Raw genomic sequence first — 72,089 nt, forward strand, 5'->3', positions numbered from 1 at the left:
AAATTACTGGTCATAATAAGGTTTTTAAAGATATTGGCTAGGTAACTGAAAAGATCTGTATCAAACTACAGAGAAAATTACAAGGGAAATGTGTTACATGTTTGAAACAGATATAAATTATGTCTGTAACTGCACTCCGATTTCAAAAGGACACTACAGACAAGACGTAGTGAGATAGAAGTAGAAGAGACCAATTTTATCCCCCCCCCCAAAGGGGTAGCTGTTCGTTTCCCATCCTGGAAAAAGATATCTCAAAATTGCTATACATGCAATTAGCATGTGAAAAATAACACAAATCTGCCAAATACTTTTTTCTCCAATAGGTTTTATCCAAAAATGTCAAGGGCAAAATATCTTTTACAAATGCAAGTTCAAGAAAACAGCAAATAAAAAAACTGCCATTAAAATCACTATCCAAGATATACCCACGGAACTTCACATAGTGAAGAATTATGTTCATTCATACTTGATCGACATGTTATCACACTTATTAAACTATAATATAATTTTAAAATTAATTCATACGAATTCAACTCAGGACGTAAAAATTAATGTAATTCCATTATTGTCTAAACTGCTAATCTCTCCTTATTATAAAGACTGAAAACATTATACAGATTAACAATATGTAACACAGACCAGGCAGCTAACAAGGGGGAAATCTGAATTTGAAGAGAAAAAATCTGAACCCAAACTGAAATTTCACCCATTTTTAAATTACTTCCAAATTGGAGTAAAATAACAATTTTCTCTCATCTTAAATTTAAATAAAATAATCCGAATCCAAAGCAAAGAATCTGAATTGACCAAATTTGACCCCAAAACAATCTGTATAAAATATTGATTAAAATTTTAATGAGTAGCAGGCCTGAATATATTGAAGCACTGTAATCTAGATCAAAATAGTTTAACGCAAATTTAAAGATCCATCACCTAGAAAGAGATTCATGACGAGACTAGCGGTCAATGATTTGAAAATAAAACAAAAATTAACTCACTTCTTTTGGCAGAAACAGGTCATGAATTATGACTCAATAAGGCCTTTGTAATGATGTGGCAATAGAATGAATGATCAATCTTATGAAAGGCTGCTCTTATATTATTGGTGTAAAATGGAATCTTAGTTTGAACAACTTTCACTGTAACTGTAAGGTGAATAACAATCATTCTGAACACTACGAATGAATGAATTGTTTGAAAATGGGCTGATCCTTCAATTCAAAATGTTGAAGAAGCATACACTTGAGCTTTCTGATACTTTATCGAGCAGTATGACAGCTGGCATTCATCCTTCACAATTTGACACAGTATTGTTCATCCTTCTGTAATTGGCCATGGTGTGATGCATCATTCTTCATATTTCCACTTGGACAGTTAACAATCATGTTGAAACGATAAAGAAGAAATGTGAATGACTATTGAATCACTGAAAACAATTTTGAGACAATACCTGATTTGAAGAAGTTTTGTAACCAAATATTTGACAAGCTACCAAAATTGTGTACTGATACCTAAGTCGTGGGACCAAATTGATTGCTCAAGAGACGAAAATCAACAAAACTGATAAAAGAGCATAAAAAATAAAGTTGCATAGAGGTGGTTGAACAGACAGGAAGGTCTACAGTAATGTCATTGACCAAAATAGGACACCTTAAAATATTTTTTGTAACAATTTAAACCAAAGCTGAATGGCCCAATCTCAAACAATTTTTTATCCTTGCTCAGATCGTATCGTATTCAAGAAAGGCATAAGAAAAATATATATGAACTGTGCTAATGAAGACGGGTAACAGAATAAAAAAAGAACTCATTGTACAAAATGTATAGTTTAATGTGCTTATACTTTTTTTTTTGGTGACATAAATTAACATTTGAAATGCTGAGAGCCATCCCCCATTACTAAAAACCCTGAATGATTCCGAGTTAATAACAATTGAGATTAGGATTTCCTGTCAGTTAAAGAAAAAAAAATTATATGTGAAACAAAATGAAAATGTGGAATTATTCCGTACCATTTTTTTAAAAAAACCATACTCGCATATTATACAAATATAATTTAACAATGCATATATGCATTATACATTTCATTGATGATTGAAATTGAGGTTTCATAAGGCTGGCATGAAGCCCTGTGAAAGGATTCCCACCATTTAAATCTACACAGTATAATTACAGCTTGCCTATCTGTCCAATGGCATTCCTGCACAAACTTCTATCTTAAAAAAAAAACAATAAAAAAACTTAATCATTTGTTTACAGGGTAAAAATTTACTTTTACACATAGCTCATGGATCTCAACAAAAATTAATATACACCAATATATATTTTTAAAAATAATAATTTAAAAAAAAGGTATGATAAAAACTTACACCTAACTCTAAAATCTATTCCTCGGTTACTACAGGAAAAGGCAAGCTGGATCGTAACTGAATAAATAGAATTAATGGTCAAATGAAGCGTCTACTATCATTTCAAGTATCATCCCAAAATACAAGAGCGATAAAAAAAAAAGTGATATACTTTAAACTGTGGAATAACTAATCCTCATGAAAATATACTAGTGTCTGTGTTGTAGGTGTATATTTTAACAAAAAAATCATTTAAACAAATCAAAATTAATGTTCTGCAAACTTAACATTTTTTGGGGGGTTTGTTTACAGGCAATTACTGGTACTTGTATCATCTTTAGGCACTGTATTTATAAGTCTTTCAAAAAATTTTCAGGGATGAAAAAAAATAATTAAAAAACAATTTTCGTTAAAAAGGAAATTCCAATTCTCAGCCTGTATTTTCATGTGCACCAAACTGTCAGGAAAAATACAACATTATAAGGGCAATAGCGATTTTTTAAAACTGTAATTTGACTTTTCTCAAAAGGGGGGAAAAACAGTACCAAAATTGATAATAATAAAATAAATAAATAAATAAATAAAATAAAAGAAATATATTATGAGGCAGCACTAGATAAGATAAAAATTCTTACAAAGATAATCCGAGAAAATATTACACAGATAAGGAGGATGTGCAGCTCCATAGAACAAAAACATCTTTAAAATGGAATACCAGTCACCCATAACTTTGATGCTAGACAGTTGCTGGAAGAGTATTTTCTTATAAAATAGCTTATATGTACATACACTCACATCATTGCCGTTTTGGAAATATTTCATACAATAACAGAAATGTACAAGTTCATACTGTGATAAAAGCTGTTATACTTTACCAGTAACTGTCGAATCAATGGTGATCTAACAATTCATGATCTAAGCAAAGGATGAGAAACAATCACGTTCTCATTCAACTGGCAATGTAATGAATAAAGCTGTATCAAATCTGAGTCCCATTATATGCAATGTCATAAACGGAACTAATGATTCAGAGAAGACCCAACCCTTGTTTCACTATGTCGGACATTGACTCATATGTCGACATCCTTTTGAATCAATAATAAACAATTTGTACATTGACCAAAATTCCCAGTAATTTTAATTAGTTTAATAGTCGTCTAGATCAAAATCATCAAATTCTTCGTTCAGCATAGGATCCATCATTTGAAAGTCAACTTGATACCGCAATATGCCTGAGGAAAGAAAAACAATTGCATGAATATAATGAAACTTAAAATATGTTTTATCAAATTATCTAAATTGGAGGTCAGCAAATATATAGGGGAGGTTGACAGGTCAGTCCGAAAGTATGGCAACTTGTTTTTGAATGGGACCTCATTTGAGGATTGAGCAAGCACTTGAGTTAAGTGGTGATTGTCATAATGCTCTGTGATCAGCATGCACAATATACAAGAACTGAAATTGAACTACAATGATGTAAACAGGTAGCCCAAACAGCATTTGGGTGAAGTAGTCATGATATCAAACAACCATAATCCACAACATGGCAATTAACTATGCATTTAATGACCATGAATGGTAAAATTTAATTAGAAGGAAAGGAAAAAAATTGCTTCTCTATATGTTACAGTAAAAAAAAAAGTACAACTTTCTAATACTGTAATATAAATTGACTAGACAGACACCTAAGGTTATGAGTTCATACCTCCTATTCCTCCGAAGCCTCGAACAAACTGTGCACCTTCTTGTGACTTGTCGGTAATAATTTCTAAAGTTGCTCCTGAAAACAATGAAAAAAATGGAATTGGTTTCTATCATCTAGGTTGTCATGATTTATCAGGCTGGTGAAAAAGTTGTCAGATTTTTGTTTGTTTATTTTTAAGGGTTTTACGGCGCTTGCGACACATGTAGGTCATTTCAGCGTCAGTAAAAAGGAAGAAAATGTGATAGTCAAAGATTCGCGATTTACACTTTCAAAGCACACAAGAAGTCTGAGATCACCTAAAAGTCTCATCCAGACACAAACACTGGTCCCCACTAATAGTAATACACTCAAATGTTTATTCATAACAAAATAATAAATGCAATAGTACACAAGAGAGATGATTTACAAGGGAAAAATTGTCATCTCCCAAAACTAAAACTATACATTTGACTGTTTCCCTCCTAGCCCAGGACAAAACGAGACAATCCCATTCCAAGACAAAGGCAGAAAGCAACTCGGCAAACAGATACAAGGGGATAGAAAACACAGCATGACCTCCTGCCCACCATGGGAGGTCAGGATCCCCACCCAGGGACAGATTTTTTTGAAAACTCGAAAATGGACCAACAGGACAAAAAAAATAATTTTAAAAATGGATTAACAAACACAACAGATAGGACACGTCAATTGCAGACCTGCCGACCCTCCATGTTCCAAAAGTGGAATCAGAACATCAGAAAATAGGAATTTGAGACCAAAAATAGGAATTTCTTTATCAAAATTGCCACCAACTTTGCCACCAAACACATAAATACAGCATTCGGGCACAGCTGGCAAAACTACATATTCACATGTATTAGGTAATGGAATGGGAAAGAAGTGCAATTAATTTCCCTAATTAGCTCCCCTTTGGCAATCATTAAAAAGAAAATTCACCTTTTTTTGAGGCACAAAATAAAACTTTTATTTTCTTATCCGTTGGTCCTGCCTTTTGACGTTACGAAATTTATTTTTACTTTTAATTATTATTTTTAAAAATGTCAAAACCTAACAGAATTTATCAAGCAAAATCATACTGTCAGAAATCCGACAACTGTCGGAATATTTACAGGCTGCTTAATTGAAATTTCATGTGTCCCAATACACTCATAATAATAATATAAAATTATACACATTTAAACAGGGGAGGGAAGTAGTGATTTCCCATCTTTCTCAGTTCTAGTACAAAACTACTTGGAAGTGTGTAAACAGTCTTACTGACAATGTGTAAACGATGAATAACTTACATATTGAATCATAAAGTGGCAGTATGTAGATTCTTAGGATTACGCGACATAAAAGAGCCAAGATGGACGGTCTTCATTGAAGACCAGCATTCAGCATTTAGGCCAGAAGATGGCATCACTCTTAAACTGGAGGATCAGTTGCACAAAGCCAGATTTCTGGAGAACCAGCTTCACACTTCCAATCAAGGAGATTGGAACCAGAAATTTGACATCACACTTTTGTTCCATATTCTGATATTGGATAAATTATACTTTCAGTTCCATAAGTAAAATGACATCAATTAATATCATAACTCACCAAAACTTTTGTAATTATTGGCAAACCATTCTAGAAGAGGCATCTGGTCAATCAACTCCATTTCCACTCCCGTCTAGAAAAAACATAAATAAAATTGAAATGCAATATGAGAAAGTACAAAAGTAATCGAGCTAGAATCGATCGGAAAAGAGAGAAAAATAATGAAAGAAAAGAATCGACGAACTTTATTTTACTATTTTAATTTTTGTAGCTTAGCCAACCAACCAAACTATTTTAAATACAATAAATATTTTTTACCAAAATTAGGCGAGTTTTCCCTATATTCAACATATGCAACAATCCAAAATTTCAAATATAATATTCTCTGAATTTATGGAGCCTTATCAAAATAGTAGAGTGAAGTAGAAATAAGTAACTCCTGTGACAATTATCTGTCTGGCTACTCAGGTTAACATCTAGTTGGAGACATTATCCTCAAACTCTTCCACCTTGGGTTTGTTAACTCTCGATTTCAGATTTTGTACAGCAAAGAATATTAATCAATGCTTACTTATTCCCATTTCTCCTTGTGGAGAATAGGACTATGCCAATAAATTAATGAGCAATTAAATCATTGATGTTTTGTTTTTAAGGGTTTTACGGCGCTTGCAACACATTAAGGTCAAATCAGCGCTAGTAAACAGGAAGAAAATGGGATAGTAAAAAGTTCTAGAATTACAATTACAGCCAACAAGAAAAGGTAAGTTTTTTTTGGATCAGTATCATCCATCCACTCACTGATCATACACAACAATGCTTGATTTTGTTACGAAAAGAGCCTCTGTTTAGGCTGAGTCAATAGTAACATTGAATTGTTCTATCATGATTTTTAAAAACTATTTCAGTTTGTCATACATCTATCTGTGTTGATTTTATAAAGCATTCTGCCTTGCTGCTTTACTGGAGAAAATAAAAACTGCCTTCGGGGGCACTTACTTCCTTGTCTGTGAAATAGGTCTTGTCTCTTTCTTGATCTGCCCGCAAATGCAATATCCTCTCCTCTGAGAAAAAAATGTATTGAGAATGCAATAAACACTAAAGACCAGATTTACCTGTATTAATAAAACAGTAAATGTGTTAACTACAAGGAAAACCTGCATGAGGACCTGACCTGATAAAGAATAAGTGGAGTCAAGCCAAAAGGATCTAGAAGAACCAGTGTGGGAAATCATTGTCAAGTAAGTATAACGTACATGTCATTGCTAATCTCAATAATCAATGATTGGTTTGACATTGAAGATGTAGAGGATTTACTGGTTCTCTATACAGAAAAGAATTTTAAAAAGGAGTTTATTTTATAGAGTTAGTGGTAGTGATGGTTGTTGTAGTAGTGACAGTGACGATGTGCTGGTGGTTGTAGCTGTAGTTGTAGCGATATTGATGTGGTGGTGGCTGTAGTAGTGTTAGTTAAGATGATGTGGTAGTATTGGATGTAGTAGTAGTAATGATTATATGGTGGTGGTGGTGAGTGTGAGTGATGATGATGTGGTGGTGGTGGTTGTAGTAGTAGTGGTAGTGAAGATGAAGTGATGGTGGTGGTTAAGTAGTCGTGGTAGTGATAATGATGTGGTGGTGGTTGTAGTAGTATTGGTAGTGATGATGTGATGGTGGTGGTGTTTGTAGTAGTAGTGGTAGTGATGTAATAGATTGGGTGAACATATCTCCAACAAAAGAACGTTGTCGAACGGATGTCCCCAAGGCTGTGTGAGTTCCCCAATCCTGTACATCTTATACACCAACGACTGCAGACCATCCTTTGAAAATTGTTTTATAGTGAAATATGCAGATGATACTGCTATTCTTGGCTTATTAAAAGATAAAGTTACCGAAAAGAATTATTTCAAACAAATAAATATATTCACCGATTGGTGTAAACAAAATCAGCTTGAATTAAATGTTGAAAAAACGAAAGAACAGGTGTTTGGTGTAAAAAATAAAAACTACTTAAAGTGTGTGGAGATCGGTAAAGATGATGTTGAGATAGTTGACTATTTTAAATATTTAGGAATAACCATTGATAGTTCCCTCAATTTCTCTCAACATATTAATATAATATCTAAGAAAGTTGCCCAAAGATTATACATCCTAAGGAAATTGAGAACATTTCAAGTAAGGAAGAAAACTATGTTAAGAGTTTATGACTCATTGATTAAAAGTGTAATTGCGTTTGGCTGCACCATATGGTTTGGAGGATGCCGACTTAAAGATAAATCAAAAATTTCAAAATCTATCAAAGAGGCATCAAAAATAATAAACCATCCTCTTGATGGAGTAGAAAGAATTCATGGAAAAGCGATAGAAAGGAAAGCATTCTCAATTACCAACAATAAAAAACATATTTTATACCATGAATTTAGTCTTTTACCATCTGGGAGAAGGTTTTGTCAGATTAAATGTAGAACTAACAAGTATAAATCAACGTTCGTTCCATCAGCAATAAAAATTTTGAATATATTTCATATGGTACAGAAAAACCAAGGATTGATTCGTTGACTGATTAACTGATTAATTTATTTAATGTAAGATTAACTGGCCAATTGATAATGATGATAATTTTTGGTGTCGAATTGCCACAATCGTAACAAATTGAAAACGAAATGAATATGTTTATGGTGTGTATATCGCACGTGTGAAAGAAAGAAAGAAAGAAAGAAAGAAAGAAAGAAAGAAAGAAAGAAAGAAAGAAAGAAAGAAAGAAAGAGAGAGAGAGAGAGAGAGAGAGAGAGAGAGAGAGAGAGAGAGAGAGAGAGAGAGAGAGAGAGAGAGAGAGAGAGAGAGAGAGAGAGAGAGAGAGAGAGAGAGAAGAGAGAGAAGAGAGAGAGAGAGAGAAAAAAGTAGGAGTGAAATATCTGTTCAATCTTAGTTATCGTTTAACATTATAACAAGTGTAACTAAATGACAAATTGCCATATTTATGGACAATAAAGATCTATTATTATTATTATTATTATTATTATTATTAATAGTGCTGGTAGTGATGGTTGTAGTAGTTGTGCTAATAATGATGATGCAGTGGTTGTGGTTGAAGTAGTGGTAGTGATGATGATGTGGTAGTGATGATGATGTGGTGGTGGTGTAGTGGTAGTCATAATGATGTGGTGTTTGTTGGTGGTTGTAGTAGTTATGGTAGTGATGATGATGTAGTGGTGGTGGTTGTAGTAGTTGTGGTAGTGATGTGGTGATGGTGGTTGTAGTAGTAATGGCAGTGACGATGATGAGGTGGTTGGAGAGGGATATCCTTGGAACAAATTGACCTCACCGGAATTTGATGGAAGTTGCACGTAACCCGGAATTTTTTGCTTTAGACCGGAGTTTTGGCATCACTGTACAATATCAATCAATTAAAATACAACAGTTGCCCTCACCCATATGCCCTTTCTCGTCCTAACAGATTCTTTAATCAATTCACTATTCCAAATATTTTGCTTTTATTTCACCCAAATGCTCGTTTTTAAACCAATGACAAGCACAAAAGTATATCATTACAGTGGTTATCACTTAAGGGGCGGTTTGGGTCTTTTCTAAAAAAATTTTAATTACCAATATTCAGCGGTTTTAATCATTCAATATCGTCATTATAGGTTAAAAAACAACATTTATGGTGAAAAATTTTAATTATCTGTGTTGATTCCCATTTTGCGACCTAATTTGGGGGTCTGACATCAAAAAATATAACAATCTCGTGGCAAACTTTCCACAAAAACTAGTGAAGGAATGACCTCCATATTCTTCCCTCTTGTCAACATTGTACCATAGTGTGTCACCATAGAGAGATTTTACGGCTTTAGCTTATGGAATTTTTATTAGAACATTATAAAGTTGAGAATCAAAATGTTATGACAAAATTGATGTTAAAAATTCAGAATTAGGATTATAATTCAAAATTCACATATCTTATCAAAAAAATCTCTCTATGGTGACACAATACATTATCTCTGTGATAAATGTGGAAAATTTCAGACAATTTCATTGAATAGATTCTGAGAAACGCTTGACACAGTATCCCATACCCTTAGAAAAATGACATATTGAGAAAATGGGCAAAATAGCTTCCCGTTTTTCACACTTTTCTTACTACCTGTACAATTTTCGACTGTGTTTTTCGTGCCTTTATAGTCTACATTAAGAATTTGAACTTCACTTATATTATTTCTAGGATAATAGAATATTATTTTCCACCAAAATCTCAAAATCAATTTTTCGAAGGATTTTTCCAATAATTAGACCCAAACCGCCCCTTAATAAGCCATCCCTTCAAGGGAGCGGGAAGGAGTTAACACTGAAAAGTTTAGTATGCATGACACCATCAATTGTAAAGTGAAAAGAATTTGTATCTACCAGCGTAAAGTATACAGGAGAACATTAGTTTCAACTGTGAAGAATGTAATTGTTTTTATGACTGTACTATATTAGCAGAATAATAATCAAATTTGCAATTAGGAGAAATATATTCAAATTACACCACAATAAAAATAACACTCACCATCTGTTGAATGATTCTTGAGGACAAATCGTTGAATATCTAAATTTTCCCATACTATCAAGGTATCAACAGCACCCATTTCCATCGCCCTGAGGGTATCGTCCACTCCAAAACAATATTTGCCTGTGTCTTGTGAAATTTCATCAAAATAACGACCTAGGAATAAAATGTACCATGACATGAAGGTAATATCACGACAAAGCATTAGCAACATTTATTAATATTTTTTCCATAACTTTGACTTTAGCAGAATGCAGGGAAATTGTCCAGCTGTGTATTTATGAGAAAAATGAGAAACAAATAAAAACAAAAACAAAAAACGCCCCCCCCCAACAAATCATTGAAAAGCGGAACTAGATTTTTATGGAAGACTTATTTGGATTTTAATAATACAGCCCATTATTGGGTTGATGCGATAAAAAAAAGTTTCCCTTCCTGTCAGATTTAATTACACTCGGGCAATACATTCACTTCGGAGTCAAAAGGGCAGAAACTTTTTGAAAAATCATGAACTTTGTATCGCAGTAACATCATGACATATCACAGTTTAAACATCAACTTTGTCTCTTAGTGCAGACTGCATCAATTCCAACCCTCACGCCTCCTTAGTTTACTTACCTATCAATTTCTTTTCTTGGATAAATTTGACATTAGCAAGGGAATCTGATGCTAATTCAATAGCTTGATTAAAACCATTTTCTCCTCCATAAGACACATCCACAACCTTGATAACTTTGGATTGCAAACGCTGTTGACACCAAGGTAAAATAGTATTTGTAAAATTTAATTGATATTTGATTTAAGGTGGAAGGAGTTTCTGAGATCATAATTGACCAAAATATCAATATTTAGATTGATCAAATGTATGTCATTGGAGGAACTATTTTTCTTCAACATACTAAAATATTCAAGGGAACAAATCACAATTCCCTTAAAAATGACCCGTTTTAGGTAACAATATTTTTTTAAAAACAAAAAATCACAAAAACAACCAGTAATCATAAATCATATGAATAGAGTTTTGATATAATCTCTAACAAAAAAAACAAAAACAAAAACAAGTAAACTGTTTCTTTTTTCAGAAAATGACTCCAGACAGGCCCTCTAGAAACTGATTGGTTTTATTCTAGAGCAAGGAAACAAATTAAAATGTAAAGGACAAGAGATGTTGGGGATAGAAGAGATAAACGAGGCTGACAAATGTAGAATACACCATTCTACACCATCCTCGAGAGATCTCCACTCACCGACAGCCAACAAAGTGTCCAGAAGATTGGGGTTACCACCATGACCCATATCTAGCCCAAAGGTTTTGAAATTGTCATTGCTATAAATAGTAAAAATTGTGGCAAAACATATTTTTAAAAAGATGATCCAATATGCAAAGTTACAATTTATAAACTATGCAAAAAGACAAAACGTTGTAACAGATAAATCCTTACCACATCAAACATGTCGGACTGGCTTAGTTCTGTTTTGAAGTCAGCAGATCCTGCTAATACCAATCCAGCAATATTTGGTTTATCGTTGACTATGAACAACTGTACAGCAACCTCTGCAACTTTTCTTACATAGTTGTGTCGTTTTTCCAACCTGAGACGAGCAAAACGAAGTGCTGACTGACCTCCTCTTCCTGTAAGCATGATTTTTAAAAGATAGAAAAGTAAAGAATGAATGTTCAAATAAAATTTTAATATGGGATGAAGAGAAATAAGGAGACGAAATATAAATCTAAAGTATATGATTAGGCTTACAGCTAAGAGGAAAAACTATGTTAATCATGAATTTCAAAATCAAATGTTAAGTGAAAACTAGGAATTTATTACAACACAACAATAAAAACAAATCCCTCCAATGCTGCATGTAATTTTAGTAGATACTTTGCATGCACAAATTACAAGTTAAAACTTAAAACGTTTTAAAATCAAATCTAAAATAACATCAATCTATCATACAATCTGAAAAAAGCCTTGATGTTCAAGGTTCAATGGTAATGGTAGTTATTATTGTTTAAACACATATATATCAAACTTACCGTGTTTTTTAGGCAAGTCGACCGTGAATTTGTGTAAAATATCTCTGGTATTTCCAGACAGAGTTCCAAATAAAGATCCGTTTCCATCCATGACAATGAAACCAAACTTACTGTCATCAGCTAATAATGCAGATAGGGCCTGGAATTAAACCGTTATCATACAATATATGAAAAATAACTTTAAATGAGGGATAAATCAATAAACAGCTTGTAATTCTAAAATAAACATAACTCCATTTTTCCCTAATCTTAAAAAGAAACACTTTACGAAGTGAGAGTGTCAACCAACACTTCGATGTGAATCAATGACATTTCAAAGCTCACCATCTAATATTTAATTTATTAATTGAAGCAGACTTACCAAACCCAATAAAGTTTTGGAGGTAGATATATGACAAATAGAAGATTTTTCGGCAAACCAAAATAAAAGCATAAGGCCATTATCAATTTGACAGACATGAAGAAAATGACCAATAGGCTATATTTATCTGAATGCAAATGCCAACATTTGAAAATCAGTAACATATTAAGGCAATCATTATATGGAGACAAATAGAAGAAATTCACTATAGCAGGTCAAACACATTCTATCAAATAACCATAATTTTGCTTTCACAATTTTTCAAGAGAGCCCACATATTTGTCTTTTGTTAGGTCTATTTTCATTTTTTCTTTTCCTCACAGGTTTTCTATGTTTATAAATGATTGCATAGCTATTTGAAGTTCCAAGTCACTGACATCAATTACACCCCTCTATGTTCCGAACTTACAAGGATATTTTGGATTAATATTGTAACTAACAAGGTTTTGGCTCCAAATAATTCACATGCTGAAAATAGTCTATAGAATGAAATTCAGACTCAAGATTTACTGTGTTGAGGCAATGATTTTCTTACCTCAGTATGAAATTTATTGTCACAAAGATATAATGAGGTATTGATGGGGCGAAATGGCTCAAAATCGATGTTAACTTTCTTTTCTTTTCCTTCATCTGTTATGATCGATCCACAATAAATGACCAGACCATTTGGAGGGACTGAAAACAAAATTCAAATATATGCTAATTTCAAATGGAGACAACAAAATGCAATACAAAGCAAATAATTAAGTGGAATTCATAAAAGAGGATGACAAGACAGTTGTCATTAAATCCAAAATCTTGTTGAGAATAAAGTGCTGTTACACATATTCAAAATTCAATTGTAAAATTGATTTCCTCTCAAAATCCAGATGTCCGTTCTCTTTATTCAATTCAGAACATTATCTTTCAATTAGATTTTTTAAAAAGCTACCGAAATACGAGGGCTCTTTCATAATTAACCGAAAAATGCCTGTAAAATCCGCGTTTTTTATGCTATCAACAAAATTCTTGCACGTGTTCATACCTTGACTCGTCCTTCATTTCTCTACGTAACAGCCAAGTCTGTCGACACACTTCTGCCAACGCCGCACCATGGAATAGATACCCTCTCGGAAGAAATTTCCGTTAAGGTTTTGTAGCCATTTCCGCACATGGTCAACAAGCTCTTCATCGACATCAAAGCGCTTTCCTGCCAGCTCACGTTTCAGTGGCCCAAAGAGGTGATAATCAGATGGTGCGAGGTCTGGACTGTGTGGTGGGTGTGGCAAAATCTCCCATCCATATTTCTCTAGCCAACCTTGCGTCACTCGTGCTGTGTGGGGTGTAGCGTTGTCGTGTTGCAAAATGACCCCGTTGGTCAACTGCCCTGGGCGCTTTCTGCGAATGGCCTCCCTAAGCTTGTCAAGAGTTTGGCAGTACCTTGCAGCATTGAGTGTTTCTCCAGGTTGTAAGGTTTCGAACAGAATAACACCACGACTGTCCCAGAAAACAGTTCCCATTATTTTCTTTGCTGAATTTCTTCGTGACAGGTGAGGATGGATGTTTCCATGTCATCGAATCTTGCTTTGTTTCTGGGGTGCAATGGTGCAACCAAGTCTCATCACCGGTGACTATGCTGTCAAGAAGAGTCACATTGTACCCTAGAAAGTCTCCGCCGGCGTTGGCAGTATGCCCGTGAACCCTGCGTGAGCTCTTGCTTCTTCTCAAAAGTTCCCTGCAGATGTCCAATCTTTGTTCTTTGTGATTGTCTGTCAATTGCTTCGGAACCCATCTTGCGCTGACTTTTCTGTAGCCAAGTTCATCAAATACAATTCTATTTCTATGGGCAGAAGTTTCCGAAATTTCAAGACTGCTTGCGATTTCATGAAGTTTCAACCTCCTGTCTTGACGAATAAGCTCATTAACTCGCTTCACATTGTCTTCTGACGTCGCAGTTATCGAACGCCCTCTCCCTTCCCTGTCTGTCAAGTCGGAATGGCCGGCTTCAAACAAATTACACCAGTGATAGACTTGTGTACGGCTTATAACATGCTCACCATATACACTCTGAAGTTCTTTATGAATTTCGGTAGGATTCAGACTTTTGGCGTTCAAAAAACGTATGACAGCTCTGATTTCCTCCTTTGACCAAGTTTCAAGGTGGGCCGCCATCTTTAAAATCGTCTAGAAATTCATTGTGCAAAATGATGCACTTCATAATTTCTGGGAATATCCGTAAGGAAATAAGGAATATCATGTCGTTTACAGAATTAAAAAATCTCCACTGGTTGCTGAGCAATGGGCATTTTTCGGTTATTTCTGAAAGAGCCCTCGTAGTACGAGCATAACACCCTTAAAGGAGAGTGAAAAAATGTATAAATAAAATCTCCTGCACTGTTAATTGAATAAATCTGTGATGCATTTATGGCAGCAACTTGTAACAAATTTTAGAAAAAGAATAATTAATAAATAGCTTCTTTTAATTATAAAAAAGCACAATGTATATTACAATAGCAGGAAAAAGTTTAAAAACTAAATTAAATTACTATTTTCATCCATCATCTGGGTAAAACTTTATCTAATAAATATCAATCTAAAAGAAAAGAAGAACCACCTTTATTGTACAATTTGAGTCTTTGCTGTACAGAGGTAATAGCTCCAAGGACTGACAGTCGATTTACACGACTCTTGATATTTGATGCTGTTCCAAATTCATCAGCCAACATTTTGTTTACACGAGCAATCTGATCTCTTGGAGGGATGATCAAAGAAATCATACTTGTTCCATTTCTGTGGAAAATTTTTAAAATATTGAAAATGAATGCCTTTATCCAGACTTACCCAACAGAAAAATTATGACGGTAATAAATGAAATTGAGCAAATCCGTCACATTATGCTCACTAGTTTTAGTCAAGTTTCCACAAACTTATGGGCAACTTAAACCCATTAATCAGTGCTGATGACAACAAAGTGAAAAAGAAGGAAAATTTTGAATGATTGCCTTACAGCCCCACCCCCATCACTTTTAGAGCAAGACAGATGATAAACTAACATTAATAGACAGAAAAACTCCAGCTGGAGAATGGGTCACTGAACCTGTCCTTTTTTTTTCACCACAAACATCAACTTTCTCACTGCCATGGGGGAATTATAATTTTTAAAAGTGAGGAATTTCTCCTCTGATTACAAAATCGCACATTTCTGTGCAAAACTAACAGCATTGATTAATATATGACAACAGCATTGATTAATATATGACAGGTGTAAAAATTGATCAACTCTCTAGATGAGAAAATCACTTTATTATCATTGAGTTTGAGCTCAACACAATTTGAATTTACATAATTTTCTTGTTGAGAAATTTGTGATTTAGTTGCTATGTGACTGTCTATCGGTTTCTTTTCAATTGCCAAGGACCGTGTCAGTTCATCAACTACTCATGTGTACTTTTAACTGCCAGAGTAATGTTTTCTCGTTTCTTTCTTTCTTCAATTTTCTTCTTTCTCTCTCACTCATTCCCTCGTTAACTTTTAATCACGGACCGTGCCAGTTGGAAAATGCGTCAACTATCTACTATTACTATTAACTGCCAAGGACCGAAGTCAATCTTTACTCTCATTTTCTTTCTCTGAAACTCATTTTTCTTATTTCTCAGATGTTCTTTCTCTTTTTTCTCAGTGATGCCAACAGAAAAAGAATGAAAAAGGAGGAAAATGATCGACGTCTCATCATGCCCCCCAAAGGCAGGCTCTGGCTGCCGATGGCAGCCTCCTACTAGGGGGGTCCGGGGGCATGTCCCCCTGGAATTTTTTTTTTTAAAGTGCCAAAATAAGGCTATCTGGGACTAATTTCCATGAATTTGGGAGCACTTATTATCCATTCAAAGATCAGGAGTCATAAAAAACATAAAATCGCAAACGGAGGAAAAATGGGAGGAACCTCCAAAAAGGAGGAATTCCTCGGATCCGCGGAAGATTGGCATCACTGTTTTCTCTCTTCTCTCTCTCATTTCCTCTTTTTGCCTCGGACCATACCACTTGGTAAATCTTCAACACTTAACAGTCACTGTCACAGCGTATGAAGTGATGATGATACGTTAATAATGATATTAATACCCCCACCTTTTCTTCTCCATCTCCGTCTTGGTTTCATTTACTAATTTTCTCCTCCTCCTCCCCCCCTCTCTCACTATCACATATTATTTCATCTTTTTGTCGCAGACCTTGCCAGATGGGAAATCGTCAACTATTTACTATTAACTGCCACGGATTGGTCTTGTGGCACAAATGTTTTACGTTAATTGTTCCTTATTATGACAATGTGCAGTATAAAACAAAAGAAATCCTTTTTTTAAATCCAGGACTTGGCAGGGATTTGACACTTTGTCCTGTTATTTTTTCCCCCATTGAATCCGAAAACAGTAATTTTTGTTTGGCAGTGTCTACGTACACGGTAACCGGGCACCTAGCTTCAGGATCTATGTACATGGTAGCTCCGGTAACTGGTTTGCCGCTAAAATACAAGCAATGGATGGACCTTGTTCTACTGTATGTGTGTGTGTGTGTTATTTTTAAAAAATCAAACAATACAATTTAACCCATTGAAGTGGCGAGATTCAAGATTACAGTGTAGGTAGATCCTGAGGCTAGGTGCCCGGTTAGTAACGAAAATAATGATACCAAAATATCTGCGATATTCCTCTTTACAACGAAGTTATTCATCTTTAAGGGGGGACCTGTAGTCATTTTTGGTTAAAATTTTTTTTTTCGGCCAAATTGGGCTAGTCCATTTTTCAGGTAGTTTAGTTATTCTAGAATCCTAAAATATAAAGAAAATTTCATATTTTCAATTAAAAACGTGTTTTTGATGCAGTTTTATAACGTAGGTATCCACGTTTTATTTTCTAAAGGTCTATATTGTCAAATGTTTGGGTCTTGACAACAGCTATTCAAAGTCTATCCACCCTGTCATGGCGCATATCGATGGAAAGCTTAGCCATTTCTCTTTTTCAATCTGGCAACATCGACATCATGATTATAAACATGAATTATCACAAGGTCAAATAGTGAATACCATTTATACAATGTCACGAGCTCTCATTGCTTGATTTGAGAGGTCAGGTCACGGTGCGTCTTAATTTAGTAACAAAACATGATTCCGATCTAAATTTATCCTCGAAGTGGCAATAGTGACCCACAATGCACCACGATAGCGTCAATGGCCGCTCCCTGACTGTCCCTGCCTTTGTTTACAATATTATGAATTCATTCGCTTTCGGACCTCACTCATCGCATTACAAGTTGATTTTGATGAACTTTGGTAATTCTTCACTCTATTCAAGTCACAGAATACTCAGTTTACAAGGTAAGCATAAGAAATACACCACATTTTAATTTATTGCTTATTTTTATAACTAAACATGCCTTGTGAGATTGTGTGTTTGTTCGACTGTGCATCAGCTGACACACTCTCACTCGTTATCGCAAGTTAACTTTATTTTATGAAAAATAACAGGGCCAAACAATAATAAAATACTACTCCCCTCCCCCCCCCCCTCCCCAAACAAAATCAGCCCTCCATGTCAGGGGATAAAACCTAGACCTGATCAGATGTTTCAAGGTTCGATTCCCAGTCAAAATGTTTCCAAATTTGTCAAGATCAAGACTGTCAAGAGGGTTCGTGAAGTTCATGCGACTCACAAGAAGAAAAGACATTCTCAGTCTCAGGATCAGGACCCTTTTAAAAAAAGTACTTTTCATTCAGTTATTGTAATTATCTTTATTTTGGCTGATACTGCATACATCGTCCACACTTTTCAACTTTTTTTTTCTTTGGAGGGGGGGGGGGGGGGGGGGGGGGAATTTATATCGGAAAATTGGGTTTGGTATGTTATGTTCGAGAGATAGTGATAGAGAGGGAGAGAAAGAGAGAGTAAATATCTATGATAGATAATGATAAGGTCTGTAGTGGTAGCAGTTTTAGTAGTGTTTGAAATGTCTAGGATAATGATAATGACAATGTTAGATAATGTTTTTTTTCCAAATTATTTATTTTATTATTATTATTATTATTATTATTATTATTATTATTATTATTATTACTATTATTATTATATTATATTATTATTATTTTTTTATTATTATTATTATTGTTGTTGTTGTTGTTTTAAACTTTAGCAATGGCATTGGCATGTACCATTTTCACTGCAGTGAATTTAATTTAATTTTTTGTTTTCATCGACAGCTAACATGAAAGAATTCAGTTGACTGTACTGGTGTCCTGACAATAAATAAAGATGCTGGCTCAAGGGCTATTCTTGAAAGGTGTGTTGAGGCCCTCCTGTGGCAAACTGATCAACCAGCAAACCATCATCTGGGCCAGCACAGCAGAGTGTCTGCATGTACTTTTTGACACTGGTTAGTAATGTTTCCAAATCTTTATAGCGCCTTTACATTTTTGATTAATGATCAATAAAGTAAATACTCATTTTTCTAAATGAAAATGATAAAACATCATTTGAAATGAATTACTACTGAATATATTAACTTAATAACAGAAAATTGTTTGTCGCCAAGAGTTCTGTTCTGTGGATGTAAAAACAATGAAATTTCAACTGTGTTGGTGTGAATGATGACCATTTTATTTATTGGTCTTTCTTTGACAGATGCATTTTATGTCAATGACTTATAATGTATTTCCAAAAATTGCTAATGAAATTTCTCTTTTTTTTTTTCAACCAGAGCAATATCAACCCTCTTTGTGGAACTACGGTACTAAAAAAGCGGTGGCAAAACAAGTGGTGTTGATTTTTCCTGCATTGAGGCGAAAGGAATTTTTTTCCAAGTTTTTTGGGAAAGCAAATTGCTTTTTATTCTGAGCTACGAGGGCTCTTTCAGAAATAACCGAAAAATGCCCATTGCTCAGCAACCAGTGGAGATTTTTAAATTCTGTAAACGACATGATATTCCTTATTTCCTTACGGATATTCCCAGAAATTATGAAGTGCATCATTTTGCACAATGAATTTCTAGACAATTTTAAAGATGGCGGCCCACCTTGAAACTTGGTCAAAGGAGGAAATCAGAGCTGTCATACGTTTTTTAAACGCCAAAAGTCTGAATCCTACCGAAATTCATAAAGAACTTCAGAGTGTATATGGTGAGCATGTTATAAGCCGTACACAAGTCTATCACTGGTGTAATTTGTTTGAAGCCGGCCATTCCGACTTGACAGACAGGGAAGGGAGAGGGCGTTCGATAACTGCGACGTCAGAAGACAATGTGAAGCGAGTTGATGAGCTTATTCGTCAAGACAGGAGGTTGAAACTTCATGAAATCGCAAGCAGTCTTGAAATTTCGGAAACTTCTGTCCATAGAATTGTATTTGATGAACTTGGCTACAGAAAAGTCAGCGCAAGATGGGTTCCTAAGCAATTGACAGACAATCATAAAGAACAAAGATTGGACATCTGCAGGGAACTTTTGAGAAGAAGCAAGAGCTCACGCAGGGTTTACGGGCATACTGCCAACGCCGGCGGAGACTTTCTAGGGTACGATGTGACTTTTCTTGACAGCATAGTCACCGGTGATGAGATTTGGTTGCACCATTGCACCCCAGAAACAAAGCAAGATTCGATGACATGGAAACATCCATCCTCACCTGTCGCGAAGAAATTCAAAGTCATGCGGTCAGCAAAGAAAATAATGGGAACTGTTTTCTGGGACAGTCGTGGTGTTATTCTGTTCGAAACCTTACAACATGGAGAAACAATCAATGCTGCATGCAAGGTACTGCCAAACTCTTGACAAGCTTAGGGAGGCCATTCACAGAAAGCGCCCAGGGCAGTTGACAAACGGGGTCATTTTGCAACACGACAACGCTACACCCCACACAGCACGAGTGACGCAAGGTTGGCTAGAGAAATATGGATGGGAGATTTTGCCACACCCACCACACAGTCCAGACCTCGCACCATCTGATTATCACCTCTTTGGGCCACTGAAACGTGAGCTGGCAGGAAAGCGCTTTGATGTCGATGAAGAGCTTGTTGACCATGTGCGGAAATGGCTACAAAACCTTGACGGAAATTTCTTCCGAGAGGGTATCCATTCCATGGTGCGGCGTTGGCAGAAGTGTGTCGACAGACTTGGCTGTTACGTAGAGAAATGAAGGACGAGTCAATGTATGAACACTGGCAAGAATTTTGTTGATAGCATAAAAAACGCGGATTTTACAGGCATTTTTCGGTTAATTATGAAAGAGCCCTCGTATATATATTTGCATCATTTAGCTGTTTTATTGTCTAAAATAGAATTGATTTTGCAGTTAAAATTGACTAGATATCTAATTTTATATGACTTGTCTCTCAAGCAGCATTGAAAAATGAGGGTAGCGCGCCATATCATATTTTACGAAATCATATTTCGAGACTTTTTAATATATATATATCTAGAAATCTCTTTATAATCTATTGTATACAGTAAATAATTAGTTTTTGTGATTACAATTATGAATTCTTAAGATATAAATCATATTTGACCTCAAAATTATTTTAATCTCTGAATACGGAAAAAATTGAATTTTATAGTATTTTTTTTTTTTAGGGGTATGCGTTAGCGAATCGATTATAAATTTTTTAGACTTAGATTAAATTATAAAGTTTTCTTGTTTTCTTGTCCTATAATGGTCATATTTTGAAAGTTTGATGGATCATTTCTTTTACTTTCCTGCAAAATCAGTCTCAATGTCAAATTATTAAAAAAGTTTGAGCTTTCTCAAATTTCCGATTTATGTCATTTTCTGATTTTCTGGCAATCCTATCTTAGTCATTTTCCTTTAGATCATCTTCAAATTTATTCAGAATCTTTTCTATGATATGTTTTACATCATGATGGAAGTTTTTGGGGGTAAATTAATATTTAGCAATGTTATAAAATGTTAAATTCATTTTTTTTCTGTCGATACGCGCCAAATTTTCAGTCAAAATCAAATAAAAATTCTAAAAATTTTATTTTCCAGACTATTGATAAATTCTTCCATCACGATATAGCTATTTATGTGAGAAACATTATGTTTAAATTTGAAAGAAATTTATATGCTAGTTTTCGGTGCATCTATGTTAGAAATTTTAGGGTTTTACGTCTAATTTTAGCCTATAATGCCCCTTAAAAATTTTATTTAAAAAATTCTGAGTTTTTTTTAGGTGTTTAACATCAAATTATACATCCACTATGAGTTTATGCGATTTAATTGATGAATTTTATAAATATAAAGCATATATGATCGCTAAATTATTTTTTTTGTAAAAAACTGATATCATTCAATTTTTCCGCAAATTTTTTCTTAGGGGTATGGGTTAGCGAATCGATCATAATTTTTTCAGAATTTGATAAATGTACAAAATTTTACTGTTTTCTTGTTCCATATTGAATATACTTTGAAATTTTGATGGATGTTTGCCTTTGCTTGTCTGCAAAATTAACTTTATTATCAAATTAAAGACAAATTTTGCGTTTTCTCAAAATTCCATTTTGCGTCATTTTCTGATTTTCTAACATTCATATCTGGATTATTTTCCATCAGATTGTCTTCAAATTTGGTCAGAATCTTTCTTATAATGTGTTTTGCACCATGACGTAGGGGTTTTGGGGTAAACTAAAATTGAGCAGTTTTATGAATTTTTAAATCGAATTTTTACTGTAATTCCGCGCCAAATTTTCAGCCGAAATCGAAAAAAAAATTCTTAAAAATTTATTTTCAGGACTATTGCTAAACCTGTACGTCATGATGTAGCTCTTGTTGTAAGAAACATTGTGTGTAAATTTGGAAGAGATCTATTCATTGGTTTTGGCTGCATTACTGTAAGACATTTTGGGATTTTTGGTCTATTTTTAGCCTATTTTTTCTCACTATGTCTAAAAAAATTTTTTTTTTGGCTTTTTTTGGTGTTAATCATCAAATTAGACCTCCTACCACCTGAAAATAACAAGGGAATAGCAATATTAGCATTACAATCAAAAATGGATTTTTGACTACAGGTCCCCCCTTAATTGAACTCCCCTAAAACTTTTAGTAAAAGCGAACGGCAATTTCCGGTCATAACTTTCTTATGGGCGGGTTGGGTCACAATTTCACTCTCACTGCTGCTGCTCACTATTAAATTGCCTAAAGTTACCATGTACGTAAACACTCCATTTTTGTTTTGCTATGTAGGGATCTCTAGCCGTAAACAATCGTACGGCTAGTGACCTTGGCAATGGTCATTCCTACTTCCGCTCTGCCTCGTCCCGAGCTGACCCGGCTCATATAAAGCCAAGTGGACCTCGATTTAGACACACTTACCGACACACTTACCGACAGAGACACTACACACTTACCGACACACTTCTTCAGACTTACCTACGACAGACACTACACTTACCTACAGACTACCTACTGCCACACTTCAAGCTCTACACTAAACTATATACCATACCATATCTGTTGCGACCATACCTATCTACCATTACGACTAACTAGATTCAGGGTAAGCCATATTTTTATACTAACTATAACTTTGTCTATTTGATATATATTTTTAACTCAGTAATTCCGTGATTCACCGGCCATCTGGACCCATCCTAGCCATGGAGTCCTACAGCCAGAATACCGAGTTCTGGCAATCACGGTAGTTACTACAATGGCGTCACGAGCGAAAACTTTTTTCTACTTTTTACATTATCCATTTTATTACTTCCTACCGTCGTATTTCGTTGAATAGGATTTCGAATTTCGTTGATTTTTACCGTGTGAATACTTCGTTATTTTTCATCATGTATTTTCTACACTATAATTCTTATATTCGATCTTGAATGAATTCTGTGCTGTGATATTGGTGATATGTATGACCACGCCCCCTTCCCTTTTCTTTCAGTTGTAGGTAATTTCAGTTCGTGAATTTTGTTTGATCGTGTCAAGGTCATCCTTGTCCTTGACTCCAAGGTCACACCTGTCTGGTGACCTTGTAGACGGTGTCATGTTTCATGATTTAAAAAAAAAAAATTTTTTTACATTTGATTTCTTTTTTATTCTTTTTACTTTTTTTGTTTTGTTATTGCCTATAACTGTGATTAGTGATAAGTTTATATCTTTGGTAATTTATTGTGAATTCTTGTGATTTGCTTTGTCCTTGACTTGACTTTGTTTACTGCTTATGACTGTGATTAGTTGAATTCTTGTGATCTGATCTGTCCTTGAATTGATTTTGCTTGTCCAGTGCTACATTGTGATTGTGGTTACTCTTTCTATTGATTTTATTATATATCTTCAGTTATTCTTTTTCTTTCACACACCTTCCTCTTCTGAGAGGAAACCTTGGTGATTTGTGAAGTTCATTTTTATATTTTTTAAAGTCTGTTTTTTTTCTTCTTGATTTGTTGTTTGATGATCACTCGGGTCAGGCAGCATGGTGCGGTGAGATGTTGGAGCATGATCCGACCATGGCCGCGGCCTTGGGGAGTGGTCTATCTTTTACCAGACCGTACCTATTTTTATATTTAGTATAATTTTGATTTATTGTTTGATGGCTACTCGGGTCAGGCAGCATGGTGCGGTGAGATGTTGGAGCATGATCCGACCATGGCTGCGGCCTTGGGGAGTGGCCTATCTTTCAATAGACCATACCTAGTTGTTTTTATTTAGTATTTGTACAATTTTGATTTATTGTTTGATGGTCACTCGGGCCAGGCAGCATGGTGCGGTGAGATGTTGGAGCATGATCCGACCATGGCTGCGGCCTTGAGGAGTGGCCTATCTTTCAATAGACCATACCTAATTTTTTATTTAGTATTTGTATAATTCTGATTTATTGTTTGATGGCTACTCGGGCCAGGCAGCATGGTGCGGTGAGATGTTGGAGCATGATCCGACCATGGCTGCGGCCTTGAGGAGTGGCCTATCTTTCAATAGACTACACATGATTATTTGTATGTTGCTTGTCATGGATTTTGATTTAATAGTTCTTTGAGCATTTAAATTTTGATTTATTGTTTGATGGTCACTCGGGCCAGGCAGCATGGTGCGGTGAGATGTTGGAGCATGATCCGACCATGGCTGCGGCCTTGAGGAGTGGCCGATCTTTCAATAGACCATACATAATTACTTGTGCATTAATTTTCTTCATTTTGATTTGTTGTTTGATGGTCGTTCGGGCCGGGCAGCATGGTGCGATGAGATGTCGGAGCATGATCCGACCATGGCTGCGGCCTAGGGAGCGACTATCCTACAATAAACAACCCCATGTTATTATTGATCATTGCTTGTGGTTTTATTGGTTGGAGGTCACTCAGGTCAGAGAGCATGGTGCAGCGAGATGTTGTAGCATGACCTGACCATGCTGTGGCCTCGAGTGACAGACCAGCCAATAGATAGTGTTAGTTCCCTAGGTTTGCTTTCGAGTGGCCACTGTGATTGGGCAGCATGGTGCAGTGACATGTCGGAGCATGTCCTGACCATGGCTGCAGCTGTGGAGATGACCACTCGGAAGCAACCATCTGATGATAGTTTGGATTCACTGAGTTTGATGGTCACTCGAGCTTGGTGGCCAGCGCAGAGAGATGTTGGTGCATTATCTGTTGCGACCAAGGTTCGAGTTGGAGGACCTAATTCTCAGTGAATCACATGATACATATTGTGATGTTCATGCTCAGGTCGCGCACCATGGGTCAGTGAAGTGTTGGTGCACGACATGGCCATGACTGCGACCTGGAGCAATTGCTTTGTTGTGAAGATGTGTAGATTGTTGTTATCATTAGATTACTCTGTGATCTTTACTCTATTATATACAAATGCTTCATATATTATATTTTTACATTTGCTTGCTTTGGCATGAGCTTGGCCTAATTATATTGTTTTGGCTTCATGCTTGTGCTAGTTTTATTACTTGGCTTTAAGCCCGCTCGATTTTGTTTTGTGCTTTTAGCTTGCATTGATTGCTTGCATGGCGTAATAGTTCCTTGAGGTTACACTATAATTTGCTTCTTTGTTACTGACACTGTTTCCCATAGTCTATTCTCAGAAGATTAGGATAATCGTGCCAGTGAATATCATCATGGTGAATAAATTCTAATGGACTACTGCTCTTTTGAGCAGCCCATGGATTATTGTCTCTGGGCAGACTGCCAGACAGTTCGTCCTGCCCTATCAGGAGAGTATAGATGACCAAGAAAGACTTCTGTAGTTCCAAGAACATCATTAAGTTTATGCAGCCTCAGGAAGCCAATAATTATTAATTTACACTCATGGTGCCCAAAATGGAAGATACCTTCACTGATGCTCCAGAACCCAAGGACCCTTTCGATACCGACGACCACTGCTGATATAAGAAATAAGGAAGCCTTGGCACTAGGAGACAGTGGGGATTCGAACCCACCACCAGAGTGCAGAAATGTAAAGAAGCCCACCATCTAGACTGCATTCAGGACGAGGAGGGGCCTATTTGAATTCAACAAGCTGCCATTTGGACTCTGCAATTCTATAGCACCTACAGCAGAGTAATGGACCTCGTCTTGAAGGACTTACACTGGAACTCTGTCTTGGCCTACTTGGACGACATCTGTGTACTGGGGAAGTCCTTCCAGGACCACTTCAACAACTTGAGGGAAGTGTTCACCAGACTTCGTGCCTTCCGGCTGAAGCTCAAACCCAGGAAATGTGAGCTCTTCAGGAAAGAAACTAAACTTCTTGGTAGGAAGGTAGGAAGAAACCAGTTGTCTATGACAGAGGAATCAATTGCCACTGTACGGAATCGGCCAGCACCTACGTCATTAAGGGAATGGAGAAGTTTTTGGGCTTAGCTAATTACCACCGCTTCTTCGTAAAGGATTTTGCCGGAATATCAGAACCCCTCGCTCGACTTCTGAGAAAGAAAATTTTCATCTGGGGTGATGAGCAGCAGGCAGCCTTTGAGGAGATCAAGCTACGCCTTACTTCCCCACGGTCTTGGCCATTCCCACTACGACAGGCCACTTCATCCTCGATACTGATGCTTCAGATTGCGCCATCGGAGCCGAGTTGATTCAGATCCAAGAAGAGGAAGAGAAGGTGATTGCATATGGGAGCTTCACCCTGACACCCCTTCAGCGGCGCGATTGCACTACCAGGAAGGAGCTACTTGCAATTGTGCGCTTTACCAATCACTTCCGTCACTACCTCTTAGGCAGCGAATTCACTGTATGAACGGATCATCGCTGCCTTACTTGGCTCATGAACTTCAAGAGGATTGAGGGCCAACTGGCCCGATGGATCGAAGAACTCAGTCAATACAACATGAGGATAGTTCACCGCTCTGGTTCACTGCACATGAATGCTGATGCCTTATCTCGACCTCCCACGACGGACACTTGCCAACACTACCGTCCTCACAAGGCGTTATCAGAATTGCCTTGGGGCGGATGCGCATATTGCACCCGAACACAGGAGAGATGGGGAACCTTTGAATCAGAAGTAGACGTCGTCCCCCTCGGGTCCCCTGACACAATTGTCACTGGGTTGGATATTATAAACGAGGGCGAATGTAGGACACAGCTCAGAAGATTGGACGACACTGCCCGAATGACGTCAGGAAGGAACTGCACTATCCCCCTCGGGTCCCCTGACACAATTGTCACTGGGTCGAATATCATAAACGAGGGTGGACGCAAAGTGCGACAGATCAGAGGATCGAACTACTCTACCCGGATGACGTCAGGAGTGAGCTGTGCTGTCCCCCTCAGGTCCCCTGACACAATTGTCAATGGGTTGAATATTACAATGAGGGTGGACACAAAATACAAGTCGTAAGACAAGACGACTCGACACAAGTTGGCCTTGACGACATTGACATGGATGTCAGGAAGCTGCAGTCGGATGATCATCACATGACCCACCTGCTATTATGGTTGAAATTAGGAGCAGACCCAGAAATGTCGGACTTGATGTTGCCCGGCCAGGAAGAAAAGTTCTACTGGGTGCACCGCAACCTGTTCTTCCTGATCGATGGAGCCTTATACAGAAGAGACGAAGGCCCACGAAACCTCCTTGTCATACCTACGCCTTTAACAAATTGATGTTAGGAAGGAATTGAGCACACCGGTGGAATTGGTTATACCAGGGAAACGTACAAACCCACAGTCTCCTGAAGATTATGTCAACTCTCTACAGCAGGGTTAGAGATAGCCCACGAGACTGCGAGAACCACCCTCCGAACTGAGCTCAAGAGGACAAAGAGGGACTACGACATCAAAGCCCACGTCCATTCCTTCAAGAGGGGACAGGCGGTTTATTACCTGGTTAAATCGAATGTGAAAGGAAAGTCCAGCAAGCTGAAACCTGTATGGACTGGACCAGCCATCATCTCCACGGTCCTGACCCCCACCACATACATTGTCAAATTCAGGAACTCGGAGATTAAGACAGTCAACCATGACCACCTTAAGCCATGTTGGGACCGGACTATCCCAGCCTGGATCCGAAAGGAAAGGGAGGCCATCGAGTCTGGCCAGGAAATTACGTACTGTACTTGTGGAAAGCCGGACGATGGAGACCTCATGGTTGCGTGTGACAGGTGTTTCGACTGGTTCCACGGCAGGTGTGTCAACCTGACGAGGAACCAAGCGAGGCAACTGAACACTTTCATTTGCCCATCCTGTTCTCACTGATCTTTTTCTTTAATCTCCGCAGATGACCTCTTTCTCACGGGATGTGACCCTCTTCCGGGATTTCCTGCGGTTCCGAGAAGAGATGCCGAGAGCGGCCGGCAGGCGCTCTCCTCCGGGCGTAACCCGGAGCACGCGATTCGGAATCGCAGGCAGCCCTGGAGAAATTCCACTAGACGCTCGAGGACTCCTCCAATCACCTCGAGACTTGGGAATAGATCCCGGACCTCCGCCGTCGCCTCTAACTCTAACCAGGAACGGAGGCCCCGTGACCGTAGGAGACGGTCCCGCTCGCCCCGTCGGGCCCACAGAACTAGTACCCCGGCCTGACAGAGCCGCGATCGGCCTCCCAGCAGGCATAGGAGGGAGGACCAAGAGCAAGCTGACCGCCGAGACAGATCTCGCCGCCGCCGGGGGGACTTCCGCAGCCTGCGGAATCAGCTTAAGAGGGCCAGGCAGGAGCTGGCCTCCCTCCGGACCGAGGCGGCTGAGGTCACCCGTCTCCGGGAGGAGAATAAAAGAATGAAGGAGAGAAAGCCCTCGATGGAGCTGTCCCTCCACAGCTCTGTCTTAGACAGCTAGATGCTAGGGCGAGCAACCGTGCAAATAGAGTTATTTTTGCCCCTGCCCCAGGAAAGGGCTTTCCTTTTATTTCAGCCCTAAGTAAGGGCCTTCTTTATGTTTTGTTCGGCCCTAGGAAAGGGCCTTCATTTTTATTTTACCCCCCTTTTTTTGTTGCTACGCCCTAGATAAGGGCTCCTCTCCTTTAGTTCACTGTAATACCGAGAGCTCCAGAAAGGTGCAGGTGAGTACCCCACATCCAGCCACCCTGCCCTTTTTGAGGGGGAGCAGTGTAGGGATCTCTAGCCGTAAACAATCGTACGGCTAGTGACCTTGGCAATGGTCATTCCTACTTCCGCTCTGCCTCGTCCCGAGCTGACCCGGCTCATATAAAGCCAAGTGGACCTCGATTTAGACACACTTACCGACACACATACCGACAGAGACACTACACACTTACCGACACACTTCTTCAGACTTACCTACGACAGACACTACACTTACCTACAGACTACCTACTGCACACTTCAAGCTCTACACTAAACTATCTACCATACCATATCTGTTGCGACCATACCTATCTACCATTACGACTAACTAGATTCAGGGTAAGCCATATTTTTATACTAACTATAACTTTGTCTATTTGATATATATTTTTAACTCAGTAATTCCGTGATTCACCGGCCATCTGGACCCATCCTAGCCATGGAGTCCTACAGCCAGAATACCGAGTTCTGGCAATCACGGTAGTTACTACAGCTATGAATTTAACTCGTCTTGGAATTCATGAAAAGACTTAAATAAAAATTTAAAACAAATGCAAACCATCGATCCTTTCCACGATTGGAATGAATTATTCCAGTGCGGTTATGTGGTCTAGTGGTATGACACTCACTTTCAGATCGGAAGGTCCTGGGTTCACGCCTCGCGCTCGGCGCATAGTTGAGCCCTTGGAAAAGGCTCTTTAATCACATTCTCCCACCGTACTCAGGTGTAAAATTAAAATGAGTACCTGGCCGTTAACAGCGTTGTCTTTGTCCGAAAAATGGTAATATCGCCTAACAGGCATCCCCGCCCTACATATTAAATGTTGCTGTTGACCAGGAATCCCCTGTAAAGCGCTTTGAGGACATTTAGAGGATATTGTGCTAAATAAAGCTCAATTTTTAAAATCTTTTTTTTAATGATTGGAAGAGAGTGACGGGATTCAAGATTCCAATGTGCGCAAATCGAGATGCAGCTGAAGAGTTCCAATTTGACACCTTGGCAGTTGATGAACCGTCAGTCCTTGGCAATTTATGAACCTTCAGTCCTTGGTAGTTGACGGTTCATCAACTGCCAAGGACTGGGTTCATCAACTGCCAAGGACTGACTCCTTGGCAATTGACACGTCCTTTCTTTTCTGTTTCTGGACAGATCTTCGTTGACATATTTGAATTTGAACATAAAAATAAAAGGCAAAGGCAAGGTAAGGCACCGACACATCATCACCACATCGATATTGTTTATGAAGGCATGATGGTCGCGAGTCGGTGCTGATGTGGATGGTAATCATCATGATTCATCATGACACACAGCGACACTTTCACTGTCGAAAGAGAAATTTAGACTCACCCTCTTGCAGCCTCTAAACTCTTGATGAGTTTCTTGATTTTCCACATTTCGACATTTCTGTCAGCGTTTGATTCGCTGTCGACTCCATTCGAGTTTGATGCCATTTTTTACGCTCAAATTGTCTTTGTCGTGTGAGGCTCGTCTTGCCGTATGTTTTGGGGAAGTGAGATGTCACTTTCTCACTCTTTAAAAATCCTTTCGATGTAGTTCAGATGTGTTAGTGGTGTGAGACATTAAAAGACACTATCAAGTTTATAAACCTCAACCACAGACAATGAAAATTCGTAAATTAATCACTGAATATTGATATCATTCAGTTGTGCAATATTCCGTTCATAAACTTCGCACTTCACATCAGTATCAGAGCCATGTGAAAAAGTGACGTCACATATGTAAGGGCAAGTCTCGCGGTCACTGAAGTCATTTCCAAATGAGGAAATCTCATTCATTGGGTATAATTTGTTAAAAGTTAAAAAGATTCATCAATATTATTTTGTACGCAAATAAATTGAAGAGAGATTGAGCATTCTAAATGAAAATGTGGTTTTTCAGGCATACAAATAATGGATCTAATTTCTTTAATATTTATAGAATTCACTGCCTTAAATAAAGATGTTCCATATAATATAATTGTAGGTATTCCAAACAAATCTGAAATAATCCAAATTAGCGAAGAGTTCTGATATGTTAATACCTTGTTATTTCCAACTACTGGGCATGCTAATTTAAAGTATGGTGTGTAATAAATTCAATTTTATTTGACTTCCTTTTTTGAAATTTTAATTCATTCATCATGGTTTGTTCTAGTTCTAAAAGGCCAAATGATTGAAGTTTAATATAGAGGCACTACGAACTCAATATGGCTGCTCCCTGTTATTAGTTTCGAAAGAAGATGAAGAGACTCGGTAGACACGGATGGGCGTGTCAAATTACTCGAAATACGGCGAGTCCGCGAAAAGCGGGAAATCGCAGGCGAGATAAAATCGCACTTGGATGGAAAAGGGTTTCCTTGTGTGAGTGGGTGTACATAGCAACCGCGATTAAAAATGACCAACGAAAGATTGAAAATGAAGTCTTCGGATGGGAACAATACAGACAATTGACGTTACGGGTACAACCAAGGCCCTCTATATAGCTAGAAGGCCTTGGTACAACCCCTTTGTCAGTACAACAATAAACAAATTAGCGTGGAATACAAATAAAATAAAATGCAATATAACGTATATCGCCTGTACTCCATGGTGGTTGGAGTATGGATGAAAATTTAGAGACAGATAAAGTGAGTAAATGTTGGCTCATTTAGGCACCTCAAGTTTTAATGAAAATTTAGCGTGGCGTGGGTAGGGAGTCCCAGGGTTGTGATCGGGATGATAAGAGAGGTCAGCGTGTGAAGGAACGCGAACTTACTAGAAAATAATGGAAGATAAAAGACATAATAGAATTGTAATATTAGAAGAAGTAGTAGTAATAGAATAAATAGTAAAAATAGTTATGGTAGTAGTAAGTATTAGTAGTAGTATTAGTCGTAGCAGAAAAGCAATAGTGGTAGTGGGAGTAGCAGTAGAAGTAGTAGTAGTGGTTATAGTAGTAGTAGTAGTAGTAGTAGTAGTAGTAGTAGTAGTAGTAGTAGTAGTAGTAGTAGTAGTAGTAGTAGTAGTAGTAGTAGTAGTAGTAGTAGTAGTAGTAGTAGTAGTAATCACGACAATAACCACCTTGAACTGAATGTAAGTAAGACTAAAGAATTAATTATAGAGCATATTATTGCCTCTCATCAACGCTAATCTCTTTTGACTCTTGCAAATGTTGAGAAAAAAAGAGTGAAAGTTAATCCAATCTGAATAAGATACTGGCATGCATCAAAACTGCTTTTGCTTATCTAAATCTGTACATGGCTGCCATATAGTTTTTACTTCAATCAAATTGCTCGTTCTGTTGTAGACTAGGAACAACTGGTTTGAATTTACCATATATGGTATTAAACTGATCAGTGAACAAATCAAAATTGCTATTAAACTTACAACAAATGGTGGTGAAAACAGTGTTCAATCAATTTCTAAAATCGACCACAGATACCGCAGTTGGAAAAAGCACGAAGACTAGTCACTGAGAAACCATGGCTTCCCCTAACGAGAGGATCGATATCACTTTACAAGAAAAATTATTAATAAGTTCAATTCGTCTCCTAAACAAACTTAGACAGAACTTGCCCCCCCCCCCCCCCATTCCCTAAAAAAAAATTTATTAAATATAATGAAATAAACGCAGCATCTCCAAAAATGTTGCAAGAGAGCAAGAGAGGAAGGGTACTCATCTCCGGTTAATCGCAATATTTTCGCCGATCCCAAAGTGTTACGATTTTCCGGAGTGGACCGTATATTATTATTATTATTATTATTATTATTATTATTATTATTATTATTATTATTATTATTATTATTATTATTATTATTATTACTGTTATCATCATCATCATCATCATCATCATCGTCGTCGTCGTCGTCGTCGTCATCCTCATCATCATCAGGCTGTAGGAGATGAAAGTGACTAAGTTATTTGACATAAATACACTTTAAAGATGAAGATCAACTTTTAACCACTAAACATTATAACAATAAATCATTTTATTCAGACAAAATTTTAACAAAATTGAATATTATCCATCATTGGTCTTTTGTTACCTTACGAATTATTTCATTTGGAATCAATTTATCTTTTGGTGTTTTCTCCTTTTTTTTTTTCGTTGTTGTTATTGTTGCTGTTTTTTTTTTTGTGTTTTTTTGTTGTTTGGTTTTAATTGTTTATACATTTCCTTTTTAAACTTTTTATTGTTTAATGTTTTATTTCCTTTTTCTTTATTCATGTTTTCCTCTTTTTTAATGTGTCCGTCTGTCTAAGGGGAGGGGGGGGGGTTAATTTTTTATAGCTAAAAATTTCAATCCTTGTTTTCAAATAAATGCAACATGTAAATTTGCTTTGTTGAGCACGTTTCGCGGATATTGGTCTATATAAGGGTTGTTTTTTCTTTTCTTTGTTTCTGTTTTTCATTCTTTTTGTGAATGGGCTTTAAAACAAGATAAAAATAACGTACCTGTTTGTGTGGCACGAAGATTAAAAGGTAGCATCCGGTCGACGTGTCATAGGGTTAATCTAGTGGGAACAGGTGGTCGAGGTATTGTTTTTTAAAAACAGGCAATCATTATTTCGTACATCATCTCCACTAGTAAATCATCTGAACCATAACCGGTAGATAATGGATTTTAATCCCAGAAACTGATAACCGAGCAACCGTGATATTTATAAATGCTCAAAATGATTATAATATATTATATGCTAGACTTAAAGGCCATTGTCAATACAACCCCATAAAAAATGAAACAAAATATTGAGGTTGCAATTATAGGCATACTTATTCTTTTTAATCCACGAAAACCCAATGTACATCATTTACATGACGTACTTCGATCACTTTAAATAGGATATCGCAGTACTTCTCCTTCTACATTGAACCCCCCCCCCCCCCCCAAAAAAAAAAAAAAAACAAAAAAAAAAAACATAAAAAAACACCAAAAAAAAAAAAAAACAAAAAAAAAAAACAAAAAAAAACAAACAATCTGATAATCAAAGCTCTGAACTAACATCAGAGTGCTTTATCATCTTGAAACAAAAGAAAAATGCGTGCTTATATCTGAAGTTGACATCAGAGGTTTGATCAGCGGATTGGCAAAAACGCTACTTCAGAGGTTAGATCAACGGGCCATCGAAATAGAGTACACATTATATTAGGTGCGATGAGATAATTTTGCCTTCCGCATGTCTTCACCGCATATTATGTTCTTCATGGTGCATGTCAAAAATAAATAAAATATTAATTTAAAAAACAGGATTTTTGACTATTTTTTTTCACCACCTGACATACGACAGTGATACGTGGTATAGTCCGTTCCTAAATCCGTGCGCACGCTTTGACGTGGATATCTTCACATTCTTCTAATGATAATTGGCTCCAACACGATGACGGATGGGTGGATATCGCCTCTCCAAATTTACCTTATATGAGATCTTGAGATTCTTGACCAATCAACGATTCCTCGTTTGACAGCTCGATTGTTAACAGTAATCAGATCATCTCTTGATATTATATGGACAGGCAGCTTTGCGTAAAGGCGGTACATAACATCAAAGAGCACCACTGACCGAAAGTCGTGAATGGTTGTGTAACATCGAAAACCCTATCGACTCGACCACGAGGTTTTGTATGTAATAGTTCCGTCACTATCCAAACGCCCATGAATTAATGGGAGCCAGCTATATTCATGTTTTCGTCCAACCTCGTCATCGATCACAACGATTGGACATTTCTCAATAAATGTACACGCTGCTGTGTTTATGAAATTTGAAAACAAACTCATGAATCTTGTTGAGCAAAACGACCAATTGTAAAGTTGGATATTTCTCAAACTATGAACACTTTTCACTATGTGGGTCATTTTGAGCACACTTTGCAATGTGACCAATGACCTCGAGCACATGGAAAGGTAATATAGATCATGCTCATAAGTGAGGTAGGACTCTCAGTCAAAAGGTCAATGTGAATGGGAGCGATCTATATTCATGTTTTCGTCCCACCGAGTCATCAATCACGTGATTTGTTGCTGTCCAACGATTGGACATTTATTCTGAACAAATGTAAACACGCTGCTTTGTTTATGAAAGTTGTAAACATACTCATGTGTCAAGCTGAACACAATGACCAATCGTAATGTTAGATAGTTCAAAATCTGTGAACACTGTTCACTATGTAGGTCTCTTTGAGCTCATTTTGCAATGTGACCAATGACCTCGAGCACGTGGAAAGTTAATATAGATCATGCCCATTCTATCGTAGCCATCGTATTATTATAGCCTGACACTGAAATCCAAAAGGACTGACAGTTTGACGTCATTATTTGGTTTTTGCACCGCCTAGTGAGTTGTCGTTAGTAGAGCTCACGGAAACAAGTTATTTCATTGGTTGAACTATTGAATATAACTCACGATTTGTTTTCTTTTTGGGGCAAAAGACTGGCATTTTGACGTCATTTTTTGGCCAGTGTCAGGCCATAACTTACAATTCTATACGCTTTTGAATCACACAAGATACATCAGCGCGCTCGTCCAATTGAAAATGAAAATGACCCCACCCTGGGCCCCGAGCTTTCGTCGTTGGAGATAATGGTGTCAATGCATCGTTATGATTTTAAAAATGATGACTACTGTATTTTCTTGCACCATTGCTCCAGAGTTGACACTGCAGTTTTTCTATACATCATGTTTCATTTGTTATGTTCTTGTGCTCGACGACAATTAAGCAAGCAGCATGTCCTTGGACCATTACAGTTTGATTTATTTGGGATTTTAACATCGGACTCCATGAAGCTTTTATATTTCTAGGAAAAGCCTCACGAGGCATATTGTCACCCAAATTCGTTTTCGCGGGAGCGTTAGAGTTAGAGTACATGTTCTGTGAAGCCCAAATCTCGTCCATTGAATTGTTATTGATCGAAGCATTGTTTGCCAATGTTACTCATTGTTATTGAATACCAATTGAGTCGATGTTGAATAAGTTTATTTTTCATAATTTGACCGATTTAATGCTTATTGACAAAATTACTTTTTAAACTTAATTATTGCATTAATGTACCGTGTAGTTTGATTGATGAAAAAGTAGGATTTGCCCTAGTTTCAACATGGCTTAGTGGTCACAGTCACATGTTCTCGAATTTATTATTAATTTCATTAAAAAAAAAAACAAAAAAACATTACCTTCATTCATCCCCAAGGGGAAATTTGTCTTTAGGGTCTATTCTAAGGGAAGACTGGAATAACCCAGGCGTCAGCCGCAGTGCAGCGCCGCAAAGTGAGCTAAGGCGAGGTGACTTGCTCAAGGCCACACATCAAGGAAAGTAGTCGAACTCGGTACCTTTTGGGTACGCGGAGCAAAGACCGGAGCCAGGCTGCATATATATATATATCGTCCTCTTCTTTTGTCTCAGCTTAGTAATTTTCATTTAATCTTTAAATATTATTTCACAACACGTTAATTGAATCTGTTATGGCCCAGTGCATATTTATATTATCTTGCAACGAAACTCTGCCCTGCCCGTGGTGTCAAAGTAAACAGTGAATCTGTGTCGGACAGCTTTTGCTTCTTGTATTGGATTATTGAGAGATGTTTCAGCAGTGTTTATTTAATTTTGGACCTCCTATTTTGAGTTCATCTAGAATATTATCAGTGGAGGTTTCTTCACGATCCAGTTGGTCAATAGGCGTATAATTTTGTTTTGGGGGATTTTTGCGGTTCACCTGAATGGTGTGGATAACACTATTTGTCACGGTATAGATAGTATGCGCTTGGCTAAGAAGCTCATAACATTGTCATCCGGAAGTATAACGGACCAACACACAAAACTGTGTGTATCCATGAACGTTTATAGTCAGGTTAATACAGTTTAGTGAGAACTACTCATAAACGAGGATGGCAAATAACAACAACAAAGACCTAGTGACGTCATCTTCGTTCTATCTATAAATGACATTTTTAAATGACATATCTACCGGTAGGTGTGTAGCGGGCATAACACTTGAGAAATAAAAAAACCCAACCCCCCCCCCCCCCCCCAAAAAAAAAAATAACCCAAACAAACTTGAACGTGAACATTTATATAGCGCATTATCTACTAAATGTGTTCAAAGCTCTTTGCAATGGGCCCATAGTCAACAGCACGACGTAATATGTAGGCCAAGACATGAGGCCTGTCAGACAATTTTTTCAGAAAAAGACAACGCTGTTAACGCCCAGGTACTCATTTTACACCTGAGCATGGTGAGAGAATGTGAGTAAAGAACGTTTTCCAAGGGCTCAACTAATACACCACTCAGAACAGGACTTGAACCCAGGACCTTCCGATCCGAAGACGAATGTCATACCACGACCACACAACCGCACATTAACATAATGCAATCATTCAAAAGCAAATGTAGAGACAAAAAGCTCTGTTTATTACATAATAACATTAATCTCAACTTGAGTAATACGATAGAAACTGATTAAGCCAAGATTTAAGGGGTTTGGCGATCCTCTAGCTTAGAAACAACAACTCACTCACTCACTCATCTCCGGACCTCCTTGAGGCAAAGCAAGGGATCTCCATTTTGGTCCTCTTAGCTGCTATTCTTGGGGCCAAGAAACAACAACAATAATTTATGAATATTACAGACGGTTGTCTATAGAGACAGAGTTATCCCCCCCCCCCCCCCCCACCCCCATGTCATAAAATGATTTATTTATTCATTCTTTCAATAAAACCTTAACACATCTATAACATTTTAAAAGCAATAACAAAATAACAGGTTTAACAAACTCGCCTTCGTGCCCACTGAAATCTATTTGTCCTTTGTTCAATAGTGGAGTACCCTAACGAACAGCCAGAATTTCCGGCTTCTGACAACATGTGTGAGCATCTAGCAACAATTCTCCTTACTGTGAATGCCAAAGGGATGCCATGTCCAAATCTACTTACAAGAAGCACTTACAAATCAGAAGATGAAAAAGAGGAGCCAGAATTACAGGTCAAGACTGAATGCTCTTCAGAGGCCTAAAAATTATGCTTGCAAGTTTTCAAACTGAGCATGAACTTATGCTCTAAGCAGTAGTGAAAATATTTTCCGAAGAGATAAGGAAAAACACATTCTTGATGAAGAAGAAAAGGGGAATAAGCAAAATGAACATAAATCCCTTCTTCACCACCTTGACTAAGAAATAGGATTATTTATAAAATAATTTTAATTCTTTCCAGAGCACAGTACTAAATAGTCTCAGATGCTGTATAATATTAATATTTAGGAGACATATCTCATTGGGAATAGGGAAAATAGAAAGATATGTGGCATGGAGGAATACGTGCAAAAGCAAGGGGGGGGGGGGGGGGGTGACAGAAAATATATGATTTGTTGTGTGAGTAGCCGACGAAAATAAAGAACAGCTGATATTTTTTTAAAACCAAAAAACTATTGCTTTCTGCCCTCGGGTTGTTCATTCTATCCATGCTTTACTAAACATGTAAGTCAAAAATATATTTGAGGTTTGGAGGTGAAATAAAAAAGAAAAAAAATATATCACAATCATTCGCATTTTTCATAAAAATTGGCAACTAATTAAAAAAAATAAATAGGATAGTGGTCATGAACTTTCAATTTTAAACTCCATTTCCACAAGACCTCCAAGACCAGCTTTGACAACATCTCCTGCCTCTAGTCGGGATACACCAGATGGAGTGCCAGTCAAAAGAACGTCACCTGGCTCCAGGGTAAAGAACTGGCTGGTGTAGCTAATTAAATTTTCCACAGAAAATATCATGTCTTTGGTGTTGCCATTTTGACGAATTTCCCCGTTGACAGACAGCCAAATATCCAAGTTGTTGGGATTTTGTATCTGAAAAGTAATTGTACACAAATGATCACAGCAAGAATTGCATTTTTTTCTAGTCATCATCACTCTCTCCAGAAAAACTAAACATACTACATATAAAAGAACACCTCGAAAATTGGACTGAAAATAAATTTTCGATAAGATTGTGCACATGAGGGTGTACCCAAAACATGATGGTGAAATAAAGATAGATGAGCATCTTATTGATGAGGTAACAGAGTTCTCTTATCTTGGATCTAAAATAACAAACGACGGGGACGCGGAACACGATATCAAGCACAGAATCCAAAAGGCAAACCAGGCTTTCGATGCGAAAAACTTTTGGAAATCAAAGCAAATTATGAGAAAGACCAAACTGAAAATATACAAATGTTTTAAGTGTACTGCTTTATGGAAATGAAAGCTGGAAAATAACATCCTCCATAATACAAAAGCTAGAAACCTTTCAAAATAAATGTCTAAAAAGAATTTTCAACATATTATGGCCTACAAAAATAAAAACACTAGATCTATTAAAGAAAGCTGACTGCACTAACATTGAAAACTAAATAAAAGGAAGATGGCGTTGGCTGGGTCATGTGGCCAGAATGGAAAAAGGGTCACTTCCCAAGGGAGCCCTTAACAGTCCTGGTGAGAGTTCAGGGGGCAAAACCCCTGAGGAATTTTGAAAAGAACTTCATGAGAGTACATTTCAAGAACTTGCAAGAACTTGCAAACAATAATTATGACATGTCTTTTTAAATCAAACTTCATTTACACTAAGTTTTTAAAAGAACGAAGGGATTGAGAGAAAAAAAATCTTGACAATAGAGTGGTTGTGTAGATGTAGACATCGGAGCAACTAATATAAAACACATGGGATAACTCACCATATACCAGTGCTCTTAACAGGTAAAAATTTTAAAAGTCTGAATCTTTTTAACAGCAACCGTTAACCCCCCCCCCCCCCCCCCCCCCCCCCCTCCCATGATGCGAAAAGTTCATAATTCTGTAAAAATAAGGATGATTGGAAGCACTGAGGAAAGCATTTTAAAGATAATAAAATGAACATCTATACAACACACATACTCCTTTGCTAAAAAAATTCTTTTTTATTTTTTAAAACATTTTCAGAATAAATGCATTGCAAAGTTAAGCTTTTGATTAATTTTCAAAAAAGTTAAGGGATTCCTCCTCTCCATTACGTTGAGGTATAGTATTTCATGCAGATGGCTCGTAGTGATAAAAAGTTCTCACAATACTTATACCAATAAACTGTTTATATATAAAATGATCTCTGAAAGTGTACATTACATATTTATTCTATGTACGTCCACTTTCTAACAATAAAAAAAAACACATATTCGGTCCCATACCTTTTCCTTTTCAATAAAATCACTGATGGGGCATGACGTATCGAACCCTTTAGCAAGACTCCAGGGATGTCCTTTCTTCTTGGCTTCTGACTGCCAGTCTCTGGCTGTCATATCCAAACCTAGAACATAACCTCCAATATAATTCAAAGCTTCACTCTCTGGGACTTTAGAAGCTTTGGCTCCAATGACAACTCCTAGTTCCACTTCATGATTCAAGTCATGACAACCAGGTGGTATCTGGAACAGAGAAAAAAACATTTGGAATCTCAATTTATTCAAAGGCTTTACCAGGAAACTAATGTTGAGTCCTGAATCTGAAACAGAAATTGAAGATTGCCCTGTTTGCTTTTGACGTCTCTGTCATCTCTCTAATGGAGAATACTACTTGTTCAATTTCTTTCCAGATACATATGCTCATATGTTTTGCCTTCAATGAAGTCTTATTGAATCGTGTTCTTTCACCCATTTTAACAACAATAATAACAACAACAACAACAACAATTATAATAATGAGAGAAAGATAAGGGGATTAAATGTGACTCACAAATAAGGGAATACAACAAAACGAACGACGTTTCAGCCTTTGGTCTTTTTCAAGTAAACATGAAATATATATATATATATATATATATATATATATATATATATATATATATATATATATATATATATATATATATATATATATATATATATATATTAGATTGTCCTAATAGGACGGGTGCGGGGTGGGGGGATGGAAGGATGGGGAGGTGTTATTGAAGAATACTAGATGGCAATAGTGTTATTGTTGGCCCCCTACCCACCCTATTAATAATATTCATTAAGATATGAAAAGAAAATAATAAAAATTTTATATATATATATATATATATATATATACAGTCCACTCAGGATAGTCGCAACACCTTGGGATCAGCGAAAATGTTGCGATTAACCAAAATTGCAATTAACTGAGTTGCAATTAACTGAAGTTGAGTTTCCAGTCCACTATTGCAACATTTTACACTTATATGGTGAACTCAAATCAGTTGTTGTAAACATTGTTCTTAGCCCACCACAGACTAAGCAATATGATTGAATTAAAAACCATAGGGCAGCCTGTGTGGATTTTCTCAAGCAAAAGCAGCTTTGATGCAGGTCGACATCTTAGTCAGATTTTATTCACTTTCACTCTTTTTTTCTCAACATTTTATATTGTTTATTTATTAATTCTTGTAACCTACGTTGACACTAACAATTAAAGCAGTAAGGAAATTACACACCGCTAATCTCATAAAGGTAATCTGCGTTCAACAATAAAACTATTCAAAATAGCTAATCAGGAGATTATCCTATGGGGGGAGGGGGAGAACTTTAAGTACGACAACCAATTAAAAAAAAAAAGAAGAATATTACTTATATTGAAAACTGTACATTGAATATTAGACTAAAACACAACTTACCTTTATTGCTTGTCCTTCGGTAACATAAGAGGAAGTTGGTTTCAAAAATATGATAGGTTTGCTTGGAACTGGATTACCTAATTCTGCAGCATGTTCACTGAGGAAAAATAACACAGACAAGTTTGTAGCATTTTCTTATAATAACTCAAACATGCTGAATATTACTACTGTCAATGATATAAATATTCTTTATAAAAAAGTAAGAAAAATTGCGGTGCTTTCCTGGCCGATAGTTTGTAGTCCAACTTCCAAGGTCTTAATTCCACTCAAATGCTTGATACCAATACAAGCACAGATTTTTCTATAATAGAAGGTACAGTCCAAGCCGGTTTATTGGGACGGCTTGGTCTCGACAAATCGTCCCAATTAGGCAGCATCCCAATTAAGCGACGGCCATGAAATTGAGCAATTTTCAGATTTACCATAGCCCACTCTGCATTTATTGTGTCCATGAACATGATGACGGGAGATTGGTGACTTTGACAAGGGATACAGGTAAATTCTATTGTTCACATCTCTGTGATGACTATGACGAACGGTTCAACAACACACCAGATTGGCTGTCGCGATAGACACTAACAGGGGATACAGGTAAATTCTACTGTTCATACCTCTGTGATGAACGTATGACTACACACCAAGTTGACCATCCCATTGGACTAATTTGCATTTTATGAACCATCATTTTAAAGGATTGAAGACAACAAAAAAGCTCTTTTATGGGGATGGTAATTGTCAAATTTTGTCCCCATTAAGTGGCGGGCCATCCCAATTAAGTGGCTGGGAATTGGAAAGGGTATGACTTTTCATATAGAAAAAACACTCTTTTTGAATTTGGGTTTTTAAGATAAGTTTAAATGATACAATTGAACACATATTATGGATTCATACAATACAATCACTCTAGTACAATTCATTCCAAATATCTGATGAAAAAGAAAATCATATGAGATTTTAGGCTGTAAGATTGAATATGGGGGCGAGAGAGATAAAACATAACCAAAATAACCTGAAGGTCAACCTCATTATTAAATGATACTTAAAGACAGATTACAAGAGCTTTCTTTAATTCCAAATGGCTTTATTTATGGTTATAATCTTGGTGCAAATAATTAATTATATAAAAAACCCATTCTGTTTAAAATTTATCTGGCAAGGGTCTGTCAATAACAGCCTGTGATTATTGACATACGAGTCTGTGAATAACGGCATTGACAAGTCTTAGCCCTTGATAAACATTGATTTGACTTATTGCCGTCCACCTCCTAATCAACCAACCGGGACGCCTAGGCAGCTTCTCTCATTCTATAGATGAATTCTCTCCATTGGTCTCTATCTTTTGCCAGGGACTGTAGGTCTGTAAGATCTTTTTCCAACCTTAACTCTAGATGGTTCTCGAGGCTCTTCAATTTTCTATTTAATATTGTGTGAATGTTTGTTGTTGGTCTACCTCGATATTTGTTTTGACCTGATATAAATGAATAAGGCCTTGTCCTATTTCAATCTCAACTTTATTTCAGAGATACAGAACATCGAAGAAAGACAATTGCATCATCTGTGAACAAATACATAACATTGAAACGTAACAATAACCGATATCGTAAGGCTTTTATAATTCTCTAGTGTAAAGTATGCTTTCATGGCTTTGTTTGCTGGCACATTGTTGTTTCTTCTTAGTATAAGTCTGAATAGTCTCAATCGTGTTTCTAATATTTGGGTTGAGAGTAACGTATCTGTATCATTATCTATGAAGTACAACGTAAAGCTCTTAATGGAGAATCACATGCAGGGGGTGGTGGCACAAGTGCCTGCATGTGGCTAGTCTCTTCGTATGAGTGAATTGAAGGCGTCCAAAGTGTTTCATGTGACTGCATTGTCATCCAGCTGATTCCAGACCTTAATTGCTCGAACTAGAAATACTAAAAACTAGGCGTTTCATTGTATTTTTTTATAGAGTGATTTGTTTGTAATATTTGTAGAATAGTGAATGTTAAGCAGGATTCTCAGTTTTTTTCAAAGGGATGTGTCAAATTTTTCTTCTTCATTCTGCATAATAGCTCATGTTCTAAAGTTGTAAATGAGGTAAGATTTGACAAGGGACTTATAACTTATTCAATAACATTGTGGTTATACAGAGCCGACTCCAGATAACTATATACAGTTATTCAGAGTTGAGATTCGTGTTGGTTTCTCATGACCTGAATAATTTTCAATTTGATACCAGTTTACAGGCTTGTTACTTTGGCAATTTGAGTGCCAAATTACGATAAGTTAGGGATATATCAATTTCAGTCACACTAGACTACTTAAATATTTATTATGGAACATTTTAAAAAAATGATTTTGAACTTTTTTTGAGCTTTTATATAGTGCAATATCCACCAAACATGCTCAAAGCACTTTACAAGGAGTCCCTGGCCAACATCAACATATAACATTTAGGACAGGATATGATGTCTGTTAGGCGATATTATAATTTTTTTAGACAGAGACAACGCTGTTAATGGCCAGGTACTCATTTTACACCTGAGTACAGTGAGAGAATGTGAGTAAAGAGCCTTCTCCAAGGACTCAACTATGCGCTGTGTGAGGCTCGAACTGAGGACCTTCCGATCCGAAAGCGAGTGTCATACCACTCGACCACATAGCCACACATGATGGTTCAGATTATTTCAGCATAGCTTTAACAAAGAATTACTGAATACAGATGATGAATATCTCTCAATGTCGCCCATGTTGATTAACATAAAAGTGTAGTGTGTTTATATGTCACTAAATATATGAACTGCATTGTTTTTTGTTTTATTTTTGTTTTTTAATACGGTAAATCTACTATTTTATTGTGCAACGCAGCATCCTGGATTTTTATAGAACATTAATAAGCTAACTTTTGAACCAGTTGTTTTTCCAATGAACAAACAAAAAAAAAAGTAAATAAAGTCTAGTGCAATGTAAGCCATCATGTCAAATAATGAAATTTATCTGACGGTTTCAAAGATGCAAGCCAAATGGTGAGATCCAGAATTTTGAAACAGACTATAATTTGCACTGTATTTCGTCAGACATGCTCCGGATTATATATTTCCGAACACGGGTCCATGACGGAATGAATGTGACGTTTAAAATGGAGTCAAACCACCCACTGATTAAGAGAAGGGGTTACATTTGTGTGTGTGTGTGTGTGTGTGTGTGTGTGTGTGTGTGTATGTGTGTCTGTGTATGTCTGTTGAAGAGAGAGAGAGAGAGAGAGAGAGAGAGAGAGAGAGAGAGAGAGAGAGAGAGAGGGGGGGGGGGAAAGAGAGTCAATATTGCCACAAAAGGACAAGAAAAATGTATTGTGTTGTGGGATATAGCAATGATAAGAGTACTGTAGTCAATCTACTAACGCAACAACTGTAAGGATAAAAAAAAAGATGATGATAAAAAAATAAAAAAATGAAGGGAAAAAACTGTGCTGGATTGCCGATAATTTTCAACCTTCTATTATGGCACGGTAATGTTATTACAATACAACGAGAAGTAATAATAATAATAATAATAATAATAATAATAATAATAATAATAGTAATAATAATAATAATAATAATAATAATAATAATAATAATAATAATAATAATAATAATAATAATAATAATAATAATAATAATAATTTTTAAAAACGGCTTTCCCAACAAAGAAATAAAGACAAAGATATCGAAGTTCCCTCTAGTCCTCTAGCAAAAATTGGCTTGGTCTCTAACTCTATTAATGCCCATGGAGACCAAATATTTTTCAGAAGCAAGCTGTAAGAAATCAATGACAATAAAACAATTATGAGTTTTGACCTTTGCCTTTACTTTAACGTAAAAACTTACACGTAATTTCGTCCAACACAAACGATTTTCTTTCCCAATTCTCTGAACTGAGTAAGTGAGAAACGTGACATTTTTGATCGATTCCTTATTAAGTTATTCAAACAAACCGTAATTTTTTTTTTCTTTTCAAAACTGATATGTTAGAAATATAAATATATCCTTGCAACAGCGGAATGTTTCAACTAATATATACTATGATTATTCTTCTAGCAGTACACTGAAGACCGGCCTGTTAAATGGTAAGCGAAATAGAGGTGTCACAGGTGCAGGGTTGCCAGATTATTTTTCAACAAAATGCCAGGGGAAGACTCAAAAAATGCCAAAACACTCAAAAAGATGCCAAAGTCTGTTGACTCCCACCCCCACTAAGAAAACTACTCACTTTTGATAGACAATTTACTATCATATCCTGGTGGCTTGCGTGTTTTCTTTTCTTTTCTTTTTTTTTTTTTTTTTTTTTTTTTTGTTTTTTTGTTTTTTTTTTTTTTTTGAATTATTCTAAATTTCCTGTTGGGGTAATTATTTACCTACTGACTACTAAGTGGAGTGCTAAACCACTACACCACGGTTGGATTTTAAGAATGAAAAAGAAATGTGAAGATGTTTGTTTTTACGCGTTTAGAAATAATTAAGAAAAGGTGTCATTTGAAGTATAATATACAAGAAAAGAAAATGCCAAATGAAAATGCCAAATGCCAAATGATTTTTCTAATGCCAAACGGTTTTCAAAAATGCCAGATTTTTGGAATCTGGCATTTAAAATGCCAAACTGGCAACCCTGCACAGGTGTTTTGTTATGCATTGTTTATAAAAATTGACCTCTGCACTTTCAGACAGCTGAAAAGAAAACGTCAGTGGTCTCCCTTGATAAATTCTCCTCTCTTCTTTTTGCCAAAGCTCCACCCCCCCCCCCCCCCCCCTCTCTCTCTCTCTCTCTCTCTCTCTCTCTCTCTCTCTCTCTCTCTCTCTCTCTCCAAGAGAAACTAGTCCTTGATGCATTTGGGAAAAAATAATACGGGTATGTGGTCTAGTGGTATAAAGGTCCCGAGTTCCAGTCCAGAGCGGCGTATGGTTGTGTCTTTGAAAAAAACCCTCTTTACTTACATCCTCTCATAGCACTCAGGTGAACAATGAGTACCTAGCCGTTAACAGCGTTGTCACTGTCCGAAAAAAATTGTAATATCGCCTCACAAGCATCATGTCTCGCCTACATATTCAGCGTTGCTGTTGGCTAGGGACTCTTAGTAAGCGCTTTGAGCACGTTTAGTGAATATTGCGCGATATAAAAACTAAAGTCAAGTCCTCATAAAATAATAAACATAAAACATGAAAATATATAAAATAGACAAAACCAATAAATAAATAAACAAACAAAGGGGGAAAACCAACAACTCACAACTCCTATTTCAATCTGATGATGCACACGTGGTAGGGTAAGTTGGGGATCAAAATTACAAACGCATCCTGTACTGCCCTTTCCTATGAATCAGCGCTATTGTGCACAATGGCATGGGTGTGAAGCCGGGCAGAAGCCGATTCCTAATTTGGTTTCAAAATATATGGATTTAACTCATTTTGATTTGCTGAGAAACTGAGTACCTTGTTTAATCCCTGGCAGAGAGAATACACTTACTTATTTTGGCCTTTTGCTTCTTCAGGATTATAGGCCATAAACGAAGGTTTTCAACTTTTTTTCTATCCTGCATCATCACTTCTTTCGTTTGCCTTGTGGTTTGTTTGTTTGTTTTAAAGCGTTTTACGGCGCTTGCAATACAATGAGGTCATATCAGCGCCAGTCTAAAGGAAGAAAATGGGACAGTAAAAAGTTCTAGAATGACAATTAAAGCACCCAAGAAATGGTAAGACAAAGGGGAATTGGTTCAAATAGGAAACAGGTGTAGTTTCCAAGAGCGCACTATCAAAGTACTTAGTTTGAGATCTCCTACAAGTCTCACCCAGATACTAGCACAAGATCCCACTAAGAAGAATACACTCAAATGTTAACAAATCCTATGTTAAAAATAAAAAATAACTACATAACAGAGAGATGATTTACAAGGAAAAAAATATCATCTCCCAAAACTATAACTAGACATTCGACTGTTTCCCTCCCAGCCAAGGACTCCGGCAGCATCAGGACAAAACCAAGTAATCTCATTCCAAGACAAAGACAGACAGCAATTGAAAAACATAAACAGGGGGATAGAAGATACAGCAAGTACCTCCCTGCCCACTATGGGAGTTGCCCTATGGATTCCAGGTTTGCCGGGTGTTGCTTGTTGTCAGTTTTCTAAGAATGTGACCAACCCTTTTCCATGTTCTCTTCAACATTCTTTTTCAATTGCTTGTTGGTTTGTTTCCTGCTACAGCCCGATGTTGCTATTTTTTAATTTTTTTAAAAAGACCAATGTACTTTTAAAATCTTTCGAAGACATGGATATTAGTTATGACATTTTTGGCGTCCTCCATGTTTCCAATCCCTGCATAAAAACAGCTTTAACATTTAGATTGAACTCACAGACTTTTGTGCAATTTGTCATGATTTTAGATTTCCAGAAGTTTTTCAAAATGTTAAAAGCAGTCCTTGCTCTTTTTTAAAATACGGGCCTTTACTGCCTTTACATCTTCATCCGTGCCTCCAGTAACACTGATAACGCTACTACCAAGGTATGTGAAGCTGTCCACTTAATCCAGGACTGTTCCATTTAGTTGTACAGAGTCGTTATCAGTGTGAACTTTTGATATTTGTGTCTTCTTTGGCTCGATTAAATTTGGCCAATTTAGGTGTTTTGGATTTCAACTGCTTATGGCTTTTGGCGAGAAGCGGAAGACCATCTGCAAAATCGAGGTCTCCGAGTTGAGTTCAGGGAATCCATTGAATTCCGTTTCTCTCTCCGCTTGTTGTCTCTCTTATGGTCCAGTCCATGGAAAGTAGGAATAGAAGTGAGAGGAGGCATCCCTGCCGTACGCCAGTTTAAATGTCAAACACCCGCGTCAGTTTCCATCCATGACAAATCATTCCGTCATAGAATTTCTCGATCAATCTGGACAGCTTTACAGCCAGAATGGACAATATTAATTTACTTGTATTTATCTCTCTGCTTTGTCTGGCCACGGACTTCGTGATCATCCTCACGAAGCCGTGATCTGGCAATGTTTCATACACTCCTTTTCATAACAATATTTTCGTGTAACAGAGAGTTAACCTATGATAGTCTCTAATATCTGGTTGTGATGTCCCCTCTACCGTTACTAATCACGTGTAGCGAGGAGTGACTGTCACGAATACGATTTAACCTGCTTTTAAAAAAAAAATAACTAACAAAAAAAAAAAAAAAATGCTTTACATAAGCCTCAGAATGAACTTTTATAATTTTTACCAGCAGCTCCAAATAAGACATGCTCTCCTGATACAATTCTTACGTGATTAAAAAGATGGTTACTCCATGACCGCATATTACCATGCCAGGCAAACTAATAACATGGACGCATTTTTAATATTATCTTAATCTTATAGTATGAGTCCCGGGTTACACCTTTAAAAATTAAGTCAATTACCGTATATTTTATTGGTTGAAACTTGAAATTCCTCATTCTCCTCCTCCTCCTCCTCCTTCTTCTCTTCATCCTCATTCTTCATCGTCCGGAAAAAGAAAACAGATATGGGACGATACAAGACACAGCAAAACGAACCTCTCTGCTCCCCATGGGAGGCCATAAAACCCCTTCCAGAAACCCAATTGACACAGGATTCCACTAAGATGATTACACTCAAATGTTTACAGAATATATCCAAAAACAGAATGCATAACTAACAATACATTGCAGAGAGATGATATTTAATATCACAAGGAAAAATAATTATCACCTCCCAAAACTAATACTAAATATTTAACTGCTTCCCCCTCAGCTGAGGACTTCGGTGAGGACCAGGACAATTGTTTTTTATTTTTGTTTTTAATGGTTTTGCGGCGCTTGCAACACATTAAGGTCATATCAGCGCCAGTAAAAAGGAAGAAAATGGGATAGTAAAAAGTTCTAGAATTACAATTATAGCACCCAAGAAAAGGTAAAACAAAGGGGAATTGGTTCAAAGAGGAAACATGTAGATTCCAAGAGCACACTATCAAAGAACTTAGTTTTAGATCACCTAAAGGTCTCATCCAGACACAAGAACAGGTTCCAACTAAGAGGGATACACTCAAATGTTTACAAATCATATATAATATGGAAACAAAACAATACATACAGTGCTTAACAGAGGGATGATTTACAAGACAAAAAAATATCGCCCAAAACTCTAACTATACATTTGACTGTTTCCCTCCCAGCTAAGGTTTCTGGCCAGGACCTGGACATAACCAAGTAATCTCATTCCACGACAAAGACAGAAAGCATGTTGGAAACATATATAGGAGGATAGAAATCACAGTAAGTGCCTCCCTGCCCACTATGGGAAGTAAGGAACCCTACCCAGTAGTAACCTCTTGCCCACCATGGGATGTCAAACAACCCCACCCAGTGGTCATGGATCAGTCACATGCACACACCTACAAAGAATATGATAGATCAACAAGAAGTCTGATGCAGCATACAAATCACAGCTATATTTTTACAAAACATCGTACATGTGAATTAACCAATCATGATAACATACATTAAGTGATTTCAAATGGATTTTAAAATGAGACATTGTAAATTAAAATTTGACATTCAAAAACTTAACGAACCCCCCCCCCCTCCCAATATAAAAGAAAGGAAACGAAAAAAATTCCCAAAACAACAACCCTCCCTCCTCCCCCCAAATAAAAATAATAATTTTGTTTAATTAAAAAAAAAACAATAAAAAAAAAACAAACAAATGATTCATCATGTCATAGAAAGTCAATTCATTCAAAATAAAGAATTATAGTTAACACTTTATTTATTTATTTTTTTTTTTTAGAGAGAAAAGATTTTGTTATTAATTGACTTGAAAAAATCATTAGAAAAAAAAATTAGATTTATGGTCTCGTAATTAAACGATGAAACTTGCTCTTTATTTCTTCAACGAAAAACAAATTAAATATTTAGTAAGTAACAACTTAATTAATTTTTTTGTTCGTTTTTTTTTTTTTTTTTGACGAGAGCCAAACATGGCTATTTTTCCAGGTATCTATTTAAGTATATAACACACACACACAGAGAGAGAGAGAGAGGGGGAGAGAGAGAGAGAGAGAGAGAGAGAGAGAGAGAGAGAGAGAGAGAGAGAGAGAGAGAGAGAGAGAGGGGAGAAAGAAGTTTGATTTTTGTTTTAAGGGTTTTTATGTTGTTTTTTTTTTGTTTTTAAGGGTTTTACGGCGCCTGCAACACATTTAGGTTATATCAGCGCCAGTAAAAAGGAACAAAATGGGGTAGTAAAAAGTTCTAGAATTACAATTAAAGCATCCAAGAAAAAGTAAGACAAAGGGGAACTGGGAACAAATAGGGATTCCAAGAGCATATCTTCAATGTACTTAGTTTGAGATCACCAATAAGTCTCATCCGGACACAAGCACGGCCCCCACTAAGAGGAACACACTCAAATGCTTACATTATAAATTATAACAAATATAATAATACATAACAGAGAGATGATTTACAAGGAAAAAAATATCATCTCCCAAAACAATAACTATGCATTTGACTGTCTTCCTCCCAGCCAGGATCCCGACCAGGGCCAGGACAAAACCAAGCAATCTCATTCCAAGACAAAGACAGAATGCAAGTTGGAAAACAATATAGGGGGATAGAAGACACAATAAGTACCTCCCTGCCCACTATGGGAGGTAGGAACCCCACCCAGTTAAGGGTTTTTACGGCGTTTGCGAAGAGAGAAAGAGGGAGAGAGAGAGAGAGAGAGAGAGAGAGAGAGAGAGAGAGAGAGAGAGAGAGAGAGAGAGAGAGAGAGAGAGAGAGAGAGAGAGAGAGAGAGAGAGAGAGAGAGAGAGAGAGAGAGAGAGAGAGAGAGAGAGAGAGTACATAAAATCGATAATGATTTGTAATTTTCTGTGAATAATGATGATGATTTTGGGACATAATAATTTAACATAATTTAATTTCACTTCATTTAACTCTGATACTGTGAAATATACAACAGCTGCAACATCAATAGAATCACTACAATCCTAAATGTAATAGATATGGTCAAGAACTTTGTGTTCTTTTTAAATCTTAAAACATCTTATTGTGTAATATACAAGAAAATAAGAGGAAAAAAAACAACAACAAACAAAATAAACGATGATTAGGGGAAAAAGTCTTGTTTGTTTGTTTTTGTTTTGTTTTTAGATGTTTAACGGCGCTTGCAACACACTTAAGGTCATTTCAGCCCCAGAACAAAATAAGAAAATGGGATAGTAAAAAAAATATTTAAAAATACTAGAAATACAATTAAAGAACACGAGAAAAGTAAGACAAAAGGGAATTGATTCTGATAGGGTACAGATGTTGATTCCAAGAGCATACCATCAATGTACTTAGTTTGAGATCACCGAAAAGTCTCATCCAGACACCAGCACATTATCCCAATAAGAACACACACAATGTTCACAAGGTATGTTTAAAACAAAAAATATAACTATCAATACATAACTGAGAGATGATTTACAAGGAAAATACATCAACTCCCAAAATGAACACTATACGTTTGACTGTTTCCCTCTCAGCCAAGGCTCTCGGCAATGGTCAGGACAAAAACAAGTAATCCCATTTCATCATCATGACAAAGACAGACACCAACTCAGAAATCAGATAAAGGATAGAAGACGCAGCAAGAAATCTCCTACCCACCATGGAGGTCAAAACACCCCACCCAGTAACAGATATCGTAAGGAACTTTTTTTTTAAATTACGAAACATCCTATTGTAATATGCAACTTGTATTACAAGCAGGTAAGAAACAACCAAATGATGATTTAGGAGAAAAGGTCTTGTGAATTATTTTGTTGAAAAAAATTAATTGGGTAAGAAATCTCTTCTCCTATATATCCATAATATGTATTAATTGATATTTATTATGCACTTGTATCCTTATCAATCAAAATTATAATTTTTCGTCCCAATTACAAGATATGATTCTTTTTAAAAATGTATTGTTACATCGTGTATTGTGCAAACGACCCTACAAATTGCTTATTTTCGAGAATTTGTCAGTGCTATCACCATCAGGTCATATGAATAACAATGAAAAAACAAAGACCCTATCTGACAAACTGAAGAGCAGATGGAGATGATACATAGTATGGTAAAAATGGGAATGTTGTTTTTCTTCCCTTTCTTCCCTTTTTCGTTTGTTTGTTTTATTTTCTTTCCTAGTTTGTTTTAAGTGGATGGGTGTGGGTAGGGAGGGAGGGGAGGCGAGTTTTTAGGACATCTATAGATCAAATAAGAACTAGAGAAATTGAAAATGATACTGTTTTTCCCCACTTAAGGTGAGGGAATTTTAACCATGACATAGACGAAGTATTCTCATAAAAGACAAGCTTGGGGGGGGGGGGGGGGGGGGGGGGGGGGGGGGGCAAAAGATATACGGGATTAATAGTGACAGTGGGAGCAACCTCCTTTCTGGAGGATCTTTGTAGACAGTACAGGGTCTTGCCCTGAATGATAATGATGATGATGATGGTGAAACAAATATTCTGAACGCCTCCTACACAAATATTGTGTGATTAATGACATTATCTGTGAGTGGTGAGAAAATGAATAAAAAATAATAATGAGGTGACAATCATTAACTTTATTCAATGAACAAAACATAAACATAATATGTATATATATATATTATAGTAAAGCGGTGATATTTTATAGAATCAGGCAGTGTTCTTTAAGATGTATATAATTGGAACTTTCATATATATACAAATGCACAGCAATTTAATCTGACCACTATTTTTGGTCAAAGTAATTAATAATGACAGTTAATAAAATGTACAGCATGTAAACAACAAAACAATAATTATTAAAAGCCATTCTTGTCGTATGAGCTAGATAAAATGCTATGCTAGATTACAATCAACATTTCGCCCACAAAAGGATATTCCTTGTCTTTGCGATTTATTTCTATTGTAAGAATGTGAAATTTTGTTTGTTTTGTTTGTTGTTAAGAGTTTTACGGCGCTTGCAACACATTAAGGTCATATCAGCGCCAGTAAAAAAGAAAGAAAATGGGATAGTAAAAAGTTATAGAATTACAATAAAGCATCCGAGAAAAGGGAAGAAAAAGGGGAATTGGTTAAAAAAAGAAACAGGTGTAGATTCCAAAAGCACACTATCAAAGTACTTAGTTTGAGATCACCTAAAAGTCTCATCCAGACACAAGCACAGGTCCCAACTAAGAGGTTTGTTTTGTTTTTTTTTGTTTTTAAGGGTTTTACGGCGCTTGCAACACATTTAGGTTATATCAGCGCCAGTAAAAAGGAAGAAAATGGGATAGTAAAAAGTTCTAGAATTACAATTAAAGCACCCAAGATAAAGTAAGACAAAGGGGAACTGAGAACAAATAGGGATCAGATGTAGATTCCAAGAGCATACCACCAATGTACTTAGTTTGAAATCACCTACAAGTCTCATCCAGACACAAGCACAAAATCCAACAAAGAGGAACACACTCAAATGCTTACATTATACATTCAAAATAAAAATAATAATACATAACAGAGAGATGATTTACAAGGAAAAAAATATCATCTCCCAAAACAATAACTATGCATTCGACTGTTTCCCTCCCAGCTAGGCTTCTGGCCAGTGCCAGGACAAAACCCAAGTAATCTCATTCCGAGACAAAGACAGAAAGCATGTTGGAAAACAGATATAACGGGATAGAAGACACAGTATGTACCTCCCTGCCCGCTATGGGAGGTCAGGATCCCCACCCAGCCAACTAAGAGGAATACACTCAAATGTTTACAAATCATATAATATAATGTGTAAACTAAACATTATACAATGCATAACAACAGAGAGATGATTTACAAGGAAAAAAATATCATCTCCCAAAACTATAACTATACATTCGACTGTTTCCCTCTCAGCCAAGGACTCCGACCCAAGTCAGGACAAAACCAAACAATCTCATTCCAAGAATAAGACAGAAAGCAATTGGAAAACAGATAAGAGGGGATAAAAGACACAGCAAGTACGTAGGAGCCCCACCCAGAATGTGAAATTTAATCTATTTTCTCCCTTTTCTTAAGCACCAGTTTCCAAAAATAGTTTTCTACCATTTGATTATCTTTCAATATCGTCAATTTTTCTATTTTACATTTCTGCCTTACAAATGCATAAAACGATTCATAGAATAATATAAGGGAGAGAAATTTTAAAAAATAAAAAAGAGAGAGCGAGAGAGGGAGGGAGAGAGAGAGAGAGAGAGAGAGAGAGAGAGAGAGAGAGAGAGAGAGAGAGAGAGAGAGAGAGAGAGAGAGAGAGAGAGAGAGAGAGAGAGAGAGAGAGAGAGAGAGAGAGAGAGAGAGAGAGAGAAAGAGAGAGAGAGAGAGAGAGAGAGAGAGAGAGAGAGAGTACGCAAAATATTTTCTGAAATATTGATAAAACACAACCTATGCATTACAAATGTTATACATTTTCTGAACAGTTTACTTGCATGTTCCGTAATAATTAACATACTATTCAGACAGACGGCCGTCTTTTTAAATAATAATTATTAGTCTGGCTTATTTTCAATATTTTTAAAACGTGTTTTAAAATGTTTTACGGTGCTAAGCACTCAAAGGTAATTTTAGTGCTAATACAAAGGAAAGTGACAGGACAGTCTAAAGATTTTGATACAGCTATCAAGCATCTAAGAAAAAAGTAAGACATTGGGAATAAATTAAAAACAGACATAATGTAGTTCCAAGTAAAATATATAATTCAAGCGAAAATGAAACCACGTCCTAAACTGACAATGCTACAGGAACAAAATAAGTATTATATTGACAAACCTAGCAACGATGTAATGTATATTTGAGAGCTGATTTACGAGAAAAAGATATTTCAAATATTAAGATGATTTAATCTGACTGTTTCCCTCTCTAAAAAAGACTCCAGGTAGGCCCATGTGAAATAAGGAAAAAGGATGTAAAGCCACGTGATTAGCTTAAGTTTAAGGGGTTTATACAGGGCTTGTGGAACTACAAGGTCCTTTCACCACCTGTAAAAAGGCAAATAACAACAGTCACTAGATTTGGATCAAGCTAACAGGCACCTAAGAATAGAATTAAGATAAAGGGAAAAGTTCAAAAGAGACCAGAAGTAAATCCACGATCAATATATCCTTGTTATTTAGTCTGAAATCACTTCAAAGTTCCACACTGACAGGTTACGGGATCACTGCCAAATGAAATGTAAATAACAGAGGGAACTTTCAAGGGGGGAGGGGGGTATAATCTCTCTATAAAAGGAACTTTACATTTGACTGCTTCCCTCTCAATTAGGGATCCCCGCCGGGACCAAGATCAATCCAGAACTAAGACAGCAACATGGAGAGGAAAAACAGAGGCATGGAGATATTTTTGTTTGTTTGTTGCTTTAGGTCTCTTCCAACACAATTGAGGTTATATGAGAGACCGCTGAAACAAAAAAACAAGCAATCTAACAAAAATAGTACAAATGTAAATCAAAATCATAACCTAAAGATATCATAAGCTAAATTATAAATAACCAAGAACAAACAGGCAGAAGATTTACAGAAAAAAAAATATCCCCTGTCAAAAATACAATCACAAACCAAAGAAGCAGGATAGGCTAGTAAAGAGAAGAAGAAACGACATCACTATCGGATCGTACACCCATCCAACCACCCGCAGGCATGGGGATAGAAGATGCAAAAAAATGACCTCTCCACCCACTATGAAAGGTCAGAGTGCCCCACCCAAACATTCATAAATAAACTCTGAGACTTACAACATCAGTTTGTGATAAAATCTATGGAAAATTGCGCTTGACGATAGCATGAAATCATATTTCATTAGGCAAACTTCTATTACAGTAATTTTCAATCTTCTAAGTACAAGTACAAGTATAATGAAACATAGCGTTGTTCAAATGTATGTGATGTGTAGATCTTAATTGGCAGGGTGGAAATGTAGGCTATATTAAAATTCTGCAGTAGCCACAAACAAAGCACAGATTGTATTCCTCTGCTTCCCTTAAAATTTTAAAGATTTGCTCATTTTCTCCAAAAAGTATTAGTCTTTTTTAACTCTTAAATAAGTCTTGCAACAATCCCAAAGAATATTTTTTTATTACAAAAAGAAAGAAAAAAAGCATAATTCAATCAACCAAAGGCAATCTGGCATTTACATTACTGGGTTACACAAGATAAATTACACGTTTTCCAAGTAAGGATATAACAGGAAGAAAGAAAGAAAGTGCTTGTTTATCATTCAGACAATTCAATGACTACATTTAATGTTCCAATTTCATACAAACTTGGTAGAATCACTGAACTTTACTCAGCACTGACTGACATATAACCACTATTAAAAATAGCAGCAAACAAACGATTGCAAATTAGCCCAGAAGAAACAGATCTTTACCAACATTATGAAAATTAGAAAAATCATTCCCTTCGAAGAGGCATTCCATGTATATTTCTGGGCTTTTCAAGTAATGTGTAACTCATTTTAAGGCGATGCATTAACTAAATTAAATTTTTTAAAAAGTTGTAAACGAAACCACAAAGTTGAATTTGAACAAAACAAAGACTATTCTGTAGTTAATTTCATTTACCATTTTGTAAATTTGTACATAGATCTAAATTTGACAAATGTATTTGATGATCTCTAAAAAAACCGATGCATTCTAAGTTGTTTTCCATCTTTCGACATATTTCCTTAGAATTGTTATTTCTGTTTAATTGACATCGGTCTAGATATTGTGAAATTGAAACCTTGAAAAATGAATCCAACTGTACTTGTGAGACTTATAAAGGTAAAGACCAATTTGTATAAAGCTAGAACATTTGACATTACAAAAATTGGTTAAATATTCAGAGCCATCTGTGTTGTACCAAATTAATCTAACAGTTTTGGTGCCTCGGTGAAGTGTGCAAGTGTATTTTTTGAAAGAAGGAGGCAGGACTTTAAATTGGTTAAAAAAAAAAAAGAAGAGGAAAATTCTTGTATAATTTGTTCTCTGCCCATATGGTATGTATGTAAAATGTTACGATGTACTGAATGGCGAAAAGAAAATAATGCCTGATATTTAAAAAGTTGGAGCTTTGAATTTGAAGCAGAAATCAAAATCTCAAAAATGCTCTTAAACATATAAAAAGATCCAATGTGATTTTTTGCGTTCACTGGATAAAAAAAGTCTTAATGTTTGATTGTTACAAGATTGTCTATCTACAACATATGAATTATTTCCAGATGATGATGTTCACTTCGTGACTTACTAAAAAAAATAATTAAACGTCCAAATCGCCCAACCAATCTCCTTGCCCCCAAACAAACTTATAATGATACACCATATAATGGTCTTGTTTTCTGAGCTTACAGCTCATCCAACCCTTGTTTCATGAAATAAATACAACCCGTTAAGAGAACTATTTATTACAAGATATCAAACAAAAAAAATGTTACATATATAAAACATTGCTAATGAAATCCAAATCTTCTCTTTAAAACTTAACATCATTTTAAAAAGTAATGAATAACTAATTCAAACTGATATCTAAAAAGCAAAGTTAGAAACAAACATCTTTTTAAAACATTATTTATGACCAGATATAGTTTTTTCTTTAAAAAAATGAAATAAAACAACATTCTAACATTATTTATGCAGAACATCAAATCTTGACTTAATGAGAACACAATGAAATAAATGCAAAACAACTTGAACTTCTCAAGTTTGAACACAGTGGTTTGTCATTTGAAAATAAATCGCATTCTGTAGGAGGAAATGCAAATTAAAATAACGAAAAAGAACAAAAATTTCTAAAAGTTTTGAGAACTTTGAAATTAAAAAGTAATCAAATAAACTATACAAAGTTTAAAACTTAAACAAACAAAAAATCTTAGCACCACAGAAAAAAAATGATGCATTAAACATATCTAAAACTGATATTCTAATTAGTATCAGCAAAAGCTTTTTTTTTTTTCTTCAGATAATCAGATCTCATCCTGGAGAGTTTATATGAAAGGTTAAAGGAAATGACAGATAATCACGCAAATTAGAGTAACTTATTCTTGGTGGAAATGTCTTCAATGGCTTCCTTTATTTTCATGGTATACTTCTATAATAATGTGTTGTCTCGTTCACCAAGAAATCAAAATATTTCGCAGATAATCATTTATTATTCTCCTGTTGTTGTTTATATAAAATCACAAACCTTATCACCATTCAACTTGTCATTTGGATTTCAGAGACAAAATGGTCGCCAGAAAATAAATGTGCATTACATTTTAAAATATCATATAAAAACATAAGAATATTCTCCATCTCATAAGAAACTTTCCATGAGTGTAAGCAGGTGAAACCTGAGATTCAAATTTCAACACTGTGTTTAATTTTAATCATTTATTTTTTCTTTTTTTTTGGTATTTTAAAAAAAATAAAAAATTTAAGGACGTTTAGATTTGAATTATAAAAAAAGGAAGGACTCTCAAACCTGATTTTTAGATAAACCTAAAAACAGGATCCCTGAAGAAATGCCCAGATAAATACAGTTGTCAGTTATTTCAAATCATTACTGATAAAAAAAATAAAAATGACTCCTTCAAAATAACGAGAGTACAGATTGAGATATTTTACCTATACCTCAAAACTTAAAAAATAATTTTTGGCTGTGCGACAATCAATAGAGAATGTTCGGGATCACATGCAACTTTAGAGAGTCAGAAATTTACACACAAAAAAAATTTTTAAAAATCAATAAGTTGTTGCCTTCTTCAAAGTTATTTTTACATAAAGTTAAACGGTTCCGAGCATTCTCTAATGACATCACCTGGTAGTGATAGGCAGGATTATTAATTCTCTGCAGTTTCATCCACTAAAATGATGTCGACATTAAGGATTGGATTTTATATCTCAGTATGGTGATTCAATATCATAAATCGTCATTTATCTCTGGAACATAATATAATTCATGAAAAAAAAAAAAATCAAATAAAAACAAAAACTCTTTTTACAGTCAGTGGCTGCATGCTGCCTCCTAAACTCATAATACTGATAACAACAGATTATTTTGAACACATTCTTGTCCTAACAACTATAAGTAAAAACTTTAAAAATCACAAGTTTCACAAATTTCAATATCCCGAGTATTCGGTCACTTTTGAGAAGAAATAAATTGAACATAACTCCAAAGCATGTGTTATTCGTGCGGATTTCTGACAAAAATAATACATCATCACAGAAATAAACAAAATGGAAATCCTTTTTTTGAATTCTGTCCTTGCAGTTTTGCTTCCACTCTCCATTCAAATGCCATTAATGAATAAAATAGGAACGGATGAAACAGATATGACCTTTGTGTAGAATAAAGTTACAATAGTGATACACAAAGTGACAATAGTGTGCAACTTTGGCACATGAAACAACACAGATATATTAACTACGCATGGCCCAACTGTGGCATTCAGTGAAATAGTTTATTCTGTTTCATGAATCACAACTTGTTGACTTCTTCAACTTGAAAGTTCCATATGATTCAAAATGGTCAAAGGTTTATAATTTGTATTCCACGAATCACTTTCACATCTCAATTTCTTCTACTTCATTATACCGAGTGTATAAATAAATATGTTTGTCAGAGTAGCTCATGATTCGGTGCTGAGTTTCTTAATAAAACAATAAATCCACTGGTTTGAAAGAATTTAAGAGATCACCCTTCAAATTCAAGTCTTTGAGCGTGGTTTGATCAAATAACGAAAGCTGTCAAGAGTTGAAAACAGCAGGTCTGATTGTGTGGAATAATTTCTTTCTGATCTCTCATCAAAAAGCAAGAAGATTCTATAACTCCATGATTTCACTCACACAAAAAATGTTGACATATTGATTAAGCTGGAGGTCTCAGAACAGTTGACTGACGAATTCATGCTAATGATACAGTGACTGTGCTATACATGAAACTCTCAGCCTTGGCTGTTGTCGCCTGATACGCTCGGACAGCTATCATTGGGGCTTGAGCCAGTACTGGAGCTTGTGCTTGTTTTCATTGAGAAGTATTGAGAATCCGACGTACTGGTAGGGCTGTCCAACGGCTGGAGATGGAGGTACGCCTGTGGGCAACGGAAATAGAATGAAATATAAAATAACATAACAATTGCAATATTATCGTAGCAAAAATGATGATGATACAAAATCAAAAGAAATTTAAGTTGGTAGTTGAGTGTGCACTCCATAATATCCCATTGTGAACTAATATCAAACCAATATTATTATTGGGACATTGTAATAAACTCTTAAAATTGACCCAATTTTCCATTTAAAAAAAACAACAACTTGAGCTTGAGCTTTTATATAGAGCAATATCCACTTAGTGTGCTCCAAGCCCTTAGGGTCCCTGACCAACAGCAACATCTAATGTTTGTTTTTGTTTTTAAGGGTTTTACGGCGCTTGCAACACATGAAGGTCATATCAGCGCCAGTAAAAAGGAAGAAAATGGGATAGTAAAAAGTTCTAGAATTACACTTAAAGCACAAAAGAAAAGGTGAGACAAAGGGGAATTGGTTTAAATAGGGAACAGATGTTGATTCCAAGAGCACACCACCAAAGTACTTAGTTTGAGATCATCTAAAAGTCTCATCCAGACACAAGCACAGGTTTCCACTAAGAGGAACACACTCAAATGTTTACCAATCATATAATATAATATGTAAACTAAACATAATACAATGCATAACAGAGAGATGATTTACAAGGAAAAAAATATCATCTCCCAAAACTTTAACTATACATTCGACTGTTTCCCTCCCAGCCAAGGAACTCCGGCCAGGGTCAGGACAAAACCAAGTAATCTCATTCCAAGACAATGACAGGAAACAATTGGAAAACGGGTATGGGGGGATAGAAGACACAGCATGTACCTCCCTGCCCACTATGGGAGGTCAGGATCCCCACCCAGAGCAACATTTAACATGTAAAACGAAACATGATACCTGTTGGGCAATATTACAATATTTTTTCAGACAGACAACGCTGTTAACGGTCAGCGAGGCTCGAACACAGGACATTCTAACCAAAAAAGCGAGTGTCATACCACCAGACCACATAGCCGCACATTGATGATTCAAAATGTTAATAATCTTTTTTATAATATCATTATTAAAACATAAAGCTTAGTTTGTATTTGTTATCAGCGCTAGTACGTAGAGATACTATATGTGTCACGTTGGCAAGATGCACTATAATATAAAATATCCACAACCATTTTAGCTTAGAAACGACAGGGGAAGAAATCATAACACTTACCTCATCATTTAAAGAAGATGTGAGCATTTTGTCTAATTCTTGGACCAGTGTTTTGAATGATGGTCTCTCATCTGGGTTTTCCCTCCAGCACTGATTCTTCATGATATCATACCTGGAAAATTATCAAAATATAAGTACTAAAATAGATAGCTAGATAAATATACAGCGACAGACAGATAGGTAGGTAAGATAGAAAGACAGACAGACAAATCGATAGAAAGATATGTTTGAGAGATATAAGGCTGCTCTACAGTTTTTGGAGCGCCAATCATTTGAATGCTCTCACCTTTTGTGTGTTTTGGACTACAATGTTGTTACCCTTACCAAGGTCATCAGGGCGAAATGAAAAAAAAATTCATTTTGCCCTGATGACCCAGGTAGGGGTAACAACATTTTCACACAAGAGGTGAGAGGTGAGAGCATTAAAATAGATAGATAGATAGATAGATAGATAGATAGATAGATAGATAGATAGATAGATAGATGGATGGATGGATGGATGGATGGATGGATGGATGGATGGATGGATGGATGGATGGATGGATGGATGGATGGATGGACGGATAGATAGATAGATAGATAGATAGATAGATAGATAGATAGATAGATAGATAGATAGATAGATAGATAGATAGATAGATAGATAGATAGATAGATAGATAAAATATTCATTAAGTAATTTTCATCTATGATTCTGTTTCATGCTTATGCTTAAAAGAAAAATGATAGATCTTTTAAAAGTTGTTGATATGATAGAGTAATTTTTTAAGGATATATTTTGTGCGCCTAGAGCTATATTGTATAAAACAGGCGCTATATATATCAATTACATTATTATTATTATTATTAAATCGATCAATAAATAACTAAACTCTTTCTGTATAAGTACTCCATATTATGCTATCTTATTACTTTTTCATTGTTGAATATCACAGCATAACAACAATCATCATTGAGTATCAATTAATTTTAAAAATTTTTTTGGGGGAAAAAGGCATATTTCAAATTTATGCTGCAGTGTCTATTTTTAAAAAAAATTCTCTGATGAACAAAGATTTCAACAGATTTCAATGTCGCTCTATCAAATAATAATTATAATAATAATGAAAAATATGAAAGCAGACCTGCCTACTTGAAAACTTCGTAGTTTTTATGAGATGAAAATTTTAGTCACCATAGTTTACTTCACAGATCAACAATTTGCTCTTACAATGATTAGATAACACTTCGAAACCCCTAAAATAATGTACGCTGGGATTATTTTTTATTTTCAAAAAGTTTTAATGAATTTAAGATGCTCATGAAATTGTGAAATTTAAGCCAACATTTCACAATTCTACGAATTTTTAATAGTATAGTAGGTCTGTGAAAAGCAGTATGCAGTATCTTACATTTCAAGGGTGGCATAAGGTGGCCTTGCCATTCTGTGTCCTTCCTTCAACAAGACAAAAAGACTCTCCACTGGTACTGACGGATAAGGATAACCACCAAGGGTGAATATCTCCCACAAAAGAACACCATAAGACCAGCTGAATAAAAGGAAAGGAAATATTTTAATATACACACAAAACTGAGAACCTATGCATTGACACACATGTGTGAATGTAATCATACAAACAAGCATACCCACAAACACATACACACATACCCAAACTTACACTACACTACACACACACACACACACACACACACACACACACACACACACACACACACACACACACACACACACACAGAAGTATAATGGAAAGATCAAAGAGTAGAGCATTCAAAGCACTATTTCAAGAATAAAAAAACTTACACGTCACTCTTTGATGTGTACTTTCTGTCAAACAATGCCTCAGGAGCCATCCATTTCACAGGCAGGCGACCCTAGAAAAGCACATACATACCATTTTAAACTTGAATGTCATAATGAGATTATATATAAATCAAAACAACTGCTATCATAAAAAATCGTATAAGATAATCTATAAACATGTCCTGGGAATTCCAGGGAATAAAAGTTCTCTTAACTCAAATCCTTGGGGTTCCCGATAGCTCAGTTGGTAGAGCACTCGCTTCACACACAAAGGGACCAAGTTTGATCCCGAGTGCAGTTGAGATTTTTTCTGACCCCCCTGTCCACCCAGCAGTAAATGGGTAGTTGGGTCTGTTAGATTTGGCGGAAAGTTTGCGATAGACTAGCGTCCTAATTGATATTGTCCGTTTCATGTTATAGAAACCTGGATAAAATCCAGCTCCATGGGCCTAATGGCTCTGAAGGACTACAAAAAAAAAAACAAAAAAAAAACAAAACAAAAACAAATTCAAATCCTCAAAATTGAAGGATAATTTTTCCTCCCTCTATGTTGTTTTGTCTGGCACAGAGTGATCCACCAAAGAAATTAAATTTTTCACATAGACAATCAATAAATCACTATTCAATCCAAATCTTATTATGACATCATCTTTACTCGACATATGATCATATGTCTGTTATCTTACTGAAAATGAATCAAACAAATGCAGATGAAAATGTGATTTTTTAAAATCTTTATATGCCCAAAATAATTGGAGAAAAACAAAAACAAAAACTGAAGCAAGCGAGACCACTTACGTCTGTTGTTTTCCTATAGTATTCCACATGCTGTAAATTTCTGGTCAACCCAAAATCGGCCAGTTTGAGTACATAGTCTTCTGCAACTAACACATTTCTAGCTGCCAAATCTCTGTGCACGCACTATGTAAGAAAAGAAAATAAAGTCATTAAATTGTAACTGTAACTAAAGCTTCAGGATGCTACTTAAAATATTTTTTTAAAAGAAGAAAAGAAAGAAAAAAAAAGAAAAAGAAAGAAAAAAAAAGAAAAAGAAAAGAGAGAAAGAAAAAGAAAAGAAAGAAAAAAAAAGAAGAAAGAAATGCTAAGAAAAAAGAAAAAAAAAGGAATGATAAGAAAACCAAATATTTTTTTTAAATAGGGGGAGAATGGTAGAAGAGGAGATTGAATATTTTGTTTTGTTTTTGTTTTAAGGGTTTTACAGCGCTTGCAACACATTAAGGTCATATCAGCACCAGGAAAAAAATGGAATAAAGCAGAGTGGTACAAATAGGGAACAGATGTAGATTCCAAGAGCACACTATCGATGACTCAGTTTGAGATCACCTAAAGTCTCATCCAGACACAAGCACATGTCCCCGCCAAGAGGAACACACTCAAATGTTTACAAATCATATATATGTAAAACAAAAATAATCCAGTGCATAACATAGAGATGATTTACAAGTCAAAAAATATCATCTCCAAAAACTCTTTCAAGAGATTTGACTGATTTGCTCTCAACCAGAGAATCAGGACAAAACCAAGCAATCTCATTCCAAGACTGAGACAGAAAGCATGTTGGAAAACAGATATAGGGGGATAGAAGACACAGTAAGTGCCTCCCTACCCACAATGAGAGGTCAGGAACCCAACCCAGAGATTGAAAATTTTAATCAGAAAAAAAAGTGAAAACATCAAAAACAGAATAGAATAAGTTAAATATTCCAGTAAGATTGAATATTCAAAAGATGTTCACTGACCAGTTTAGATGCGATATATTCCATCCCCCGGGCAACTTGGAAGGCAAAGGAGATCAAGTCCTTTTGTGTCAGGGACCGTAACTCTCCACTCGCAGACAAAAGAGGTTCCTCATACTCAGATGATGAGGAGGGGCATAAGGGGTTTGGAGGACGATGACTTTTCAGGAAATCTCTCAAGTTTCCATGAGGAGCAAATTCCACAATAACAAACAGAGGACCTGAAAATAGAATTATATGTATGACAATGACATGTTATAGCACAATTGCATCAATCATGATTCTCCAAAGAGAGAATTTAACAACAATTAGTCAAAAAAAAAATATAAAAAAAATGGCGACATAAAACCCTCCTCCCCTTCCCATCTAAACAAGAAAAACCCCAAGTTTGAGGACAACCCCCCCCCCCCCCTCCCTCCCAAAACAATACATTAAACCATCTAAAGGAAAGTGCAATCAAAATTAAGACCATATAAGGGAGACAACAACAAAAATATTATTTCTTGGGTTGTGCCCCTTGGACCACAAAAACCCTCCAAAAAGGCTTGGCATCCTTCGATGAAGATGATAGAATAAAAACAAAGAGGCGATTCAAGATAGCAAAATGATATAAAACACTATGAGTCCTTGCCTCTTTGTGTACAACAGCCAAGAAGATTGATAATGTTCTTATTTTTGCCGATGAGCTTCATGGTTTCCATCTCCTGCATGAGGTCCATCATTTCTCTGTCTGTGGCGTCCTTCTTTAACATTTTGACTGCCACAGTGGCTGGACTGTTGCTGTTGTTGAACAACCCAGTCGCCTCTCCCTTCACCACAAGGCCAAACGCACCTTCACCAAGACGTGGACCCAACTTCAACCTAGTAATTTATAAGAAAATAAATACCATTTCAATGCTGTAAATAGTATTATTAAAAATAATAATATGATAAAAATAACATTAAAAAATTTTTTTTTTTAAAACCTACAAAATCCTTACCAATCAAAATTGCGTTATTTTTACCTCTGTATGAATTACCACTTTAACATGCTTTAGGAGTGATGTACTCCTGTTTAATTAGATAATATAACCATTTCTGAGCAAAAAATACAATTTTATTTATCGCCTTTGTATTTTGCAAGATTTTGACATTAAATTCCTAAATTGGCTACATTTGATCCCTTGTATCAGACATGTAATTATTCATTTTCACTGTTACAATTACCTTTCACGTGGGAATTCCCATTTATCATCGAGTGGCACTTCATACTCAGACACTTCTGTAAAATCTGAGGACAGCCTCCTTCGACTACGGAAGAACGAATGCGGTGTGCGCTCTTGTATAATTCGAACCTCAGGAATCATCAGGGGAGTTATGGCCTCTGGATCTTTGTTAGGGTAATATAGGTTATTCTGGGGACAAACGATAATATAAATTAATGACAACTTTCTACAAATAGATTCTTTAAAAATAACATGAACATAGCATTTATGAATTGCTTATGACTGTTATGACAAAAGTAATGAATGAAGGTAAGTTTGGTATAATATTGAATCTAATTTGATGATCATTTTTCTATCTACACAGATTAACCTTTTTATGCTTCGATCCATTTTGTCAAATCTTAGGACAGCTCTAATGCAATACTCCTTAACCCTTATTGTACTGTAAAAAAAAAAAATCCCAATTGATTTTTTAAAAAGAGTTCAAATTGAATAACATTAAACCACAACAGATTTTACTATTTAATAACTCTGGTCCATTACTGGGTTCCAAAAAATAAAATTTACATAATATAGAATTTGCACTTGTAATCTAAGAGAGAGAAAAAAAAAAGAAAATAAAGAAATAAGATGTTGGGAAGGTGAAGAGATCAGAGTAGTACTTGAAATGTCTCCCAGAACACTCGTGGTCTTTTTTATCATCATTATAACAGGAAGACAAATCAAAGTGGGAGTTCAAAGAAAGAGCCGGTTCAGCCACCTCTCAAAATTATCATAACTATACAATTAGGTCACGGAAAGGCATGGATGAGTATTGAGAAAAGGGCCTAAGATAGGGGTTAGATGGTCGGGGTGGATGGAAGAATGTTTGTCTGTGGGGTGAGTACATCTAGGATAAGATGATAATGCATGACGATGATGATGGTGACGACAATAATGATGAAAATGATGATAAGATCATGAAAATCAAAACTGAAACTAAAAGTAAGGTAATCTTCCAGCCTTACCGATTCCATTATGATGATTCTCTTAGTGGGCCCTGCTCTTATAGTCTTCTTGTACTTGTGGTAACACACAAAGGAGACGACTATTATCATGAGGAGAATGAACAAGCTGATGCAGATGATGACAATCCACACGACGTTGGAACCCGAACTTCCTCCTTCCATCACACTTGCTGCTGATGAGTAGAATGCCTCATATTCATCCTCTGCAAAAACAGACATTTGGAGCCGTAAGGCAAAAATGTTTTGCTATTTAAAAAATGGCAGAATGGAATGACATTTAGACGTACAGTAACACTTTGAACTGGACAGCCTGGTAACGTTACACACTAAAAGCGCAGCATAGAGAGACAAATATTTAAATTTTTAAAAACCCAATAAAAACATAACAAATCAAAACAAACAAAACAAAAACAACTGAAAACAAAAACAATGAACCAAGCATGTTTATCAATTGGATCAAGTATTAAAATATCAATAATAATAATAATAATAATAATAATAATAATAATAATAATAATAATAATAATAATAATAATAATAATAATAATAATAATAATAATAATAATAATAATAATAATAATAACCTGACAAAAAAAAAAAAAAAAAAAAAAAGGAAAAAGAAAATGACCAAATTCCAAAAGTAAAGTGATGAAAAGAGTTACCATTGAGGACTCTGAGAAAAGCGCTCTTGGACTCATCTCCAATAGCATTTCGAACAAGACACGTGTACCATGCTTCGTCTTCTTTGGTGACATTATATATAATAAGTTCCTGTGGGTTACTGTTATTGACAGTAGCAGTCTGAAACAAAGAAATGAAACCAATGTTTCAAATCAAAACAGTTTTCTAGGAGTAGGGGAATAAGTATCAGAGAGACAGAGAGAGAGAGAGAGAGAGAGAGAGAGAGAGAGAGAGAGAGAGAGAGAGAGAGAGAGAGAGAGAGAGAGATCCTTTTCAAATTGTTACAGCGTACCTTGAAGTACAAAATAGCAACATTGTAAATAATATGAAATTAAACATATATTTCAATTTCTTATCAGAAAAGATGTTTAAATAATTCTACTTTATTCGTTAACTCAACCAGAGAATTCAATAAGTTCTCGAACAGCTTAACCTACTCTTGCGTCATCAAGTCAAATTGTAAAGAAAGGAACCAGTGTAGTCATTAATGGAGGGACGTTAATCTTGTTTCATCTCTTGTCGTTTAAACAGTTTTAGATATTTAAAAAACCAACAACAAAAAAAGCAAAAAAAAAAACCAAAAAAAAAAAACAAAAAACAAATAAACTGAAATAAATTCAAATTATATCATGGAACATTTTCTTTGACCATTGTCGGGTTACTTAAAAATTAATGAAGGAGAGAGTGTGTGTGTGTGTGTGTGTGTGTGTGAGAGAGAGAGAGAGAGAAAGAGAGAGAGAGAGAGAGAGAGAGAGAGAGAGAGAGAGAGATAGATAGATAGATAGATAGAGGAGGGGGGGGGGTTTAATATAGAGATAGAAAGACATTTTGTTGTTGTGAGTCGTTATTTCCAAATCTATCCCCCCCCCCCTTATCTATTCAGATGAATATAGTAGAACTATTTTTAAAATACTGACAGAGAGAATGTCCAGTGTTTACACGGATGCAGACATGCAACCTTACAGTTAACGAGCGTTTAAATTCTCAAAAAAGACAACTCTACTGCGCAGTTCGATGAAGAAAGATTGGCCTGAATGAATAGCCTATTTGACTGTAGGCGATGAAGGATATTGTAAGATGACCTGTAAAAAGGGTGCCTAACAGGCAATGCGTAAAAGGAATTTTGGTCCCATTTGCCCTACTGGAGAAATCAATAAAGCATAGCATTATGAAGCAGTGAGCATGATGAAACCACAAATATGCTCTATATAAAATATCTTTTCATGTCTTCGTTTATTGAAAGGGAAAGGGAGCAGAGGGGTGTAAAGATTATACGTTTTTGGAGTAGGAAGTGTTGAAGACTGTGTAGAGCCTGTGAAAAAAGAGAACTGACGTGTACACAAGATCACCACAACACCATTAACATCGGACATGCATCAACAATGTTCAATCATTAGCATGCCGCTTGTTGTCATCATAACACACAACAATGTGTGCAGCCATCCTGTTAATTTTAGCACCATGCATATTTTCAATCATTGATTTGAACTTTTCTTAAAAGTTACTTAATAGTTTCATGTTTAAAATTAAGCTTTCAAATAAAAGCTCAATCACCAAAAAAACAAACAAACAATAAAAAAAAAGCAACAATCCAAAACACATATCAAACAAACAACAGAAACAACAAAAATGAAATTTAAAAATATATTCAGAAATAAATAAACAATACAACTTTGAAAATCACATCGTTTTAAAATGAAAAAGGGAAATATGTCAAAGTGGTATCTGCAGTTTAAAAATTAAAAAAAATTAAAAATGTACCACACTTGGAAAAGATCTCAAAATAAAAGTAAATTAACAATGAGATGAATAATAATATATCATATTCAAATCCAAGACAATCAAACAACAGATAAAAAATAAATTGAACAGATCAAACAGAAATGGGAACAAATCATTGTATCAATGCTTGTTAGTAAAATATCGAAAAACTGTGTGTGTAATGTAAGTAAAACGTTTGAGTTAATGACAATAATCAAATAGTATTGTTATAATACTTTGTTTGGACTTCTTCCGCCTGCTTTGGGCTTAAAATGCTGCGTTCAGAAAATGGTAATAAGCGTTTTCGTCATTTCATTTGTTAATTACGTTGTTAATAATGTTAACAATAATGATGATGACGATGATGATGATGATGACGAAGATGATAATGATGATGATGATGTTGATGTCTAATGACAACGACGAATTCATTTGGTTGATCATAAGTAAGTTTTCCCCTACCAATTGTAGCAATGTAAGAGTAAGGGGAACTATTCAGTGTGAATGATTATGTGTGCTTGTGTGTAAGGGAAGGAGAAATTTAGGGAGTGGAGAGAGAGAGAGAGAGAGAGAGAGAGAGAGAGAGAGAGAGAGAGAGAGAGAGAGAGAGAGAGAGAGAGAGAGAGAGAGAGAGACAGACAGACAGAAAGAGAGGGACGGAGAGAGAAAGAGAGAGATAGAGAGGGGGGGAGAGGGGAGACAGACAGACAGAGAGAGAGGGGGGCGAGAGAGAGAGAGGGGGGAAGAGAGAGGAAGAGAGAGAGAGGGGAGAGAGAGGGGGGAGAGAGAGGAAGAGAGAGAGAGGGGGGGGAGAGGAAAAGAGGGAGAGAGAGGAAGAGAAAGAGAGAAAGAAAGAAAGAAAGAGAGAGAGAGAGAGAGAGAGAGAGAGAGAGAGAGAGAGAGAGAGAGAGAGAGAGAGAGAGAGAGAGAGAGAGGATTAAACGCAAATTAAAATGTTAATAATTAGCAACTTTATTTTAAAAAATTTATTTATGTGGGGACAAGCCGCATTAATACAATAAAAAAATAATAATATGAATGCGTTTCCCAATTATTTATCTTGAAATAAAAGATTGTTTATAAACTACCAATTTACATGTAATTAAAATTGGCATGATCAAATAACACTGCCTGTCACAAACCAATAAATAAGATACACTATATTTTTTTTGTGTTGAAGAGAACAAAACCATTACATAGTAAACAAATTGTCAGTTCGAAAATACAAGACTTATCGGACCTGCTCTGTCTCAAATTTTAACAATTTTCATTTTACCCGGTTGGGGGTGGGGGAAGAAACAGTGGTTATAATAATATATCTATATTTACTTGCTCTCAGGAGTCCGGAGCATTGCATAACGCAGGTTTGAACAAGTCTGTAAAACAAAAATGCTCTGGCACCAAATTTTCCATGTTTGCAATTCCTTGAATTAAAGATGCTTTATGTAGTTCTGGTTGGAGCTAAAAATTCATACTTTTACCAAATGTTTCCTGAGAGTAGGGAGGTCGATTTTATATCTCCTTCTTATGCCAAGTACTACCGTATTTTCTCTCTAAAGACACTTATGTAGTTTATGGTTGAAGCTAAAAAAAATCGTATTTCTACGAATGTTTTGTGGCAGTCGCAGGTCTGCTTTATATTCCCTTCTTATACCAAGCATTCATAAGCGAAAATTCAATTACTAACAATGCAATGCGGCGTGTCATTCATTATCAACGCGTGTTGCATTCAATGATATATTATTTATAAATCAACACATTTGGGTAAAAACAACACATAGGATGCTGATTACGGACACAGATATCAATCATCACAGAAGGAATCAACGCATTACTTTTGAAAACTATATAAATTAATTATAGTAATTACCCGTCTTTCCTGTTGGAAAAAAAAGAAATGAGCACATGATATAAAAATATATAAAATGTACATATATGGACATTGATGATGACACGGTGATGGCAAAAATTATATACAC

General features: G+C 35.9%; 3 protein-coding genes and 2 long non-coding RNA genes across 5 annotated transcripts in view; 2 read left to right on the forward strand and 3 right to left on the reverse strand.

Annotated features, from left to right (window-relative positions):
- Nucleotides 1-305: 305 nt before the first annotated feature.
- LOC144964784 (eukaryotic peptide chain release factor subunit 1-like) lies at nucleotides 306-30,731 on the reverse strand. Its single transcript, XM_078899398.1, has 11 exons — nucleotides 30,346-30,731; nucleotides 15,110-15,285; nucleotides 13,052-13,191; nucleotides 12,156-12,294; nucleotides 11,563-11,753; nucleotides 10,739-10,868; nucleotides 10,121-10,276; nucleotides 6,574-6,638; nucleotides 5,638-5,710; nucleotides 4,054-4,128; nucleotides 306-3,580 (listed from the first exon to the last, which is right to left on the reverse strand). Exons 1-11 carry the CDS (start codon nucleotides 30,447-30,449, stop codon nucleotides 3,495-3,497), a joined length of 1,335 nt encoding a protein of 444 aa, XP_078755524.1. The 5' UTR covers nucleotides 30,450-30,731; the 3' UTR covers nucleotides 306-3,494.
- Nucleotides 17,691-18,877, forward strand: LOC144964785 (uncharacterized). Its single transcript, XR_013643927.1, has 2 exons — nucleotides 17,691-17,860; nucleotides 18,740-18,877. It is a non-coding gene; the product is annotated as an uncharacterized LOC144964785 (long non-coding RNA).
- Nucleotides 30,732-37,362: 6,631 nt separating the features above from the next.
- LOC144964786 (oxaloacetate tautomerase FAHD1, mitochondrial-like) lies at nucleotides 37,363-45,742 on the reverse strand. Its single transcript, XM_078899399.1, has 4 exons — nucleotides 45,467-45,742; nucleotides 41,613-41,709; nucleotides 40,168-40,404; nucleotides 37,363-38,815 (listed from the first exon to the last, which is right to left on the reverse strand). Exons 1-4 carry the CDS (start codon nucleotides 45,535-45,537, stop codon nucleotides 38,564-38,566), a joined length of 657 nt encoding a protein of 218 aa, XP_078755525.1. The 5' UTR covers nucleotides 45,538-45,742; the 3' UTR covers nucleotides 37,363-38,563.
- A 7,949-nt stretch (nucleotides 45,743-53,691) lies between these two features.
- Nucleotides 53,692-54,600, forward strand: LOC144964788 (uncharacterized). Its single transcript, XR_013643928.1, has 2 exons — nucleotides 53,692-53,823; nucleotides 54,373-54,600. It is a non-coding gene; the product is annotated as an uncharacterized LOC144964788 (long non-coding RNA).
- A 4,401-nt stretch (nucleotides 54,601-59,001) lies between these two features.
- The window catches only part of LOC144964787 (fibroblast growth factor receptor 2-like), an 82,397-nt gene continuing 69,309 nt past the window's right edge, over nucleotides 59,002-72,089 (reverse strand). The window contains exons 9-18 of the mRNA XM_078899400.1: nucleotides 68,331-68,469; nucleotides 67,669-67,871; nucleotides 66,663-66,850; nucleotides 66,088-66,317; nucleotides 65,460-65,677; nucleotides 64,498-64,620; nucleotides 63,700-63,770; nucleotides 63,290-63,427; nucleotides 61,899-62,010; nucleotides 59,002-60,705 (exon numbers count right to left, since the gene is read on the reverse strand). Of these exons, the coding sequence (XP_078755526.1) occupies nucleotides 60,559-60,705; nucleotides 61,899-62,010; nucleotides 63,290-63,427; nucleotides 63,700-63,770; nucleotides 64,498-64,620; nucleotides 65,460-65,677; nucleotides 66,088-66,317; nucleotides 66,663-66,850; nucleotides 67,669-67,871; nucleotides 68,331-68,469 (1,569 nt within the window). The 3' untranslated portion in view covers nucleotides 59,002-60,558. The remainder of the gene's footprint in view (nucleotides 60,706-61,898; nucleotides 62,011-63,289; nucleotides 63,428-63,699; nucleotides 63,771-64,497; nucleotides 64,621-65,459; nucleotides 65,678-66,087; nucleotides 66,318-66,662; nucleotides 66,851-67,668; nucleotides 67,872-68,330; nucleotides 68,470-72,089) is intronic.

The sequence above is a fragment of the Berghia stephanieae genome, chromosome 2 (assembly GCF_034508935.2).
Source record: "Berghia stephanieae isolate SIO BIC M18660-M18661 chromosome 2, UCSD_Bste_1.3, whole genome shotgun sequence".
In the NCBI taxonomy this organism is placed as follows: domain Eukaryota; kingdom Metazoa; phylum Mollusca; class Gastropoda; order Nudibranchia; family Aeolidiidae; genus Berghia; species Berghia stephanieae.

What these genes read in the sequence shown, in the direction of transcription:
- LOC144964784 (XM_078899398.1), bottom strand. Translation starts at nt 30,449, where the DNA reads ATGGCATCAAACTCGAATGGAGTCGACAGCGAATCAAACGCTGACAGA. An exon ending in ACAATAAATTTCATACTGAG is followed by an intron (nt 12,295 to 13,051) that starts GTAAGAAAATCA and finishes GTTTAATTCCAG; the next exon opens with GCCCTATCTGCATTATTAGC. An exon ending in CCTATTTCACAGACAAGGAA is followed by an intron (nt 5,711 to 6,573) that starts GTAAGTGCCCCC and finishes TGTTTTTTCTAG; the next exon opens with ACGGGAGTGGAAATGGAGTT.
- LOC144964786 (XM_078899399.1), bottom strand. Translation starts at nt 45,537, where the DNA reads ATGTCACGTTTCTCACTTACTCAGTTCAGAGAATTGGGAAAGAAAATC. An exon ending in CCGAAGGACAAGCAATAAAG is followed by an intron (nt 40,405 to 41,612) that starts GTAAGTTGTGTT and finishes TCTCTGTTCCAG; the next exon opens with ATACCACCTGGTTGTCATGA. An exon ending in ATTTTATTGAAAAGGAAAAG is followed by an intron (nt 38,816 to 40,167) that starts GTATGGGACCGA and finishes ATTACTTTTCAG; the next exon opens with ATACAAAATCCCAACAACTT.